Source organism: Ananas comosus, linkage group 10 (genome assembly GCF_001540865.1).
Source record: "Ananas comosus cultivar F153 linkage group 10, ASM154086v1, whole genome shotgun sequence".
Lineage (NCBI taxonomy): Eukaryota > Viridiplantae > Streptophyta > Magnoliopsida > Poales > Bromeliaceae > Ananas > Ananas comosus.
The window spans coordinates 2277283-2348962 of NC_033630.1; the positions used below are offsets into that span (position 1 = coordinate 2277283).

Here is a 71680-nt window from a genome sequence, read left to right on the forward strand (position 1 = left end):
AAATTACAAGTGAGACAGACAACTATATGGATGCGCTTAACACATTGGAATCTGAAACAGAAGCAGAAGCTGAATGCCAAACGAAACGAGAGGTTAATTTACTATCTAATCCCAGTTCTGAAGGAATTCAAGTCGGGACTGAAAAGATGCAAGTCCAGGATTTGCAGCCTCCTGATATATCTGGTAGTGAAGCTATTAATACATCTCATAGTATGTTGAACGAGCATGACTCCGGAAATTCATCAAAAACGGTCCCTTCAGATAGTTTAGAACAGTTGTTGCCCCCTCATAATATTCTAAATGAAATTTCTGGAAGTAACGATCATGATGGTGCCACAATGACTACTGATGAATGCGTTGGTGATAATCTGTCTTCTGTAACTGGTGTTTGTAGTATAGTTGAATCTCAAACTATTCCTACTGTTAATATTTCTGGTTTATCTTCGACCAAACTTTGGACTAATGCTGGCCTTTTTGGACTTGAACCTTCAAAACCTCCAGACTTTGGTGCTCTGAATGTTGTACAGGATAACCCCATACCTGAATCTTCAGATTCTGCACATGACCTTTCAAGTGATAGGGTAAAGCTTAAATTAGAGGCGGTAGACATACCCAATGGAAATATGTCAACGGAATCCAACTTTGTAGGGAGAATGGATGAGAATAAACCTGGAAAGCAGAATTTGGCAAGTGAGATTGATGAGCCTATTGGTGAACCAGCAAATAGCATTCATGCTTATTCTAGTGGAACTGATCTGGTAAGAAAGAAAGATGTTTCTCCGATAGCTGATTTGCCAGTGGCTTGCAATATAACTCCAGAACACAATGATTCAGGCGGGGGAACAAAGAACATTTCATCCAGCTTTTCTGACCTTGCACAAAGATTTCTTGCTAATACTCTTCAAAGAAGAGCTTCTCTTACCTATGCCTCTGTGCCATCTGGAACAGTGAATTCCGATGTTGGAAACCACAAGGTAGAGTCAAATGGAGTCATATCTCAAGGTTCTTTCCACCAAACTAAGGAAAAAGTTTCACATAAGATATCGAAAATGTCAATTTCTCCTCGCTCTCATTATTCTGGGCAATCATCTCCACCTCTCGAGCATATGAAATTCTCTTTTCTTCCCATGAATGGTTCGGAAACCTCAAAACTGAAATTGGAGTTTCCTAATGGAAATCTTCATGAAAGTGCTGATGATTTGATGTTTCCGACGTTTCAGTTGCTACCAAGATCTGATTTTCGTTCAGCGGAAAATGGTTGTGAATCGGATGATGACACCTTTTGTAGATCTTGCCCATATTCTTCAGAGGATATTGTGAGCCCTCGTTCGTATTCGAGCTCTGAACTGTGGGAGCAAGAAGAGAATTCCGAATTTGAAGACCATAATAAAAATGAGGCAAATAATGGGGCTTTACCCTTTGATTCTTCTTCAGCAATGGATCTTCCAGGTATTGACTCTGTTATGCCCTTAAACAACCAACAGAATGGAAACCATGATCCCATGTATAATTCGGTAAGTATGGCAACGCAAAACCAAGATGAGATGCCACCACCGCCCCCTCTCCCTCCAGTGCAATGGAGGTTGATGAAACCATCAGTTGATTCAGGAGAAGACAAGAATGCTAAAACTGAGGAAAGGTTTATCCAGTCAGATTTTCCTCAATCTCCAAGTCTTACTTCTGCACAGCAGGAAGGGCGACTTGCACCAATAGCACCTTTTTTTCCCGAGCCCTTGCCGCCACAGCAATTGAAGAATATGGTATAGTACAAATTTGTCAAGTTTGTTCTAAAGAAATCAATTATGAAGTAGATTAGAGTTGTTTTTGTCTAATACATGGTAATTCTTTTTTTCGGTTTTTTTTTTTTTTTGTGGTAGCATGATGTGGAGAAGCTAAATGGGCACTTAGAAAGAAATCATGCTGCAGGTAGCAAGGAAGTGAAAGTAAGGGAGGAGCTGCTTCACCAAATAAGGAATAAGGTGGGCATTACTCCTCCAGTATGATTTGTTAGCTTTTCTGATATCTTCGCATAACATTTCCTAGAAGAATGTCATTCTTTGGACTGAGAATATGCAGATTGCCTATAGTATGCACACTGAGAAGCATCACCTGCATAATGGACAGCTTAGAGCTTCTGACTGTCATTGTTAAGGGGAGGGGGAAGAAAAGCAATTGACCATTTCATCTGTTCTCAGAATATTTAACTCTTTACACTGTGTAGTCGCTATTATCATCACCAGGGTGATGATTGTGTAGGCGGTCATGGAATAACTTAGTCCTCAATGGGTTTCTCGCTTTTATGTTGTAACCATGATTTCAAACTGTGGATCATGTTAGTTCATGATTATCTCTACTTTTATTTTATTCTGTTGAATGTTCTGGGACAATTGAATTTGAAGGTTTTGGTAATATGTTATTCGGAACCTGATTTTTTTTTTTTATTGTCATATTGCAGGACCAATATCTGCAACATGATCAGCAAAGGCTGAATGGGCACGAAATGCCAAGAAGTTATAGCTTCAATACCAAGAATTTTGATGAAAGGGATGAGTTGCTTCATCAGATCAGGAATAAGGTATCTAAAGTAACTTACAGAATATCAGAGCCTTTTTTTGCGTAAAACTCTTGTTAGTCAGATCTCCTTTGTTTACTCGAGTGCATTTCGTAATTTGTTCACAAGGTGGATAAGAGGATGTATGCAAGAACATAAAATATACAGCCTCTATGTCAAATTTTTTTTTTTCTTTTTCAGAATATATGACTCTGAGATTCAAAGAAATTGTTGTTGGCAAGTCAAAGCTTGTTACTTAAACATAAAATGCTTATGTGCTATTCTGCAGGCATTTAACCTGAGGCGCACCACCACATCAAAACCGAGTATCACATCAGAGACTGCACCCAATGCCAGTGTTTCTGCCATCTTGGAGAAAGCAAATGCTATCCGCCAGGTTTCTTTTGTCTTTATTATTTGTTATTTGTTTTTTTTTCTATTTTCCTATGATCTCCGAAGTTTGCATTATTTATAATCGGTTTAATTCTTAGCAGGCATTTGTGGGTAGCGACGAGGGAGGTGATGATGATAACTGGAGTGATATGTGACCCCTCGACCGAACTGGCCAAAAGACTGTGAATAGCATGCTGTTCCCTTTAATGTAATTATATTTTGCAGGTCTCTTCTCTCTTCCTAGTATATTTTCTTATTTAATTGCTTGTAAGATTCATATTATTGTAAAAACGTTGGTTCGTCTATTCCTGTTGTAAATCTGTTTCAGTTATTTATTAGTGAGAAAAGCTGATAAAGTAGGCATGCTAAGTTGCCCTTCTGCTGTATTACAAAAGTTGGATTATCTCTTTGAATGCTAATCACTGTTGATAAGGTAGCTAGTTTTTCATTTGAGTTCTTCAAAAAGAAAAATGAACTGATGCTCTTAGGTTGGGGATAGCAATATGGCAGCGTCTGATGCCTGTTTTGCTTCGTAATGTTTCAATTTCGAGTAATCTGCATCGACAAATGGATATTGTTATATTGTGGAATAAAAAGACCATGCAAAGTGTACTAGTCCCAAATAAGTTGCTACTTTTCGCTTCTTGTTTTTGCGTATGCATTTGTGTTTGCGTTGTCCTACAGATAGTTGGATGGGACTACAGCATTAACTGCCTATTTTCAGCCTTCTTAAAGAACCATTTTGTTTATTTTCGGTGTACATATTTCAGATTCATCGCGCTGCGTATTCACCGCAGAGTTGCTCTGTGCGCAGGTATTTTTTGTATTCAGGCCTGAAGAGAGTTTGAACTCGATTGATACAGCCTTTGAAATATTCTATCTTCTCTATCTCGAGAGTTGTGGGAGCCTCATCTATTTACCTTTCGTCTTTAAATTTAATTGCACGATTTCTTTTGCATGTCTTTTTTTTTTTTTGTTTTAATCAAGTATTTGTTGACTATTTCGCTTCATCATACATAGTGAGCTCTACAACTCTAGTATATTGTATAATCAAATCATATCATACAATAACCTGATCCTGTATAGTATATGTTTTCGGCAAAGAAAATCTGAAGGCCAGTTTTGTTAACCAGGTTTATTGCATTGAAATATGCTGAAGGAATGTACATTTTATATCGAAAGATTAGAGAATTGAAATTTTTTTTGGATTTTATAAAATAAAAAAATAGACTAGTGGGTTAATAAGGACTACAAAAAATCGATGGGTGTAACTCTTGTAAATTTTACATCTATAAGCAGAGTGTGCCAATAGTATACTGCTCTATTGCACCTTAGGTTCGTAAATTATGTGAATCCCTACTAAACAAGGTTTTTCAAACCCCAGTTTATTGCGCGAACATTGTTTTTGCTTTCTTTTTTTTTCCTCCAAATCCACAAAGAAAAAGAAAATATTGACTTTTTAAAAAAAATTTAGAGATGCTACTGAAATTTAATTGGTGATATAGTCTCTGCAGTCAGATGGTCAAACTACTTGAAAACCAAGTCAAATGAATGCATCTCAAAGTAATACAAGTACTGAATTTGCTGGTCTCCAACTGTTTTTCTTAAATTTAAGTTTTAACCTTCACAGGAGCTGCAATTCAACATGAAGAATGATGGCTAATTTATCCACCAAACGAAAAAAGTAAAAAAAAAAAAAAAGAAGAAAAAGAAAAACAATGATGATTCATTTAAAAAAGCCAATGAAAAAAATTGCCAATAATTGTCACCTAGTCACGTTCATGCGTCGCCACGAGGCACGCTTGAGTAAATATCTTATCTAAATTAATGTCACTGGGACCCAATTATTGTCCCATTAGACGACACGCGTGGACATAATTTTTTAACGTTTTATAAAATAGTTGTCTGATAATAATAATAATAATTGGTCGAAAGTTATTACACGTAGACAAATGCACATGCAATTGCGACTTGCGAGTTTGGTGCCATACATGCATGTGGCGGACACTTTTTCTTTTTTGATCTTCCTTTTTTTAAAAATTTTCCAACTTCAAATCCACTTGTCATGTTATATTAATTATTTTAATTAATTATTTTACCTTGCGAACATAGAAAAATAGATCTGCATTAAAAATTTTGATAAAAGAGATTCAGTAGAAAATTCGTTGATCCGAATGATTTGAGGCTTAACCATTTCATAATCTCCGATTTCAGTGTCGCATGTGACAAAATAATAAGTTATGCAAGAGTACGTAAGTAAATTATGATTATTATTTCGAGCTGAAATTGCATTGGCATCGGTGTATATATGCCAAATAAAGAGGGAACTTCTCAATGTAACTAATATCTAAGATTTTAATGATTAAAAAATAAAGATTGGAGGGGTCAAAAAATTTGCACAAATTAAATAAGATGATTGTTTTAAATTGTTTTGCTAAAATGTTAATGGCTACGAAACATATTTTATTTAGTGCTATCTTAATCTATAGTGTTGTTTAAGAAAATGCTATCTTATTAGTGCTATTAGAAAAAAATATATATATATAATGAAATCCTTTACTAGCTTTTGTAGTAAAATCAAAATATTAAATTAGAGTTTCTGTTTCTAAGACTCTAAATTTCATATTTGCCCAAAAGTTGCGGAGATTTTTTTTTCTTAATTATTCTACTAAATACTATTACGAATGTTGCTGAAAGCTAAAGCAATAACGGTGCATTTTTTATAAGCTTATGGACACAGAATGTACTATATTTTAATTTAGGGTTATTTGCATCCACGTTCCTGCAAACATAGTGAATTGCAGAAATATTCCTACAAAACGAAAATTTCATAAGTTGTCCCTACAAAAGTCCTAAGTTATGCAGATATGTCCCTCTGGTTAAAATCCGTTAGTGAACTGTTTATTTTTTAACAGTTTTCTTGTGAAATGATTGTTTTGCCCTCACAAATATATCCCTCCAAAAGTATCCTCTTCCCCTTCTCTTTCTCTTCCTCTTCGGGCCGTCGAAGCGGACAACGGCGACGACGCAGGGTCGGATTCGCCGGCGACGAAGAGGAGGGAAGAGAAAGAAGGAGAGGAAGAAGAAGTGGGAAGAGGAAGAAGGAGAGGAAGAAGGAGAGGAAAAAGGGAAGAGGAAGATGGAGAGGGTTTGCTGCCGCCGCCGCCGCCGCCGCCGTATCTCCTCCCTTGCCGGCGACGAGGAAGAGGGAAGAGAAAAAGGGAGAGGAAGAAGAAGGGCTAAGAGAAAGAGGGAGAGGAAAAGGGAGAGGGCTCGCCGCCGCCGTCGCATCTTCTTCCTCGCCGGCGACGAAGAAGAGGGAGAGGAAGAAGCAAGGGGAAGAGGAAGAGGAAAGAGGAAGAGGGAGAGGAAGAATAAGGGGGAAGAGGAAGAGGGAGAGGGTTCGCTGACGTCGTCGCCGCCGCTGCTGCATCTCTTCGCAGGCGATGAAGAAGAGGGAAAAGGAAGAGAAGGATGAGGAAGAAGGGTAGAACCGTAAATTCACACTATTAACTAATCGTGGTTAAGTAGTTTAACTGTGGTTAACTAAATTTCTCTAACAGACTCTAACAGCAGGGACATATCTGCATAACTTATGACTTTTGCAGGGACAACTTATGGAATTTTCGTTTTGCAGGGATATTTCTCCAATTTACTATATTTGCAGGGACGTGTATGCAAATAACCCTTTAATTTATTTAGTTACATTTTTTTTTTACTTTAATATATATATATATATATATATATATATANATTGAGCTTCAATGCTTTTAAAAATATAAAGTCATTGATGCTTGTAGGTTTGCAGTTATTGAATTAAAAGGTGTGCGGTTAGGATGATAGTGATTTCCTAAAGTTAAGTGGGTGAGTGGTTGAATAGTATGATTTAATCGGTGGGTGAGTGGTTGAATAGTATGGTCTAATCGGTGAAAATGATCCAAGTGATTGAGCTAACAGCGGAAAACGTACAAGCACCAAGTGTCAATGCTCCCACCCACTCAGCCTTAGGATACCAATATTATCCCAACCGCACATCTTTTAATTTAATGACCGAAAACCACAAGTATCAATCAATTGATACTTTCAAAAGTATGGGAGTTTAATTCTCTCTCTCTCTCTCTCTCTCTCTCTCTCTCTCTCTCTAAGCTAGAGTTAGTATATTTTGATGAGTAGAAACTTTTTTTGTACTTATAGGGTTGAGTGGGTGGTTGGTTGAGTTGTATGATCTAACATGTAAAAATTGTCAAAGAAGTAGATCTAATGGTCGAAAATTTATAAGTATAAATAAAATCTATACTCATAAGAATATAGTAGCCGAACTCTCTCTCACTCTCTCTCTTTCTCTCTCCACACAAACACACACACACACACACACACACACACATATAGTTGAGGTGGAATGCTGTCGATAACAAACGTGCTCCGTTGCCACCAATTTATTTTCGATAATAGAGCATTCAAATCGAACCTTTGAACATTATCTATACCATTTGAAATATCTAAAAACCAAATTTTAAATCTTTTCGATATCATTAACCTAATAATCAAAGGGTTTCAAAATTTGTAATTTTAATTGTGGATAGGAAGCGTTTTCTTGTTTAACGATGTAGTGATATTCAAATCAATTGAATTTTGGTTAGAAAATTTTTTAAACTATTTAGAACAAGATCTATACTCTCGACCTTGATTATAAAATTCCTATCATCACTTTTTAGAGATAATCATTTTTAGCTGTTTATTTTTACGCCCACTTGATGGACAAGAGAACAATATCGAAAAAGAATGAAATTTGATTTCTAGATAATTCAAGTGGTATAGATCATTTTCAACGGTGCCAATCGTCGATTTGGAGGCTTCATCATTGAAAACAAATGGATGACAACGAAACCTGTTTGCTACCGATAGTATTCCAGTTCAACTCTCTCTTTCTCTCTTTCTATATATATAAATATATAGAACTAGGTTAGAATACTATCAATAGCGCCAAGCTATTGACGCTATTAGTTTTTTAGCTATTGGATTGAAAAATATGTGGTTAGGATGATATAGGCCTCTTAAGGTTGAGTGAGTGGTTGATTTAATAGTATAATCTAACGGATAAAAATAATCAAATAATTAAATCTAACAGTAAAAAACTCTATAGCACAAAATCCTTAGTCCTATTAATAGTATCCCTTTTCGACTTTCTCTCTCTCTCTCTCTCTCTCTCTCTCTCTCTCTCTAAGCTAGAGTTAGTATATTTTGATGAGTAGAAACTTTTTTTGTACTTATAGGGTTGAGTGGGTGGTTGGTTGAGTTGTATGATCTAACATGTAAAAATTGTCAAAGAAGTAGATCTAATGGTCGAAAATTTATAAGTATAAATAAAATCTATACTCATAAGAATATAGTAGCCGAACTCTCTCTCACTCTCTCTCTTTCTCTCTCCACACAAACACACACACACACACACACACACACACATATAGTTGAGGTGGAATGCTGTCGATAACAAACGTGCTCCGTTGCCACCAATTTATTTTCGATAATAGAGCATTCAAATCGAACCTTTGAACATTATCTATACCATTTGAAATATCTAAAAACCAAATTTTAAATCTTTTCGATATCATTAACCTAATAATCAAAGGGTTTCAAAATTTGTAATTTTAATTGTGGATAGGAAGCGTTTTCTTGTTTAACGATGTAGTGATATTCAAATCAATTGAATTTTGGTTAGAAAATTTTTTAAACTATTTAGAACAAGATCTATACTCTCGACCTTGATTATAAAATTCCTATCATCACTTTTTAGAGATAANTAATAATATGACATTAAAATTTTAAATCAAAGATATTGATCTTGTTTTATATAGTATAAAGAATTTTCTATCAAAATTTCACGTGATTTGGATATTTCTACACCGTTAAACTTGCAAACGGCTCACTACGACCATTGAAATTTGTTGATTTTGAGCCCATTCGATCACTAGGCAAATAATATCGAAAAATAATAAAATTTATTTTCTAGAAACTTCAAATACTCTAGATCATGTTTAACGGAGCCGATCGACGATTCGAAAGTCACAACATCGAAAACGAGATGGAAACACGGAAGGCTCCGTACTTTCGATAGCATAGTAACCTCACTTTATATATATATATATATATATATATATATATATATATATGATTCTTGCCAATACCTTCACAGGCCATAAAGAAGGAAAGGAATATTCCCTATCGGATCATCAGATGCTTAAAATATGCTTGTGTGACGAGTTGAGGTGACATTTTGGATATATTTTTAATCAAATTGGGCAACATTTTGTATCATGCTATGGGCAAAAGAAGAGCACATCGAATTTGAAATCTCAATATGTTTGACGCCGTCGTGAATGCCAGGTATATATGTCTTTTTTTTTTTTTTTCCCCATTTTTTTTTGCTACGCTTTTAAGGAAATACCCATGCGGCTAATTAATTAGTGGAAATTATTATAAGGTCTCTCCGTTAATTAATAAATGGAGGACCTTTTTCTCGTATTAAAAAATGGAAAGATTGGTCTCTTACGACTCACATCAAATGTCACCCATTGGAACAAGAAATCGACCCGAGTGTTTGATTCTTTTCTTTTCCATGCTTTATCATTGAAAACCCACTAATTCGGGGGCTAATTACAACATTGTTTGTAGGTCCCTAAACAGTTATTAGTTGTTTCTGCAGTGTTTTCATATGATTTACTATTCTTAAAACTCTGAAAATTCATTTTAACTTTTGCTACTACCAAAACTTTACTTTTGATTCACAAGTGTTTTATTTTTAATGGGTGCATTAGGGATGTCAATGGGTATGGAACTATAGATATCCGAAATTTTATCTGAACCCGAACCCGAACCCAAATGAAACGGATATATCCGATGCTAAATGGATATGGATTCGGATATGGATATCAAAAATAGAAACCCGACGGATATGAATTCGAATATAGATTTTGACTGCACCCGACCCGAACTCGAACCCGATCCGAACCCGAATTTATTTTGTATTATATAATATATATACCCGACCCGAACCCGAACCCGACCCGAACCCGAATTTATTTTGTATTATATATATATATGATGTTATATTTGAATTTGTATTTTAAAAATTTAGATTTAATATAATGTATTTTGAAATACTAAAAAGAAAAATAATTGTTTCGGGTTCTAATTTTCGGGTTCGGGTTCGGGTTCGGGTTTCGGATTTTTGGTCGGATTCGGGTTTGGATATGAATTTTTAAAATCTGTCGGGTTCGGGTTCGGGTCTCAAGTTTGGAGTCGGATTCGGGTTCGGATTTTAAAAAATCGGCCCCGAATCCGACCTGTTGACATCTCTAGTGCACATGCGTGTGTGCGCGCACGCGCGAGCGCATCTGTGTGTGTGTGTGTCTCTGTGTGTGTGTGTGTGTGTGTGTGTGAGTGATTCATTTGATCATGTTGATCAATTATTAATTTTCTCGTTTAACATTTATGGAGACCCCTGAGTGATTCATTTGATCATGTTGATCAATTATTAATTTTCTCGTTTAACATTTATGGAGACCCCTCAACTATACGCCGTTCTAAATAAATGGCGCCCTTTAACTTTCTTCTGTTTAATTCATCTTTTCTTAAATTCCACACTCTTTAGATTTTTTTTTTTTTTCTCACAGAAAAAAAGACAAGAAAATCAACATGGACCACATCATTAGTTGATTCCAGGTTATGAGGCAAAATTGCGTTTGTTGTCAACATCCCATGGACCCACACTTATTAGATTTATTTGCAAAATTAATTAAATCCTATATTCTCATTTATTGTCCAAAATCAATGCTTAAAATGTTCTCTTTAAAATTAATATTTCTAATTTCTCTGTTAAAAAGTTAACTGAACACTTACTAATTTTCGAAAACCCTTCAATGAAGTTAAAAAAAAAAAAAGGAAAAAGAATGAGGCATATCATATGCTTCTTTATTAGAATTTTGCTGAATACGCAGCTTTGAGATTCGTATAGAAAACTTTTAGGTTAAAATAAATTTTTTAAATTTAGATACTGTCTCAACCAGAATTCGTTAAAATTAAAATATATAATTTTAAATTCTAAATTTTAATTTTTAAAATTTAAATTATAAATTTTAAATTGATATATATTTAATTTTTAAAATTTAAAATTTAAAATTTTATATTTTTAAATTTAGATTTGATCTTAAATTTAAAATTTAAAATTTAAAATTTAGAACTTTGAATTTTCGAAGCTGAGATTTTTAAATTCAAATTTTAATTTTAAATATTTGAAATTTAAGAGTTATATATTTAAATTTAAAATATAAAATATAAAATATAAAATTTTAATTCAAATATAATAAAGAGAGTAATATTATTATTTTTTATTTATAACCACCCACTGTCCTTCTTATTCCATTTATTTCAACCAAATACTATTTTGCTTATACCTGAACTAAATCCAATACTCAACCAAACACTATTTTACTTATACATGAACTAGTAGACTCAATACTCAACCAAACACAAAATTACTTTATATTCATCTTATATTTTATCTTATATCTATTTTGGAACAATTAATTCTTACTTATATCCCATCTAAACGTTTCAGGCAAAGTTTAGATATTTTATGAGAGATTGTCCGGTCGATGAAGTAACTAGCCGTGGGCCCGTTGGGCTGACACGCGGACCACAGATGAAAAAAGTGGGCCCCACAGATGAGCCCCAAAACAATGATGAGAAAACGGCGTCTTCGTTGGCCTATACATGAAAGAGCGACCGGTCCGTTCATTCTCCCCGCATATCATCTCCACCTCCACATTGAATCTCACAACTGTACTACATTACCAATAACAAATCAATCATTATTTTTTTTTATGTAACCCCATATAGTTTTGTACTTTCTTATTTTAGTATTCTATGATTTAAAGTGTATCAACTTAGTATTTTGTGATTTCGCATTTTCTCATTTTAGTACTCTGTAATTTAAAATGTATCAAGTTAGTACTCTGTGGTTTTTATTTTATATTAAGTTAGTATTCTGTAGTTTCTTTTTTTTTTATTATCTATTTCGGAATATTTTTTTGCTAAATTAGTGACAAAGTTAAAACTAAAAGGTATTAAAATGAATATTTGATAAACTTATATAGAATATCTAAAATTTTTTTTTGTATATAATTTAACTAAATATTAAACCACGCGCTATTAACTTGATATAATTTAAATTACGGGATATTAAAGTTAGAAAATGTAGTGTATTTAGAGGTATTTGAGGTTTTTCCCATTTGTTATAATTATGATGTGACCGATAATTCTAATAACGCTATTTGATTGGTGAAGTACGCCACGTTGCTAATATAATCACTGCATTCTAAAATTTTTCCCACCTCCACCTCTCTCTCTCTCTCTCTCTCTCTCTCTCTCTCTCTCCGTATTTCTCTACTTCTTCTTCTTCATCTTCCCCAACTCATCACTCTCTTTAGCGAAAGCGAAATCGGCATCGTCCTCTTCCTCGTCAGCTCCTCCCTCCACCCCCCTTCCCTTTTCTGTGGCTGCGGTTGGCGCCGCGTGCGGGGGACGAACCTTTGTTTTGCCCTTCGCCCGCGCCAGAGGGTGCGCTCCTTCTCTCTCTCTATATATAGACTCGGTGAAAGTTTAGAGAGAGCAGAGAGAGAGAGAGAGAGAGAGAGAGAGAGAGGGTGAGAGGGTGAGGGGTTTAGGAGCAAGGATTAGGGTTTAGAGAGGACATGGCGAAGAGTTCGGTGGAGAGGCACCAGTCGATCGACGCGCAACTGAGGCTCCTCGCGCCGGCGAAGGTGTCGGAGGACGACAAGCTCATCGAGTACGACGCGCTCCTCGTCGACCGATTCCTCGACATCCTCCAGGACCTGCACGGCGAGGCTCTCCGAGAATTCGTAACCCTCCTAACTCAGATTTGCTTAATCGCTCCCTTTTTCTTTTTTTTTAAAAAAAAAAAAAATGCTATTGTAGCTTATTTCTTAAAATTGTGACGAGAAATGGGGTTTAGTTGACTAAAGGTCTCATTTTGGAGGGAAAAAAAGGAATGCTCTTTTATTATAGTGTCAAAACTGTGTATTTGAACTTTGCACTGTAATAAGATTTGGTTTGAATTCGAATTTGTGCATTGTAGGTGCAAGAATGCTATGAGTTATCGGCAACTTATGAGAGCGCAAGCGATTTTGCGAAGCTGGACGAGCTAGGGAAAATGTTGACTAGTTTGAGTCCTGGCGATTCGATTGTCGTCGCGGGCTCATTCTCGCACATGCTTAATCTGGCCAATTTGGCCGAGGAGGTCCAGATCGCATTTAGGAGGAGGAACAAGCAGAAGAAGGGTGATTTGGGCGATGAGGCCTTAGCTATTACGGAGTCCGATATCGAAGAGACCCTTAAACGGCTTGTTCAAGATTACAACAAATCGCCGGAGGAGGTATTTGATGCCCTTAAGAACCAGACGGTCGACCTGGTTTTCACTGCTCATCCAACTCAGTCGGTCAGGAGATCAGTGCTTCAAAAGCATGCGAGGTTCGTTGATTGATTCTTAAACCCAAACAAACCAAAAAAAAAGGTATCTTGTCTAGTAAATTTGAGTTGCAGTATTTATTCTTATGGGGTTGGAGTGAAAAGTCAAGAGGGAGTTTTTTCTATGGATATGGGCTGATGGAAGTTTAACTTCTAAGAAAGTAATTTACAAGCTTCTCGTAATTTGATATTGGAAAAGTGACAGTTTGACTACTGGATGTTGTTTGATTGCATGATCTAGTGGCTTGCACATGCTATAAAAGATTAACGTAATAAATTTTTCTTCTTTCCTCTTGGTTTTTTATTTATTTTGTCATTGGGATATTGATCTTGGCTGTAGCAGTTCTTGCCCCTGCTTCTCTGTGCCATTCCGTTGCTGCAAATATACTTCAAACAGCTTTCAAATGCTGTGCTGCAAATAATTTATATTTTATAGATGATGGTATGACATCTTATTATCACAAATTCTTGGAATATTTTCAGGATAAGGAATTGTTTGACTCAACTGTGTGCTAAGGACATCACTGCTGATGAAAAATATGAGCTTGATGAAGCTCTTCAGAGAGAGGTAAATTAATTTTTTTTTTTTCTTCTCTTAATATCATGCAAATTTGTAAAATTGCTGGTATCGTAACTTTTTCCATTCTCATTTTTGAGTGACATTGTATTATTGTTCTCCTCCCTGTTCTTCCTTCGCAGATTCAAGCTGCTTTCAGAACTGATGAGATCCGAAGAATACAACCTGCTCCACAGGATGAAATGCGGGCTGGGATGAGTTACTTTCATGAAACTATATGGAAGGGTGTGCCAAAGTTCTTGCGTCGTGTCGATACGGCTCTGAAGAACATTGGGATTAATGAACGTCTCCCTTATAATGTGCCTCTTATTCAATTTTCTTCTTGGATGGGTGGTGATCGCGATGGTACTTGGTTCTTCTCGTTATATCAATTATATATTCTGTTCCAATGGTTTAGTTGTTCAAATTTCTCTTTAGCAACAGGACAAGAAATGTTCCCATACTTGGTTTCAGCAGTTCACATCTTGTTAGTTATGTACAGCTTCCTGATTATATTTGTTAAATTTGTACATGACTAAACCTCTTTAGTCTGATTTATGGAGCAGCTTTTGTAATAATAATAAAAAAAGAAAACCGCGCCTTTGACAAACGAAAGTTTGAAAATGATATTTTAAACCTCAGTAGCGGAAACTTGAAACTTCTACTTTTGTGGCCATGGAAAGGCTATTTAGGAGAATTTAGTAGAAAGCTATTGACGATCCTTTGAATAGTTATACTCAAACAACACTTCTATAGAAGCTTCAGTTTGGGTCAACATCCCTCAAGTTGGCCTATTTAAATCTTGGAGTTAATATATTTGCCTAAATGTGTTATTCAGGAAACCCCCGAGTTACTCCTGAGGTTACAAGGGATGTATGCTTGCTGGCCAGGATGATGGCTGCAAATTTGTACTATTCTCAGATAGAAGATCTAATGTTTGAGGTACTGCAACAACCCACCCATCACCATCTAATTTTTTGCTGTTCATGGATAATAATTTTGAATGATTGAAGGTTTTCCGCTTATGTCTTCATCCGAAAGTCTACTAACAACATCTTATGTTTCTAGCTGTCTATGTGGCGCTGTAGTGATGAACTCCATGTTCGTGCTGATGAGTTACTCCGATCCTCAAGGAAAGATGCTAAACATTATATAGGTATGCAGGAATTGTTCTGCCACTGTAACCTCATGGTCATCAGTTGTAATCATCGTTATCATCATCATCGCAATCCAATTATTTTCCTGTTAAGGCCATGACACTCTCAGTATTGAATCCTATAATTGGAAAATATGACGATGATTGCTGTGACTTATGCCACCTCTATTACCATTTTACAGACATGCTTACAAAATTCAACTGTCACAAATTCAATACCTATCTATTATGCTTGTGTTTGAAGTATAAAAAATGAATTTTGCTAACTTATATTAAGTAATCTTTTTGACCCCCAAAAGTTGCTGTTTATTGTGTTGGTAATTATGCTGATGCTGTAGTATTGAGGATGTTATGCACGCAGAGTTCTGGAAACAAGTCCCAGCAAATGAACCTTATCGTGTCATACTTGATGATGTGAGGAGTAAGCTATATAACACTCGTGAACGTTCCCGCAATATTCTGTCAAACGGATCTTCTGACATTCCTTTGGAGGCAACTTTCACCAATGTTGAGCAGGTTCTTCTTCATTAATTTTATTACCGTCCGCATAGCCATAAACAAAAATTATAATGCTGTCAACAGTATGTCATACATTAGTGCATAGTTTGCTTTTTTTTGCTGCAGACTACTGTTGTAAATTTCTTCAAAATTCCCAATTTCAATCTATTTCTATTCTCAATTTCAATGAACTGATTTCTGCTGAAACTGCACCTTTTGCAATGAGATTGCATCTGATTTCTGAAGAACTTGTTGTATTTCTTGTTGCAAATAGTTTATCCTCACATTTAATATTTGTTCTTTTCTTATCCATTTCGTTAAAAGATAAATGTCTAGGTGCTAGATTGACTGCACACATGTACTCAAACATATGTTTATGAAAAGGGTTTCTCTCCTTTATGATTTTTAATGCCACTTGCATTATTTGCAGTTTCTGGAACCCCTTGAGCTCTGTTACAGATCACTTTGCTCTTGTGGTGATCGCGTCATAGCTGATGGGAGCCTTCTTGACTTCATGCGGCAAGTATCGACCTTCGGCCTCTCTCTTGTGAAGCTGGACATCAGGCAAGAATCTGACCGCCACACCGACGTCTTGGATGCCATTACCACGCACCTAGGGATTGGCTCATACCGTGACTGGTCCGAAGAGAAACGCCAAGAATGGCTATTATCTGAACTTCGAGGCAAGCGCCCCCTTTTCGGACCCGACCTTCCTAAAACTGAGGAGATTGCCGATGTTTTAGATACGTTCCATGTCATTGCGGAGCTCCCTGCAGACAATTTCGGGGCCTATATAATCTCAATGGCAACTGCAACATCTGATGTTCTTGCGGTCGAGCTTCTACAACGTGAGTGCAACGTGAAGCAGCCGTTGAGGGTTGTACCGCTGTTCGAGAAGCTTGCGGATCTTGAGGCAGGACCTGCAGCCATGGCCCGGCTTTTCTCAATCGACTGGTACTTAAATAGGATTAACCGAAAGCAGGAGGTCATGATTGGATATTCTGATTCTGGCAAGGATGCCGGCCGGCTTTCTGCAGCGTGGCAGTTGTATAAAGCTCAAGAGGAGCTCGTACAGGTGGCGAAGCAATATGGTGTGAAGTTGACGATGTTCCATGGGAAAGGTGGGACTGTGGGGAGAGGTGGCGGGCCGACTCATCTTGCTATATTATCTCAGCCACCGGAAACTATAAATGGGTCTCTTCGTGTGACAGTTCAAGGAGAGGTCATTGAGCAGTCTTTTGGGGAAGAACGTCTTTGCTTTAAAACACTTCAGAGGTACACTGCTGCCACTCTTGAGCATGGTATGCGCCCTCCTACTTCCCCGAAGCCAGAATGGAGGGCAATCTTGGATGAGATCGCTGTTGTGGCCACTGAGGAATACCGGTCAGTTGTGTTCAAAGAGCCTCGTTTCGTTGAGTACTTCCGTCTGGTATGTTGCCAGTTCTAATGGTCTAGATTTTGAGTAGTTGTGTTAATACTGGTACTATAAACGCCTTTTTTTCGTTTTTTCTTGGAACACTTTGAACTGTTCTTTTCATATATACTTATCATAATTTTCATTTAAAACTACATAAATATTCACCAATAGAAAATTCGGAAATCTCAGTCAGCCCAAAGTTATACTTCTGTAATTTGACTCTTTGAAAATAGTAGTATGAGTATCCACTTGATTTCAGAACGATGAGCTTCGTCTTCTATGTTTGTAGGCTACACCTGAACTAGAATATGGCAGGATGAACATTGGCAGCCGACCATCAAAAAGGAAGCCCAGCGGAGGCATAGAATCCCTCCGTGCAATCCCATGGATATTTGCGTGGACACAGACAAGGTTTCACCTTCCCGTGTGGCTTGGCTTCGGTGCAGCATTCAAACATATATTGCGAAAGGACAGAAGGAATCTTCGCATATTAAAGGAGATGTACAATGAGTGGCCATTTTTCAGAGTCACATTGGACCTACTTGAGATGGTTTTCGCCAAGGGAGATCCAGGAATAGCTGCTTTATATGACAAACTGCTAGTCTCTGATGAATTGAAGCCGTTTGGGGAGCAACTGAGAGCCAACTATGAGGAGACGAAACAGCTTCTTCTTAAGGTGATCTCTGCACCTTTATTTATGTACATAGGGCTTATTGCAATTTCATTCCGGAAATTTGTCCTTGATTTCAATTTCATCCTAACACTATTAATTGCAATAATTTAGTCTCCAAAGTTTTTTTTTTGCGTAGTTATTAAAAATTGTCAGCCTATTGTCTGAGAAGGTTCATGTCCACACCATAATTACACCTTTTCTTTGTTAATATGGAAAATTTTCATGTACGAATCATAAAACCAAAATTAAGTAAAAATCTTTAGGGACAATTTTCTTTTTTGAATAAAGTTTTTCAGTGGTTTAAACTCTGGGACGAAATTGAAATTAAGGCCAAATTTCAAGGAGTTATTTTGAAATTGTCTCTATACACACATATTTAAGGTGAATGCTAAATTCCTTTCCGTATACAGCTCTAATCTCATTTCTTTTATCTTGTTCATACAGGTTGCAGGCCACACGGATCTTCTCGAAGGGGACCCTTACTTGAAACAGAGGATACGCCTGCGTGAGGCCTATATAACAACTTTGAACGTCTGCCAAGCTTACACACTGAAGCGGATTAGAGACCCGAACTTCAAAGTAGATGTGCGCCCCCCCTTGTCGAAGGAGATCTTGGATTCGAACAAGCAGGCCGAACTGGTGAAGCTGAACCCCGCAAGTGAGTACGCCCCCGGACTGGAGGACACCCTCATCTTGACCATGAAGGGTATCGCTGCAGGATTGAGGAACACTGGTTAGATCATTAAATGTTGGGGTTTTTTTTTTTGTATATTACCAGTGAATGTGTAATTTCAATAAGAAAATGCTGTCTCTGCGATCGTCCCAGAGAGTGTATTATGCAACTTTGCGACTTTCCACTACTTTTAATTTGTTCTCTAAAGTTGATGTGTAATTTTGGCTGGCAGAGTGCTTCTGCATTGTAATCTTCTTGAACTATAAAATAATGGGAACTAATAATAAACACCATTCCACAGGTTGGAATTTGTATATTGGTGTCGTTTCCTTCCTAACGAACAATTTTATTCACATCTTTTGTGGAATTTGTGCTCTTCGGATTTCATCTGTTCTTTTCGGTGCGCGGTAATATGCAATGCAAGGTTACTACCTTAACAAAATCTTTACCTCTTTAAGCCAATTTTATTGATGTTCCTTCAAAAGGTGATGCAGGAATGTAGCTACATGGTATTTTTGTCTCTCTGTGCCTTTTCTTTTGCTTTCATTGTAGTGTACAACCTTTTATTATTTGTTATTATTTCACTACATGCTCTGATTCTATATAAAAACATAAAATTGATCTAATACGAAGAGAAAGAAGAATAATCTTAATTAAAGAAAGAGAGGAAAAGTAATATTACGATCCAAGGTTAATAGAAACAGCGGGTGAGTTAGGCAGCGTGACATCACGTATATCGATCTTTAACAATGAGCCATTCATAATTCAGCTGAGCCAATCCCTGAAAGTTTCAAATAAATCTTGTTTAAGACTTAAAATATAGACCTGTTCAAATGGAAGATATTTAATTACTCCCAACAACTATGCAATGAATATAGTAACTAAGTAATATTGTAAAGGGTACTTCCAACTACCCTCCGGAGAGGTTCAGCATATACTTAGCAATGCTTAGATTCATAAGTTCTTTTCTTTTCTTTTTTTTTGCCCTTTTTTTTGACACAATTGATGCATAAACATATATTATTCAATGTATCTCCTTGACAAGGACTATCAATAAGCCGAACACGAGCGAGTTAGAGTTAGTTCGTGCTTGGCTTGTTTAATAAACGAGCTAAATATGAGCCGTCTCGTAAAAATATCAAGCTGAAAAATTCAGCTCATGTTTGACTTATTTATTAACGAGCCGAACACGACTTGACTTGCGAACAATAAGTTGATTGTCAACCATACTATTAGATTAAAAAAAATTTTAAAAATAAAAATTAGAATCCTAATCTAATAATTGAAATTCACAAAATATAGATTTTTTTATATTTGAGTTAGTCTAAAATCCAAATAGTAAAAATTTATAATATATACATATATGTGTGTGTGTTTGAGTTATATTGAGCCGAACACGAGCTAGCTGACTCTAATTCGTATTCGGCTGGTTAAGATTTCAGGCCAAAAAATTCAGCTCGTATTCGACTCGTTTATTTGATGAGCGATCAGTCTCGAATTCACTTCGAACCGAACACAAATTGGCTCACAAAGAACGCATTGGATTGCCAGTACTATCATTGACTAATTTACCGGGCATGTAGTAACTAATAAGTTAATAAAGAGCATGAAAAAATGTTTACAAATGCATTATAATATACTATGTTCGGTATAAGTTATCATTAAATAGTTTAAATCTAATTATATACATGCTCGTGTGTATGCATAAGGCATTACTTATATCCTACTTCGTCGTCCAAAAAGATTGCTAATGCAAGAGGAGGGCATATGGCGTATTCCGATTAGATCGTATGCATGTTTTGTGGCACCATTATCAGAATATCAGCGGCATGAAATTTTGGAACATGGTGCTACTTGTACATACGCTTGTCTCTCACACTTTGCATGCCAATGTGACAGCCGAACGGCTCCCTGGGTCCAGGGTCTCGGCTAACCCACAAAGGACACAAACGTGGAGATTCCGACGGCTGTCCAATCACACAATGCCATATCAGATCAGCAACGCCACGTCGCTTTTCTCCACTTTCCTAACCAGCGTCTATGTTATTATTTTTATGTTGTTTGTTTTGACATAACTAGTATAATTTGAAAGTTTTTTTTTTTTTTTTTAGAAATAGGTAGCACGCTATCTGTTTCGTTTATCTTATTTAGAAATAAATTTAGCTAGAAATGTGAATCAATTAGGATTTGAACTTAGGTCTCGGGTACCAACCACCAAGCCCTTTGCCACTTACTCTAAGGACGGTCGGTAGTACAATCTGAAAGTTAAATTCAATTACTTCTTCTGTTTATTTTGATATAACTTAGTGCTGATAAAATTAGTTTTCTGAGTTCCAATATTTATTTTGATATAAATAAGTGGATCTCGTTATCTCCTAAATATAGTAGTAAATTTATCGTGATAAAATTTGACTTATTATATAAGTAATTTTTTTATTATTATTTAAAAGTAATCCTAATTTATTATAAATAAAATAATTCTATCCTATTATAAAGGAAGTAGAATTTGATTTTTACTATGTAATAAATTTTTTATAGGAGATTGAGTGTGGCAGAAGCCGAGTTCGACACTTTAGAAGAGAAAATCGAGAGTAGGTGAAGTGGATCTCTAACGTAACTTAAGTTACATTATTATTTTGACTTATACCAAAACAAATAACGAAAATGATGAAACTTGAGTTCCATTATTCTACTTATACCAAAATAAACGGACCCTTAGTTGCTTGGAAGTGAGACAAACATGGATTAGTTCTCCAAGAATATATGCTCATATTTTTGGGAACAAAAGTCGTTCACCGTTAATTTATGGGTACATTGCCCACGAGTCTCGCAGGATGCTGATTCATTTAAGCGCATAGTACTCCTCTACCACCTGCTTAAATATACAATATGAGAGAATCGAATTCGTGATATATTCTGACACTATTTGCAGATTGTCGACACTAATCACTAATTTTAAAAGTTTGAGTTCTTATAAAAGGATAATCAATGTATCTAAAGTGCCTAGTCTCCGGTAGAATTCAACCTCTCACGTTGCCCGCAAGTCAATAATGACTCGCCCCGACTTGATCTCTGCCATGTAAACAGACTTCTGATCTATTTAAACCATCATTCTACTTTGTTTAGAGATTCATATCTATTTCCACAATAGAGGACTTCATTGGATTTGGGAGAACTTTTCGTCTACACCTATCGCAGAATTCATATCTCTCATGGACAACACTTACTCGAAATAAATAACATCTTAAAATTTAGAAACTAATTGGATAAATTCGAGTTTTGGAATGTGGTTTCGTGTAACTTGAAGAGCTAAACTCGAGTTCGGGTGAAGTGACCACGTATAGATGTTTGTTATAATGTATATGAAAGGATGACTAAATCGAACTTACTTTAATCAAGTCCAATGTATCAAACTTAAATTCGAATCAAAACTGCGCCGAATTTATTTTCCATTTTCCGTTTTCCATTTTCTTCGAACTCCTCAGAGCAGATCCTTCATGAGCGATCCTCTGTCCAGTTCTCTCTCTTTTTCTCTCTAAATTTCTCGATCTCTTAATTTTAAGTGTAAATTTTTAGATGCTAGGAGTTTATTGTTTTTTTTTAGAATTTGATTTTTATCAAATCAAACAATTGAAGTATAAGAATTCAATTTTCGGTGAAATCACTTACATCATTACAAACAAAGCATAAAAATTTAGTGAAAATTAATTTCATCAAATATAACTTACAGTTTAATTAATTATAGTTAACTCCCTTTCCTCGCACTTGTCAAGGAGGAAAAGATCACAAGTCAAGGAAATAATAATAATAAAAATAAGCTGATGTGGAATCATTTCATTGGTTGAAGGTCGCTCTTTTTACGCAAAAGTGGGCGTAAGCTACACCGAAAATGCCGGTCCATGCAACTACTACATTTTTTTTTTTTAATTGACCGACTACTACTTAGGAACAAAACAAAGTATCTTCTCAATTTTATATTCACAAAATATTTATTTAATGAGACCCTTGTAGATATATATATGTATACATATGTGGAAATGCAATGTTAGCACAGATTTATGCATAGACTAAAAAAAAAAAATCAAAAAATCAAAAGTATTTCTAGTTTTACTCTCTCTATCTTTCGCTAAGAAGGAGAATCCAATATGACGGTTCGTCTCTTCACTTTCTTTATATTCCCTTTTATTTTTGGAGATTTTCATGAAAACTTTTGTTTGTAAATAGATTGTAGAGATGCACGTAAACATCGACTGTCCTGGATGCGAGAACAAAGTGAGGAAGGCGCTTGAAAAGCTTGAAGGTACAAATATGATTGTAAATTACAATACATGATTCTTTGGTTTGGAATTTGTTTCTTAAAAGATCAATCCTAACATTTTCTTATTGTACTGCATGCGCACGTACATAAGTTGCGCATCAATTATTATATATATCCCACACGGCCAATTTGATTGGCTTGGTTTTTACCTCTAATAAGTGTTGTTGAGTAATGTTATTCGAGAAAACATTAATAATTTCCATAAATTACCATAAATTGCTTGCTTTTTATTACTTACTCAAGCTTATGCTTACGCTCTTGGATACTAGCCAAATGCTTATCTTCAATTACTCTATAACCAGAAACTCTAGACTACTTTTCTCCGAATGAAACATCTTATTATGCTTCTCAATTAGAAAAATCATGTTATTTTTAAAAAAAACTTAGTTGTTGGATTGTTGTTAATCACATGAGCATGCATATGCGCAGGGGTGCAAAACGTAGACATAGATCGCAACATTCAAAAGGTAACGGTGGTCGGGTGGGCCGACCAGAAGAAGGTGCTGGATGCGGCGAGGAGCACGGGCCGCAGGGCGGTACTGTGGCCGTACCCTTTCAACCCGGAGTATCACTTCTACACCCAACGGTACTACCACCACCACCTACCGACTCAGGCTTACCGTATCGCCTTCAACACCAACTCGAGCTCCTACAACTACCACGTACACGGCTACGACGATTCCAACCTCTACGGTTACTACCAGGAGCCGGCCTACACCCACGTCGTCAGCGACGAGGCCCGGACCATGTTCAGCGATGATAATCCTGGTTCTTGTGCAATTATGTGATGATACCGAACAAACAAATCTAGAGATCGATCAGCTTCCCTACGGATGGTTAAGATTTAGTCTAACCATATTGATCATACATATATAGCGTTAGAATCTTAAAGCAGTATGAATGGTGAATTAGACGGTTTCACTGTAGTAAAGCTCCCTACATAATCTCAGTTCAACGGTGACACAACCTTTGTGTCTGAATGGTTGTGTTGCATGCTTAGCTAGGAGAATTTGTCTTTTTGCTCTTTGGTCAATGTGAGAACATAAAAGGGGTGGTGTTTTAGGGACTATGTTTAAATGTTCTCAGGTATAATTGGACAAGAAGTGTGAATGCAGAGGAATCATAATATATATATTTGGCTAGTTGCTGCTCCAAAACCATTTAAGATGTAAGTTTTTCCTTCTGTGCGCGTGTGGATATGTAAAAACAGTTGCAGCATATGTATATCCTACACTTGCAGTGTAAATGCAAGACAACAATTTGGTGCACTTTTATTTATATGTAATTCTTGATAGTACAATGCTTTAGCGTCTGTTTATTGTACAGAAACTAGATTTGGGGTTGAGGTCGAGTTCGGTAAAGCCTATTTCTCTTCTGTTGTTTGTTGCGTAGTTATGGAAGTAAATTTTTTTTTTTTTTAATTTTGCTGTTTATTTTGCAGAAAGTGAATGATATGAAAATTATAATTTATGTATAACTAATAAATAATTTAATAAATAATAAATTATAATTGTGAGACCCCAGATAGTCCTATATATAAGATGTAATAGGGCTAAACTCTTAACCCGGCTTAAGCATTTTGGGTGGTGGCTAGACCCAAAAGGTTAAGAGAGTTAAGCGTGCTAGGACGGGAGTAGTCCTAGGATGGGTGACCCCCTGGGAAGTTGGGGCGTCACAGATGGTATCAGAGCCAATTACCAGCCGGAAGTGTGAGATGAGTCTCGGCTGAGCCAGGGTCTGGATGACGGTTCTCACATCGCCTGGTACTTGTGAGTCTGAGCCTGACGTGGACGTCAGGGCTTAAAGGAGGGGAGATTGTGAGACCCCAGATAGTCCTATATATAAGATATAATAGGGCTAAACTCTTAACCCGGCTTAAGCATTTTAGGTGGTGGCTAGACCCAAGAGGTTAAGAGAGTTAAGCGTGCTAGGACGGGAGTAGTCCTAGGATGGGTGACCCCCTGGGAAGTTGGGGCGTCACAATAATATTATAAATAAAAATAATATAATTCTATTTCTATATAATTAAAAAAATAATATAAAACAACTAAATTATTTTTAAAATTATAATAATACAATAATTAAATTGTAAAATAAAAATATATAAATATTTAATTAAACTAATCAAATTTTATTATATTTTAAACATGCAAACTAAATAAAAGAGTAATTAGTGTCATAAATAAATATATTTAATTATAAATAGCTAGCATTATTTATTATACTATTTAATTATTTTTTTTCATCTTTTTTTTTTAATCGTAATTGACTTTTGTACAGGATGCTGTTTTAGATAACTCGAATTTCTACTGTTTCTTTATTATGGCGAAACAAATAACAACATTGATTATTTAACGCTACTTTCAAACCAAACAACCATCACAAAATTTCAACAAAGTGAAATTGTCATATCTATATATCTATATATACCAATTAATAGCAATATATCCCATTAATAACCGATTGTTCCTAAGATAAGTGGCAAAGGGCTTGGTGGTTAATACTCGAGATCCAAAATTTGAATCCTAGTTGATTCACATTTCTAGCCAAATTTATTTTTAAATAAAATAAATGAAACGGATAGCATACTACCTATCGCTCAAAAAAAAAATCCCATTAATAGTCTCTATGTTGGATAAAAATACAAAAATATTTTTAAAAAATTGTATCTTAATATAAACTTAATTAATTGTGGTGCTATTTGAATAGAAACTATGCTACTATATTTATTATTTATCATATATTTATATGATTATATGATTTCTTTGCGGTCAGACGCTGTAGAGGATCTCGACCGTGCAAATTAAGCATGATCGCCGTGACCCACGCAAGTCGCACCGCAGCGAATGGGTTCGGGTCCCACCTCACTGCTCGCACCTAAATTTTCCATCTCGGCTTCAGAGCGCACGACTTATCCAACCCCCATCCCCCGCGGATCCAACGGCTCACACACTCCCCCCGCGGGGTCCAGCTCAAATCCCGCCGCACTGTCACATCCTATAAATAGTAGTCGCCGCCTCTGCGCCCCTGTTTTGATTTCGCCCTCTTTTTACGATTTTACGGTTTTACCCTTTCCTCCTCCTCCTCCTCCTCCTCCTCGCCAAACCCCCCCCCACCCACTCCAACCCCATCCCCATCCCCATCTCTCTCTCTCTCTCTCTCTCTCTCTCACGCGCGCGCGCACACGCACACACTTCCGCTTCGCCTCTCTTGATCTTGCGAAGCGGGATCTCGGATCGGATCTCTGATGGCGACGCGGGAGAGCTTCGTCTACATCGCCAAGCTCGCGGAGCAAGCCGAGCGCTATGAGGGTGAGGGTTTCCGCGTCTCGGATCTCCAGATCTCGTTGCCTTAGGGTTTTGTTCTTTGTGCTTGATCGGCTTGGTTTTTGATGGTGCAGAGATGGTGGACGCGATGAAGAGCGTGGCGAAGCTCGACGTGGAGCTCACGGTGGAGGAGAGGAACCTGCTCTCGGTCGGGTACAAGAACGTGGTCGGGGCGCGGAGGGCGTCGTGGAGGATCCTCTCCTTGACCGAGCAAACAGAGGAGGCGAAGGGGAACGAGCAGCACGTGAGGAAGATCAAGGAGTACCGGCAGAAGGTGGAGTCGGAGCTCTCCAACATCTGTGACGACATCATGACGGTGATCGACGAGCACCTCATCCCCTCGTCGACGGCAGTGGAGTCCTCCGTGTTCTACTACAAGATGTGAGCTAGATCTAATGGCTTTGGGGTCGGATTTCACGAAGGATTTGGGTGTTGTATTTTTTTTTGGGGGTGGTGTTTGATAGTTTTCTATTTCACTTTCTTCTGTCGTAGGAAGGGCGATTACTATCGCTACATGGCGGAGTTTAAGACTGGGACTGAGAGGAAAGAGGCTGCAGAGCAATCTCTTAAAGCATATGAGGTATAAGCCATAATATTTGTAGTTCCTGATCTGCTCTTTCCTTCATTTTAGCCAGTCTTAGATGTTTTCATCTCACATTTGCAATTTGCGGCTTGTCTGTTGTTGTTGTTGTTGCTGTTGCGGATGCATTACCTTGTGGCGATGCAACGGAGATCTTTAGTTTTACTTGCTCAAGTTCTATTTCTCTGTGTTATTTGATTGATTTTCTTTTGATATATGCTCAGTTTGTATTAGTGTAATCTCTTCAATGTGTTGATAATTTTAGTGCTTGTAGACCACTTGATCTTTCTGAATCAACTTAATCACCTTGACAACTTATTCTGCAGGGAAAGTGCAGTTCAATCTTTAGCAACTGCCATACTCTTTTCTTGCTATTCAAGCGGATCAAAGAAGTGATTGTAAAGTAGTGCATAATATACAATACATAATACGTTGGTTATTATTTTTGTCTCCCTGTTGGTCTTCTGTATTGTATGACGAAATAGTAACATATTTGAGAAGAAAAACAAACTCAGTTTCAATCTGTGATGGTCAATCAATAGATAGATGACATGCAAATGCCGAAAAAATGTTTCATAGGTGCTATGGTAGATGCAACCAGACTTTCAACTTAAATCATTAGTATGCTGAGTTGAAATATTTCTTTTCTATATGTTTAACCGTCTGATTTGTTACTTGCATTCCAGCATGTAGCTTATCTATGGAAAAAACAATGTTGCTGTTGAATGGAAATCACATTCTATTTCAGTTAGAGGGCTATGAATTGAATGATCACCTACAGCTATTGAAATACTGAATTTTCACAGTCTGCTTGCAGGCAATGTTGCTATTGAATGCTCTTGAAAAGTGTTTTGATTAAGTTCTCTGTTTTTAACTGCCCACAGACTGCTTCCAGCATGGCAGAGGCAGATCTCTCTCCCACACACCCAATCAGATTGGGTTTGGCTTTGAATTTCTCTGTCTTCTACTATGAGATTATGAACTCACCTGAAAGGTACATGGAATCAACCTCAACTCCAGTCATATGTTGTCTACCAGCGTATTACTGGAGAACGTTGCTAACTTTGTTTAAATCTCAGGGCTTGCCACCTAGCAAAGCAAGCTTTTGATGAAGCCATATCCGAGCTTGATACACTGAGTGAAGAATCTTACAAAGATAGCACATTGATCATGCAACTTTTGAGGGATAACCTCACCTTGTGGACCTCTGACATCCCTGAGGATGGAGGTAATAGCATTTTTCAACATTGATTAATGGTTCATGCTAGTATCAATACATTGGTTGGTGGTTGTTGCCAGTTGTCGCCGGTTATAGCGTTTGGACATACACTGTGACACCTCTAGTATTTGGAATACTCTTATATATGAAGTATGATAGGACTAAACATCTTACTCTGGCTATAGTATTTTGTGCTATGGCTAGACCCAAGAGGTTAAGAGGGTTGAGCATACTAGGGTTAGAGTAGTTATAGGATGGGCGACCTCCCTGAAAAGTGGGGCACCACATACCCATAGCTCACATCCATGTTCATGATTAGGCCTTCTAATTATCTATGTGCAGTGTGCACATATAAAAGCTAAAGCTAAATTTACCTTTTTGCACTTTTTTTTTCCTTCAATGAGAAATTGTTGTTGCAACATTTGATAGTTTATTCAACCTATAATAGGGAGCTCTCAACTTTATTCAGCAACTATCCTGAATATCCGTATTATTGTTTTCAATTTGGATTATCGTTGTAGGACTCTTGTAAATCATGATATACACAACAATTCCCTGTCTCTTATAGTCTACGATAAGTATCTATAAGTTCCAGAGTTCTATCTATATTTGTAGTTTTGTTGTAGAATATCTGACAGTTATATAGTGGCACATAATTGTGAATTACTTGGAGTACAATATTTAATAGTGTCTGATACGGTACTTGATATGAACACACTTAAGACTTTTTGGTTGGGAGTTTTTGGGGTTGGAATCGGAATTGGAATGATCGGCACCTAGTGGAACTGTTTGGTTGGAGGGAATCCCACTTTGATTGCCATTCCAAAGTGGAGAGGGACTTGACTAAATGCACTATTTTGAACCGGCCTAGAAGGCACTGGTGCAATCTTGTTCTGAGGTTGAACTGAAATCATTCATTCCAATTCCTACTTAAGCTGCAAACTAAGGAGGCTTACAAAATTGGTCATTTGGGTTGTTTGTGACCCATTTCAGTTTTGTATCTTGCACCGAATTCCAATCGTGAACAGACTCATCGTTGATCTTTTAATTAAGTTATATTTGCTCCAATGTCAATTTTTAGTTGCTAGTGAAAAAGATTGTGGAGTCCGTGCTGTCATTACTAGCTTGTGAAAGCATTAAAAGAGTAACCTCAATTTGTTCCCTATTGCATACTTTCATCGATGCAGGTGTTTATTGTGGATCTTCAAACTTAAAAAATCAATTTCAGTTAATTTCATAACGAAAGTGATTTCAATTAAAGCTGCTTAACTGTTTGTATTTGATGTGTAATATTCTTTTACCTGATTGGTACTCTCTCTGGACCCTTATAGAAGAGGCTCGGGAGAGCACGGGAAAGACTGGTGGAGCTGAAGATGCTGAGGTGATTTTCTTTTGAGCTTGCGCATTTATTTTTGTTACAGCAAAGATTAAATTCCCTCTCTCACATTTACTTTTTCTTTCGATAGTAAATTTGCAGTGATATAAAGCAGCTATGGGGTCTACAGTTAGAAGGATAAGATGCTGCAAATGTTCATCTTTGCCTTATCTTGCGGGTTGCTTTGATTATTTAGCTTTATTCACATGCCTGTTGTAGTGTTCAGTTTAATGTTGGAGTTGGATCTCTCATGGGTTGCATTTGCAATCGATCCTTTTCATGTGTCTTCGGTCAGAGAGAAAATGTTGTTATCAGAGTTAGGGATTTATCATGCGTCCGGGATGTTGTCTTGAACAAGTGAACTGCTCCAATGTTATTTTTCTTTTCAGTTTTTTGGCTTGCATAGTATATTTTTATTGTGCGAAAGAAGTCATTGGAGATTTTGTTAGATGAATATGTATGTTATATGCAAGTTTTACTCTTCCGGCCTTCGCTAATTACCATTATTTGCTGTTGGTTTGTAATGAGAAAACCTAAAGGTTTGTGATCCGTTGTCCTTTACCGTGTAAGCAACTTTTGAAGAGTTACGCCCATGTCTAGGTGATCTCTGCGACGAGCGCTATGGTCGACAAGAGGACTAATCTCACTAAATTTGGTTAGGCTGAATGGCAATTATACCATCCAATGACCCCCACAGTGGAAATGATCTCTTACTTAATTTTTTTTTAATTTAATATTCTTATCTTTTCTTTTTTCTTTTCCTCTCTTATTGAAAAATGTGCATGCTGCTTTTCTCACTCCCTTAGTTTAATTTTTAATTTAATGCTCTCTTTTTTTCTTTCTTCAAGCAAAAGATATGAATATTTAAAATAATTTTAAACTTAAATTTCATAATTATATATTTTTAAAAATTTTTAATTTTTATTTTTTTACATTACGAGTAAAATATACTATATTTGAAAATTTAAAAGTGCTATCTTTCTGACTTTAATTTTAATTTAATATTCTCTTCTCTCTCTCCAAATAAGTGATATATATAAAATTTAACATTTTATTCTACTCTGTCAAGTAACTTTATATAACGTATAATATAATAATTATGAACTTAAAAATCACACTCGCTGCAAAGTGTGGATACATTGCTAATAATATACTAACTTCCACAATCTTTCAATTAACATATCTTTCTCAGCGCCGTGTGCTAAAAGACGAATCAAATATTTGGTATTCACCATATATTAGCAAACAAAAAGAAAAAGGAGAAACAGGCACAACATTCCAATGCCCCTATCCTTAAACCACTCGTTTCCTCTGCTAGGGTGAACAATATAGAAAGTACAATAGAGATTTAAAATTTTAATTTTTGAAATTAAAATTTTGGGAATAAATATTAAAAATTTTAAAATTATATAATTTTAAATTTAGAATTTGAAATTTGAAATTTAAAATTTTAATATCCAAAATTTAAAATTTTATAATATAAAATTTTAAAATCCTATATATATATATAGAGAGAGAGAGAGAGAGAGAGAGAGAGAGAGGCTGGTATGCTTCTGAAAGCACAGAGCCTTCCGTGCTTCGAAGTTGTTTTCGATGTAAGGACTTTTAAATTGACGATCGACTCCATTAGACATATCTGGAGTATTTGAAGTACTTAGAAAATAAATTTCATGATTTTTCGATATTATTTGCCTAGTGATCGAAATGGCTCAAAATCGAAAGCTGAAAATAAAAATCTTATAAAATGTGATGATATGATATTAAAATTTTAGATCAAAAATATTGACCTTGTTATATATAGTATAAAAAAATTTTCATCAAAATTTCACGTGATTTGAATATTTTTCCACCGTTAAACTTGTAAACGGCTCATCATGGCCATTAAAATTATTAATTTGAGCCCCTTCGATCACTAGGCAAATGATATCGAAAAATCATGAAATTTATTTTTTAGGTAATTCAAATACTCTAGATCTGGTCTAACGGAGCCGATCGTTAATTTGAAAGTCCCAACATCCACTTGAAAACACAGAGGACTTCGTACTGTCAGACGCATACCAGCCTCTCTCTCTCTCTCTCTCTCTCTCTCTCTCTCTCTCTCTCTATATATATATATATATATATAAAGAAAGAGAGAGGAGGAGAGGGTGGTTTATGGTGCACCAGGTGCACTGAAGACAACCACAGAGCATGTAGCAGCATAGTAATATTAGTCCACGGACAAAACCACCAACTTTAATATACAGTAATAGTAATAGATGTGCTTGGTACGTACAATGTGTTCCAGGCAAAAAGAATGGGAGGGAGTAGTGCCGTACTGGTGCTTATTAACGCGTTTGTAGGACGATTGTCCTCTTTTTGGTCAGAACGTACGTAGGTGGTCAGTTTCACCGTGAATCCCATTTAACTTTTGTATTATATAGAAATTGCTCTGCATATAGTAATCGCACTCATCACGGTGGAGAAGGGCTTTTGCTCATGCTGTACCATTTTATCATGGGGGAAGCAGTGGTCTATATATACGTTTTCAAAGTCCGATTACATGGAGTCTGAAACTTCGCTAGCTAAAGTTTGTACTTAGCGATAACTTAAATTCTACAAAGACACAGCGAAATTAGCTTCATTTCGATGAATTTATGAACTCCAAAATTACCATCATGAGCAATCAAATATAGATTAATATCTTCTAAGATATATCTCGTACATATATGTTGATAGATTGGCACAAAAAATAGATCAAATATCAAATGCCAAACTGAGAACAAAACATACATCAATCGCAAGAAATCTTCGCCTCTCCCGCCTATCTGCGAGTCACGGTTGGCTCCAAATTCACCTCACTTTGCCTTGTCTCACCCTGCGGCGCCATCGCGAACGACGAGAGCTCTGTAATTTTCTCACCAGGAGGTAAGAAGTAAGCACTCGCGGCGGGCTCTCTTGCTTTTATGGGTATCCCTTGCATGGGGACTCTCTCTACTATCTGCTTCCTCAGTATGTCATGAAGCCTCCCGAACAGCTTCTGCTTCACCGTCTCGAATGCTCGGTCGAGATTTTCAATCTGCAGTAGTGATTCAGTGTAGTTAGATCTTCTGTACGATGACTTTGAATTTGTTTACGTAAAAGATATCTAAATACGCTATCAATTCAGGAAAAGCATGCATCTATTAATAGATTAGGAGCCCAAAGATTCGCTAATAACAGACACTCTGAATTCAGAGGATATGTTATTTCTTTGTCAACATGGAAATTAAGCACGAATTAATGAATCAAGACAAGTGAGACATGTTACCCACAACTGCTATTAGTTTACAGAACTAAATTGTACTGGAGATTTCACATTTGCTCTGGCATGTGAAGAGATTTTATTTTTTTGTTCTTTTTTAAAGTTGGCATTTAGGTTGAATATATTGTAGCATACTGTATTTCCACAATAATTATTAAGTAATATATTTCGTAAACCTTAATCATGGCTACATCCTCTATATTCGAGAATATGATGATCTGTGTTATACAAACAGTACATATCAGCATGTCAACATATCAATAGTATTGTAAGTGAATTCTTAGAAATAAGCAATTGTGAACTTTCAGATGTTCACTCGCCTGTTCGGTGGCATTCACATTGTACATGAAGAGGCCATAGTAGAGATCAAAACTATCACTTACTGTATTCTCAGTCTGCAAAAAGGAAAATAAATGAAAAGGAGAAAATGAATGCATTCAGTTAGCACTAATAGAAAATCAAAGCGAGCTTCATATATTATGTTAAATTGTCGAAAACAAATTAATCACCAATTGAAGGAGCGTCTCATATCCTTTGGTGTTAATTGGAGTCGACTCCAAGTTCAAATGCGAGAGAATCCTGCGGAAATGAATAAACACCAAATAACACTTTAGACCATTAGAACATGCTTATCTAGTTTTTTAAAAAAATTTAATTTTTTTTATACAATTATTTCAATTTATTTGATTTTGGTTCTGAAAATTTATTATCGTTATCTTTGCGCTACACTTCCATCTATTCTTGATACATTTTTTTTCTGAATTCAACTTAACTAATCAATTTTTGCGTAAATGAAATGAAGAGCCTACAACAATATATATTATGCACAAAAAAAATTTGTTGCATTGTTCTCGTGCAATAATTAATTTTTTTATTACCCCTTACAGTACTCAAATCAAACAAATTATAATTTTCACACAAAATTACAAATTATATTATAAAATTAATATTTTTAAATATTAAATACTATTTCAAAACATATTCTAATAAAAGTGCAAGCTAGTTCCTTCCAATCGTGTGAGTGATAAATTGACTGCCCGCGGCGTGCCGGTCATGTTCCTCACAGCTCATCTCCACCATCCTACAGCCCTGATGAGAGANTATTTGTACCTTCCAATCGTGTGAGTGATAAATTGACTGCCCGCGGCGTGCCGGTCATGTTCCTCACAGCTCATCTCCACCATCCTACAGCCCTGATGAGAGAATCAAAAAATATTTAAAATAAAAAGAAAAAAAATCAAGACGTGTGATTTTGCTATCACGTTTACAATTTTTTTTTCAAAAAAAAAGAATGTTCCCTTTTAAAATTTCTAATTTTGATTTAGTTGTTACATCATGGTTCTGAGAAGAAATATATATATATATATATATATATATTTTTATTTATTTATATATATGTGTGTGTGTGAATATACACCAACCTCTTGTTCAAAAATGTTTAAGAATTGTGCACATTTCTCAGCTTGGGGTCCATTTTGGGAGACTCGAACTTTGTCGTAAACAAAGGGCAAACCTTTCCACCCATGCTTCCCACTCTCCGGCCCAAACATTGGGTGAGTGCAAACCACCCCAAACCCAGCTGGTAGAACCTAAACATTCATTTACATGCAAAACACCCAAGAAAAAAAAAAAGAAATTAAAACAATCGTTATTCTTAAAGTACGTAATAAAATACTATTATCAGATAGTTTAAAGTTTCGTAGAAAATAATCGTTTATGGAAGTTATTGTCGAACTCTACAAGCTTTGATTTGCAGGCTGATACAATTCTAAGGCAGCGTTTGGATGGGGGATAAGGGGAGGGATAATCCCTTATCCCCTTTATATCCAAACGCAAATTTTAATCCGAAAATAGTAGTTCTCGGTTATCTGAAATAAGCTGGTATAACTATTCTCATCAACACTTTTATTTTCTATATATAACTATCCGCTATTTTTTTTTATTCAATATTATTTATCCAAACGCTATTTTTCTTATCCTCGGGAACAACCCAATTTTCATTCGAACGCTATTTTTCTTATCCCCATAGCTTGTATCTATTTCTGTAATAGCTAGTTCTTACTTATACCTGAACCAAACGCTACCTTAAAGGTTTCAAGTTGGTAACCGGAGAGCATGTTACATGTTTGCATGAGCTTACCTCAAGAAACAGGTTCCTGGGAAACTGCTTCACCGACAACACGTCGGCGAAGATTGTGTCAGGCTTCAGCTTGTGGAGCGGGACGGCGCGGAGGACGCTCTCCGTCGACAAAATGGAGCTGCAAACGAAGACGATATCCGGTTGCTCCTCGCACATTGCATCCATGCTCCTATGTATACGTATACAGTTCGTCAAAGCAACGTTCGTTTGTTGTTAGTCTCCTCAAAAGATATACTACATGCTTATTAATTCGGCCATGTACACGTATGTTTGATCTGAATTCTGAAATAGCCTTTTTTTTGTTTTAAATAAAAACGTTACATATATATTGTAGCACCAAAAGAAGCGGATTTTAGAGTGTAGGTATTGAGTGTCTAACTGGAAAAACTGGATCCCGTGGCGTTCGCAATACTCGGAATAGTCCGACCGAGACGTCGCCAACACAATGTGGCCCTGCCTCTCGATCCCGTTGGCGATGAACTGCCCAAAGTTGCCGAATCCGATGATCGCGATCTTCAACACTGGAGTTTGTTCTTCGTGCCCGGTCTGGGCCGTGTCGTTGCCCATGACATTGCAGTGATTTGCTTTCGCGACGATACAATTACTCACGGGCGCGGGCGAATGCGGGGCCAGTTTAAGCGGTCCGGCGGTGGCGGTGGCGGAAGGGAATGGGGTTTTCGCGGAGGCGGCGGTGGCGCATTTTGTGGGGAGAGTTTTACTTGGTGTGGCAGCTATTCTAGGGATGGTGTTGTTGAAGTGAACAACATTGCGGAAAGAAGAAAAGGAGGCCATTGTTACAGTTCTTTGGCTTTGCTCTTTGCTTGCACCAGTACTTGGAACTTGCTAAGAGCTATAGCTTTTGCTGTGCACACAATGGACTCAGCTTTGTGGTATCCAATCGGTGGCATGATTTATATACATATAGAGCCACGTGATTCTTACCTAATGAGCTTCGTATTTACCAACAACAACAATAATAATAATAATGACAATAAATGTAACAGCGAGGGGGGACGTGTCCAATTTTGGGGAGGGTCGTGTTTCACTCTCGATTAGTTTAGAACTCTGCGATACAACGAATAAATAATATAAAAAAAAATAAAAATAAAAATAATATATATTTTTATAAATTCTTAAGTTAAGACATAAGAATAATAAAAATTTCATATTTTATTGTTTATAAATTATTCAAATGTATAGATAATTTTTATATTTAAGCTTGACAGTTCAAAAATAAATAAATACATTACATACTCACTAAATAGATTTTGTGATCACACTATATTATACAAATACATATAAGTGAGGCATAAAAAATTAATACAAATAAAATAAAAGGCAGTTCACATCAAGATTGATAATAGATTAATACAAATATCAATAGCATTTTCTTAATGTGAATACATTAATTAAAAAGTGGGTGGGTAGGAAGATAAAGTATCAGGCAGAGATAGGGGTGGAAAAGCGAAATATCAAAGAGTGGAGTGAAGAAGAAATTGCCACGTGCCAAACTCCATGAGAAATAATGTATAGGTATAGATGTACCAACAACGGAGGTTTAGGTTAGTTTCTTCTTTCTATCTTTTTTTTTTTTTTTGAGAATAAGGTAGTATATATATGCTCTCGTTCCATTCATTAGGAGGATGAACTAGGCTACAAATTGAGATAGTTGGGCCTCGATAGTAAAAAAAAAAAAAAAAAAAAAAAAAAAAAAAAAAAAAAACCTAGCAAAGTAAATTCGGTTGGCTTAAATAAGCTAGCATCCTGCCTTGTGGTGGGAGGCCATGTTGAGCAGAGTAATATTCGAAATGGCGTGAGGCTGAGTGAGTCGAGTTATATTCGAAGTGGCGTGAGGTTGGTTGGGCCGAGTCACAATCGAGACATGAAGGAGCTGTATCTGTACGCTTTAAGTGAATTGATTGCTTATTTTTAACAGTTCAAATTTTTGAGATTGCTGCTTAGCGCCAACAATCTGACAAATCCCAAGTGTGCCTAAGCGAGAATATCTCCGTGCCTAAGACACATGCTGGTGTTTAGGTTAGTTTCAAAAGGGAAAGAAGGACTTTTGGGGTTTCTTGAGAAAATAGTTGCACAGTCCTAATTGCTAGTAATATTTAAAAGGATAAATATATAATAAAAATATTATCATTTTATTAACTAACTGCTAAAAACACATAGAAAATTAATGGTAATGAATTAGAGAGACAAATATATATGATCACATAAAGTATGCAGCAATACATTTATATTTTGATACAAGACCATGTATAAAATTAACCCTAATTTAAAACCGGTTATTAATCTAGTTTTTTTCCAAACTATGTGCCTGAACACAACCCGAATTTTAATTCCGACAAAAAAAACGAAAATGCTTGTCCAGAGCAGATTTTTTGGACAAAGTTTTTTGTTTGAATTCATTTATTTAACAAACTAGGCCGAATTGGAAAATTGAGTCACGCTATATATTTTGCCACTCCTTCGTAGGGTGCATATAATTCTAAATTTCTACATTATTCGAAAATAATTTGATCGTGGGACATTCCCATGCTGGGAAGCTCCATCGACATGTATATTATTTATTTATTTATGGCCTCCATAGTGTGCTCATGTGCTCCATGCATGTGCCTTTTCTCTTATAAAAATTGGTCACGTACGTTGGTCTTGTTTTAAACTTAAATAACAAGCTCTATTGTTGCATCATAACAGCTTAATTTTTTAGTTTCATTATTGAGAAAAATACTATTCTAATTACTGATTTGATTAGGATAATTATATACTTCATAGTTAGTTACAGTAAAACCTTTGTTACGTTCAATCTTATTTTATTAATTATAAATAAGTGATCGATATAAGGTGATTGAGTATTAGGCATAGTCATGTTGATAAATTAATTCACACCTTAACAACAATTGATCAATACTTAACCATTAATTAAATTAAATAACTTTTTCTTTTCTTAATGAAATATTTAATTTAGAATTAGAGGATGTACAGTGAAAATTAATTTATAAAACTGAATAACCAACGTATATTCACGAGTCGAAATCCATGTACATGGCAACAAAATACATTAGTGAACTTTTTTAAACTGCAATTAAGTTTGATCAGAGCTTACTTTTATTTAACAGGGATTAGGACCTTTATATAATACATGCAAAATAACTATTTACTAAATATTAAACAAGGTGGAAAAGGAAGAAAATAATGAGCTAATATTGCAACGTGCCTCAGCACAAACTACGAAAAGTTGACATAAATTTGTCGTTCATAACCCATATGGACTTTTATTTACTTCTTTTATTTATTAACTTGTCCATCTCTGTCGCGTTTGATTTGATATAATAATAAATCAAAAAATATTCTTAATTTTAAAAATAATTATTATTTATTATCTGTAAAACAATTTCATATAAACTTTTTTTTTTTTACAAATTTAATAAAAAAAAGAGTTGTATTTTAGTTTTTTTTGCTTTTGTGCATCGAATAATGAGAACTTGATGAAATAAAAAAAGCGGCGCACGAAGCGGCACACGCAGTCCGCAAGATGACCCGCGGATCTCGTGAACCGCGTGAGGTTGGCCACTCGATTTTGTTGTGAACATTGAGCGGCTTCTAATACAAATATTATAAAGTAATTTTATTTTTATTATAAATATATATGTACAGTATATTTTATTATATAGGATAATTTTATATTAAGCTATTGTATAATATTAAAATAAATAAATGTGTGTGCATATATATATATATATATAACAATATTATAAGTAGTGTGATAAATATTTAATTTATGTAAATAACATTTAATATTTAATATAAAATTTAATAAATAATAGATAATTCAAGAGGAATAATATAAGATAATTGTTTCTTTTCTTTTTCATTTCCATTTTTTTTTTTGAGAGAGATAGGTAGGAAGCACGTTACCCGCTTCGTTTATTTCATTTAGAAATAAATTTAGCTAGAAATTTGAATCAACTAGGATTCGAACTTGGGTCCTCGAGTACCAACCACCAAGTCTTTTGCCACTTGTTCTAGAGACGGTCGGTTTTTCATTTCCATTTTCTCCCGTACAATTAAACAAGCATTATGAAAAAATTGTTATTTTTTCTTACAAATGAAGCACCGGATATCATAAAATTATTTTTTTTACTAAAAATTATTTTTTATAATTTTTCGTGGCACCAAGCAGTTTCTAACCCTTACTCGAATTTGCTTAAACATAAAGATTGGTCTACTAAATTATTAGTCATAAGCCATTGAAATGAGGATTTTAATAATATTAAAGTGTGATTATACGATTTTAAATATGGGACAGGGCATCATTCCTTTCTAAAATAATTTTGTAGCAGGTTAGTAGTAATACAATTAATTAAATGGAAAGTTGAGTCATGATTGGGTCCCCAGATTCAATCACATGGGGGGTTTCAGGGATATGCATAGCGTCTTGATTGTAAAGTCAATCACTGTTAATATATTGATTCTGCATTTGGTGCAAAGATACAAAAATGTGCAATGGAAAATGCAATTATTTTTCTTTCCTTTTTTTTTAAACCGAAACTTAAGTATTTATAAACTCAGGAAAACTTTGTTGCACTGATGGATCATATCAATGAATATAATGATTTAAACATACATTTTAGCTATCAAAGTAGACAAGGATATTAGCAGCTGAGGAGCTTCGGCTATTCGCTAACGAATGGTTAAATTTGCATTCCAGTTCTAATCTTTCTAAAATTTTTAAATTTTGCACATAGGCTTTATTCCGAACAATTTTAAAAATTATTATATGTACTAATGCATTTGCATATATGCATTACAAGAAAAGCTCAATATAAGGACGCTCTTTAGACAACGCTTGAGAGAAACGTTCCCCGGCGCCCCTACAATATAATAAATACCGGTGCTTCAAAAAACGTTATCATATAAACCCTCCATCTTATCAAAGCAATTTATAAAATAATAAACTTTACTATTAGTTTTTTTCAATGCTTTAAGGCGTCAAGATTTCAAAAAATTTTGATATTTTAAAGCATTGTAATTGGCGTAAGTGTCGATATATGAATGACAACTCTTAATTTATCGACGCTTTAATGGATGCTTTTAAATATGACACTAGACTATATTGAGGTGTTTCTAAGCATCTTAAAAAAAAATTCTTAAATGTTATTTTTCTTTTAGTGATGTATGAACCATGATATCTTCGGTGTTTCATCTTGTCTTGTACTTTCAATCAAATCATTTAATATTTAGAAAGAAACAAATTGTCATGAAATAAGTGATGGAGAAAAATCATTTGACTAGAATTTGCATTTTGTTGTGAAATTTGTATATGGTTTGAATTTAAGTGATCAGATAACTCTTAATTTGTGAAATTTGTATATGGTTTTTAAGTTTTAAAATTTGATCTCTAAAAATTTTGATCTTTTTGCAGAGTATTTAACGTATCAGGATCACGTGTTAGCATCCATTTTAATTAAGTACGTCAATTGTCTCCAATAATGCAATTTTATTATCAAACATGATTCAGTGCTGCACAGCAACGAGTTCCACGCGCGTTTTCGATTTTCCCCTTCACTAGATCAACCTGCCTTTTCAGCAAAAATAATTAAAAAAAAATAAATTTAGTGGAAAATATAAATTAACTAAATTTTGAGTTTGAAATCTCGGATACTAATTAACTATCAAACTTTTCGTCATTTGTGCTAGGAATAGTCAGTGTCACGTTCAGTTATTGTTTGTGCAAAATGCAGGCATAGTCTTTGTAATATTTTGATATATGTATATGTAAGGACTTTCAGTCCTTTTAAAAAATATATATATATATATAGTCCCTGTAATATTTATATATAGCAGTTTAGCCCTTTTGTCCAAAAAAAATGAAAAGAAAAATAATCTCAATACCAGCAATTTGGAGGTTTTTGAATCCTATATTTTTGAACATGAATATATTAATTAGTTCCTGAAATTTTATACATGCAAATAGGGCTAATTTATTCCACTTTTATTGCTAGTTATCAAAATGTTCTAGTTTTTATATGCCACTCTATCTTTTGATTTCGAAATGATTTGTTTATTTTACATTATTCCACACAAATTTAAAATACTATTTTGGGCAATGATTGAATTAATTTAAGACTAAAGACAAACTTTTATGCAATATATTTAATAGAAATGTGACCCTTGAGGAACCAAATAATTAAATTAATTTTATAAACCAAATTGTTAAAATGAGAATAAGGTGACCAAACATACCTACTTTTGATGCTTCGAAGAATTTGAAAAGTTTAAAAGCACTTTGAAACTTATTTTCCGTAGTAATATTAAATAATAATAGACCTCCATGCTTTTTTATTAAGAGAAAGTTTATTCACAAAAACGGTCGGTCATGCACCCAAGATTAATTGTAATATAGCTTTACTAATATGCAACTAAACTCTAGTGTTTCCGATCCACAAAAAATAGATTCGTCAATTCTGATAAAATTAGTTATCCAATTAGATGTCATAGGCTAACGTTACGATCGACACGAGCGATGCTATTTGTATATTTCTAGACTTGATGTAAGATTTACATCTCATTCATTCAAAAACTCATATAATCTCTTTGATTTTATAAATTTAATTATTTTTAACTAAAATATAAATAAAGTTTTATAAAACTCTGAAATATTATTATTGTAAAATATATACTTGTGTATAGACCTGGCAAACGAACAGATTGGGTAACCCGCGGGCGGGTTATTGTATCCACGGGTTACTTGGGCATGGATAAAATTTATCCACAAATTTTTGGGTAGCCAACATCATTACCCATACCCACCCGCGGGTGGACGGGTGGGTATGCGGGTTACCTGTAATTTTTTTTCTTTTTTTCTCTTATATTTTTTAAATGCAATATATATATATATATAAGTTTTAAAATATAGCATAACTTATTATTTAAAATATCATAACATACAATAAAAATATTTAAAGTCTCATAGCTTAAAAATTTCGTAATATAAAAGACGTGATAAAAAATTAGAGTTAGAATTTGTAGGATGAGTAAATAAAAATATATATATTTTAATTAAAAAATATATTTTGTAATTAAAAAATATATGTACGGGTACCCGTGGGTACCCGCGGGTTATCCAAAATGCCCACAGCTTAATGGGTATCCACCCGTTTTACCCGTAACTTTTTGGGTTGAAAAAGTTGGTATCCATACCCGTAAATTTACGGATAATTCGCGGGCACCAGCGGATATAGGTCGAGATTGCCAGGTTTATTTGTGTATGAGTGTGCTGATAGGATTTTTTTTTATTTATAAATTTTTCATGCATCAATTTTAAGAATTAAAAGGGACAATAATTTGATGGGCTACAGCATTTTGAAAATGTGCAATTATTTTTGCCATGTGCGCATTGGCGACTGACAACTGTGACAATAATTATATGTCAGGTGTGAACGGTTCTCTCAACATAACATTTGTCAAAATCGTACGTGAGGAATCGACGACACGAAGCATTATTCAACAATACAACAACAACAACAACAATAATAAAGTTCAACTGTTATATACTCTGGGCCAATTTGCATAAAAAATTTATTTATTTTAGACTTTTGCAAAATCGGACCATCATTTTTATTTTTGCAGATTCGGTCCGCTTTTTCAGCAAACTGACTAAAATGCCCTTATACCTTTTTCTCTTTCCTCTTTCTCTCTCCTCTTCGTTCTCTCGTTCTTTTTTTTTTTTTTCGCCGAAAAAAAAAAAGCGAAGGCCGGAGCACTGTCAGACGGGCTCTCTTCTTCTTCTTTTTCCTGCAGAAGCAATTTTTTTTTTTTTCTTTTTCTTCTTCTTCTTCCTCCTGCTGGAGCTTTTTTTTTTTTTTTTCCCTCTTCTTCTTCTTCTTCTTCTTTTTCTTCCTATAAGAGCACGGAGCGCGCCGGCCTCGCCACGGAGCCCGACCGCTCGACCCCGACGCCCCGCTCAAGTCGGGGAAGCTCTACTTCCTCGTCGACCTCCGCCGCGCCGACCTCAAGCCCGACCACCGCCGCGAGGGCGCAACCGGCGCCGGCGCCGGCGCCGCGCGTTCCTACTAGTTGCCCGAGGAAGGCCGCGCGTCGAACTACGAGCCCGACCGCTCGACCCCGACGCCCCGCTCAAGCCGGGGAAGCTCTACTTTCTCCCCCACGCCGTCCCCGAGCCCGACCACGGCCGCGTGATTTCACCATTACACCATTAATGGTGTAATGGTGTAATTATACCATTAATGGTGTAACCATTACACCATTAATGATGTAATTTCACCATTAATGGTGTAATGGCGCACCATTACACCATTACGAAGAAACCGGCCAGCCGGGACAGCGAGCGCCCGTGCGAGGCCGCCGGGTCGACATGCGCCTCCTCCACGGCGACTGCGACGGAGAGGGAGGCGTTGGCGTGCACCGGCCGACCTCGAGCTCGGCTGACCCCGACCTCCCCCGCGCCTCCGCTCGACCCCGATGCCCGCAGGCCGCCGCGTGCACGCCAACGCCTCCGTGCACGCCAACATGACCTCTTACCCACTTTAACACCTATCAGCAGATTAATTAACAATTGGTACCACAGAAAATTCACAAAAAACCCATTGAATAACAAAAAGAAAAAGATGGAAAAACAAAATGGGGAGAATAAAGCGTGCTGCTCCAGACACAGGAGGTGAACGTCGCGCTCCTCGGCTTCCGCCGCCGCTTCCGCAGCTTCGCCGACTGCGTCGCCCGCACCATGTGCGACGAGGGCGCCTTCTCCCTCTAGCCCGGCTCTTCGCTGTCGCGCCCATTACACCATTAATGGTGTAACCATTAATGGTGTAATGGTGCACCATTACACCATTAATGGTGTAACCATTGCACCATTAATGATGTAATTACACCATTATACCATTAATGGTGTAATGGTGCACCATTACACCATTACGACGAAGAAGAAGCAGCCGCAGCGCGTCCGCGTCGTCGTCGTCGTCGTCGTCGACAATGTCTGTGGTGGGTGGGTTGGAGTGCGTGGTGTGCGTGGGGTGCTCGCGCTGGGCGTGGAAGCGCCTCAACTACGTCGGCGCCTACGACAGCGAGTCGTGGCCCCTGTCTCGCCGCGCGCGGCCGCCCTGCCTCGCCCGCGCGCCGAGTGTCCCGCCACGCCGAACAGCGTGCGCGCGCCGAAAGCGTCCGCGCACCGAAGCGTGGCCCTCGCCGCGCCGCAGCGTGCGCTCGCGTGTGCCCCGCGTGCCCTCGCGCGCAGCGTGCGCCAGCGCGCCAGCTCCTCGCCGCCTGCGCGCTCTCCGCCGTTCGATGTTTGTCTCTCGCCGCCACGACAGACGGGCGAGTTCTCATCGAGAGAAGGAGCTTCTCCCGCAGAGTAAGCTGTTGAATTAGTCGATAATGAGTGAGTGGTAAGCACCGAGCCATGCCTAATCTTTTTTTATTTTTCATCGGTTTTACTTAAAACCGGTTTTTTTTTTCATTCGGTAGATGGCATGAATAATATAGATGATTATTTTTTTATTTTCTATTGCCTGGGTCTTTGTTTCGTGCTTGTTTCGTGCATTTGATGTAGGGCAGTCGGAATTAAAGGAATGGTGTTTTGTGAATTTTCTGTGGGTACCAATTGTTAATTAATCTGCTTGATAGGTTTAAAGTTGGAGAGGTCATGGCGTGGCGTTGCCACGGAGGCGTGGCGGTGCACGCGGGCGACTTGGCGGCATCGTCACGGTCCAGCGGAGGCGCGGGGGAGGTCTGCGGGATCTGGCCGTGGCTATTCAACGCCTCCCTCTCCGTGGTAAGTGGGCGAGTGCCGGCCGCGTGTACAGAATAAAAGGAAGAGATGAAGAAGAAGAAGAAGAAAGAGTTGGTTTGTGGCCGAGAAAAAAGTGGGCGAACGAGGAAAAAAAAAAAAGGTCCGCAGGGAGGAGAGAAGAAGAAGAAAAAGAAAAAAGAGAAAAAAAAAATACTCGCCTGCAGGAAAGAAGAGAGGGAAAGCCGTCGCCTGGCGGTGTCCGGCCTTCGCTTTTTTTCGGCGAAAAAAAAAAAAAAGAACGAGAGAACGAAGAGGAGAGAGAAAGAGGAAAGAGAAAAAGGTACAAGGGCATTTTGGTCAGTTTGCTGAAAAAGCGGACCGAATCTGCAAAAACGAAAAAGGTGGCCCGATTTTGCAAAAACCTAAAATAAGTGGATTTTTTATGCAAATTGGCCTATACTCTTTTTTTTTAATACTCTTTTAACTTTTCAAGATATTTTAAATATATTTATAAAATTAAATTCTATTAGTTAATTTTTAACGACAAACGTTATTTTTATAAAATTATTATTTTATTCTTTTAAATATATCTTTTTATTATCACCCGCTTTTATTATTTATTTTTAAGTTAGGGGCAAAAAAAAGTGTTTTAATTTTTTACCTTTTCAAATATATTTTTTACTATTGCTAATTTTTCTTATTTGCTCTTCAGTTAAGGTCACAAGAGTTATTTTAATTTTTTAAATTTTGGTGGAAATTTAATCCCGATTTAACTCAAGATAACATAATGGGTACTAATAGCGGAGATATTTTTGATGAACGAAAAAATATACAAGAGGTATATTTAAAATAAAAAAAAAGTATATTAGATATTTTAGAAGTTTTTAAAAATATACTAAATATTCTCCATAATAATAATAATAATATAATAATAATAATAATGGAGAGATACTAGTTCATGTCACATTCACCTATCGGTTAGTAGAACAAAGAAAAAAAATCTAGAATTAATGCACCTGGATTTGTCCCTTTGAATTAATACTTCACGTCATGATTAATAAAAAATTATTTTTATTATATTTATTTTTAAATAGAGAGATATGATTGAATTGTTATTGATGATATGATGCAAATATCATACGGTAAACTTGTAGAGCAAGAGAGTACACGCCTGTCACGGAACTCTCACTACAATGGAGCAACTAGTTCATGTGCCTTGTGTATATTTTTTATGGAATCAATTTCATATGGTTTTTATATAAAAGTACAGGAGTAATAAATAAATTTTTATAAATTTTATATGATCATATTTATTTTTTAAAAAATATATAGTTTATAAATATATTTTTATAATTATTCTGGAATATCTTTTGTACAATAACTATATTTTTTTTCTTACAAATACGTCTTTCTAAAGAAAAATTCTAGAATACAATGGGTATATTGGTGACGTGGCGTCACAAACCAATCAAATAACTCATTTTAAAGATATATGTTCCATCATGATTGTAAAAAAATATTTTTATTATATTTTTGTTTAAAAAAAAAATGATTAGTTTGTTATTAATGACGTGGTGCAAGCGTGACAGTGTAGAACTTCTCCTTTCTAAGAGCTTTTATTCCTCCAAAAATTTATTTTGTTTCTTTCTATTACGACGCCTTTGCCGCCGACCGGCGACGACGCAGCATACGAGGCCAAGATCGCCACAATCATTTTCTACGGTAGGTCTCGTCACAATCATAAATAAAAAATAAAAAAAATGACAATGCTCAACAGTATAATAAAAATTATAATATATATATATATATAGTGAGGCTACTATCTCTATCGGAAGCACGGAGCCTTCCGTGCTTCCAGCTCGTTTTCGATTTGCGACTTCGAATCGCTCGATCGGCTCCGTTAAACTTGATCTAGAGTATTTGGAGTACCTAGAAAATAAATTTTATTATTTTTCGTATCATTTGCTGTGATCGAATGGGCTCGAAATCAAATTTTAATGGCCGTATGTAACTGTTTGACAAGTTTAACGGTGTAGAAATATCCAAATCACGTGAAATTTTGATAGAAAATTCTTTATACTATATAAAACAAGATCAATATCTTTGATTTAAAATTTTAATGTCATATTATTACATTTTGTAAGATTTTTATTTTCAGCCGTTGATTTTGAGCCCCTTTGTTCACTAGGCAAATGATATCGTAAAATTATAAAATTTATTTTCTAGGTACTTCAAATACTCTAGATCAAGTTTAACGGAGCCGATCGATGATTCGAAAGTCGCAACATCGAAAACGAGCTGGAAGCACGGAAGGTTCCATACTTCCGATAGTATAGTATCTATAATATATAAGTACGAGTGCTCCAATACTCATAATAGTATAGTAATCACGGCCTATATATATATATATATATTGTATTATCTTTTATCAAACTGTGATTAATTTTTTTTGTACTCATATTTATTCATATTTTTGTAACACAAAAATATATTGAAAACGAACGAATTTCTTTAGAAACAAATTTGATAAGTTAAGTTTTGTATAAAGTTACTTGTTATTTTGTTCCTTTGCAGGAAGTCCTATGCAATTATTTCTTTCATATATCACAATAAATTTTAATGGTCAACCCTTTAGAAATTAGACTTTTATATAATCTAACGAATGAGAATCTACAAGTTTTTGTAAATTTATTAGTAATATATCAATAAGTAACCGTAGGGTAGGTGCAGCATATAAAATGTATTTGTACATTCGGCAGCGTCGTGCGTTTTGGATTTGTTGGTTTTATAATAACATAGAGAAAATCTTTTGTTTGATTTAGTAGGTAAACCATACATATTAAATTTGGCCTATTTGATCGATATTATTACTAATATTCAATGAATCTTAATGTCACGAGATGATTTCACTCATTTTCATACTGAGCAAATAACAACATATGTACCTATTATCTCGAGCCCAAGTGCAAAGTATTTAGTGGTTGGTATTCAAAGTCTGAAGTTTGAATCCTAGTTGATTCACATCTTCAGCTAAATTTATTTCTAAAACAGATAAAGCGGATAATATACTATCTTTCTCTCTCTAAAAAAAAGTGTTATTAACTTATTTACTAGTGTCGAATCAATTCAATTGAATTTGGTCGAATTTAATTAATATGTTAATTTCATACAGGTCCTTGGAAATATAGTGAATTACAAATATATCTCTATAAACTTTAATTTTTAGGAAAAACTTCAAAAAACCCCATGTGGTTTCGCACTTTTTCGTTTTAGTGCCATGTGGTTTAAAATGTATCAAGTTAGTACCCTGTGATTTCGCACTTTCTCACTTTAGTACCTTGTGGTTTGAAGTGTATCAAGTTAGTACTTTGTGGTTTTATTTTTATATCAAGTTAGTACCCTGTGGTTTTATTTTTGTATCAAATTAATACTCCGTGGTTTTATTTTTCTTTTAATGAAATCTTAAACCACAGGGTACTAAAGTGAGAAAGTGCGAAACCACAGAGTACTAACTTGATACACTTTAAACCACAGGGTACTAAAGTGAGAAAGTGCAAAACCACAGGGTACTACTACTAACTTGATACACTTAAACCATAGGATACTAAAGTGAGAAAAAGTGAAACCACAAGAGGGTATTTGAAGTTTTCCCTAATTTTTATATGTTGTTCTTATAAAAGTCCTAATATTTTTAAATATATCTCTCTGATTTGTTACTATTAAAAACTGTTTATTTTATAAGTGAAATAATCTTTTTGCCATCACAAATATATCCCTTCAAAAGTCCCAACTGTTAATTGAAAAAAGGTGAAAATGTCAATCCACCTCATTAACTAACTAAGGTTAAATATTTTATCTATGATTAACTATTTTTTTCTAATGGATCCTAACGGCAGAGATATATTTAAAAACATCAAGACTTTTGCAGAGACAATATGTGAAAATTGAACTTTGTAGGGATATATTTGCAATTTATGATGTTTGCAAGGATTTGTATGAAATTAACCTTTAATTAATCAACAATAAAAAAATCAGCAAATTTTATTATCAACTCCAATTAAACTTTGCCACCTGGCATAAAAAATAAATAAATGATTTTTGTTCTCTCATATCTTTATAATTTAAAATTACTATATTATTTTTTATTTGATATTTGTAAACTCTCAACCTAGCTCATGTTCGGGTCATTTAATAAACTAGCAAACATTAGCCTGCTCCATGTTGCTCGTGTTCAGCTCTTTTATAGCCCTAAGCCATGTATGGAAAGAATGCATGCAGCTATGAAGCCACAAATTGAAATAATCCCATATTTGGATATTAACATTTCAAAGAGTTCGCGGTACCATATTCGACACCTTTCTTAACTTTTGAATTCCAAATATTTTGATAGAATAAAAAAAAATCGTGTCTGGACTCGAAATATTTTGATGGATATATTGAATAATTAACTGAAAAAAAAACAAAATAAAAATAAAGGGTCTGCTAGAACTTTGATTTCTGAACCTCATGCTCATATGCTTCATAAAATTATGTAATACAATCATTTTGTTTCAAAAGTTTTTTTTTTTTTTTTTTTTTTTTTTTGAAAAATAGGTAGCAAGCTACCTGCTTCATTCATTAAGCAAAATGAATTAGGCGTACAAGATGGAAGCAGCTACGGCCTCCGAAACGAGTGGGCAAAAAAATATAAAAAAAAAAACAAAAACAAAAGAAAAATAGAAAAATAAACGAAAAATAAAAATAAGAAAACTAAACAACATGTCTGGACTCGAAATATTTTGATGGATATATTGAATAATTAACTGAAAAAAAAAAACAAAATAAAAATAAAGAGTCTACTAGAACTTTGATTTCTGAACCTCATGCTCATATGCTTCATAAAATTATGTAATACAATCATTTTGTTTCAAAAGTTTTAATTATCTAATACGTGACATGTGTTGCACGGTGAGCCCAATTATAAAGATAACTACGCCCAAATTGTGGCCCAGTGTCCCACAGGCCCAAAAACCAGAAATATTCTGGGTCCATCGCACGGCCCAGTTTCTTTTACCTGGAAATCAGAGGGATAGAAAAGGGAGATGGGCTCCCGAGGCTTTGGGCCTGGCAAGGCCCATCTCAGGGCACGACGGCACGGGTCTCTATTTGCGAAAGCACAAGCGGCTCAAAGACCGTGAGTCAGTTCCCCAGATAACAGCCACTGAGCTAGGCCAACAGTTTTATTCAGCTGTATTAATTTTATATCGGAAAGGTGATAGAAAAGCAATTTTTGATAACTACGTGCGAAAGTAATCGACAGAAACATTGAGGCTAAAAAATTCCAAGTACTGATTGCAAGCTCTAATCGTAATTTCATAGATCCAATGTCGTTCTGATCTAATAATAATAATAATCACTACAATAGAATTAGGTTTTAGGGACACATGTTTGGGACACTTTTGAGTAAGTGTCCCATTTATGCTAAAATTAAAAAAAACATCTATTAATGCCAAATATAAAGTCCAATCCAATCAAAAATAAAAGATTACTCTGCTCAACCCACCATACCCAGTCTATTTGGCCCGATTACAAACAGAAAAGAAAAAAAAAAAAAGAAAAATCAATTACCATCTTTTCTTTTCTCTTCACTCAATCCATTGAAATTCTAGACGAAGAGCCTTTCCTGTTGTCCTCTTCCGCTACCGTAGCCAACGAGATAGAATTTCGACGGTTGCTAAATGCTTAAATAAGTTTTGGTAAATTAGCAGCACTCTTTTAAGTTATAACGACACTCTTTAACTGTCACTATATACCTAGCGATCTCACATATAGCAACACTTTTTAAAAGTGTCGGTAATTTTGACTAGCAGCACTTTTTGATATGTACCTAGATTTAAAAGTGTCGCTATAGACCGTTTTTATTGTAGTGAATACACTTATGTAAGTTCGCCGTCGGTTTTAAATTATATATATATGCTTGATAAAACTGGATCACATGCATGATCATATAACTCTGTACAAGAAGATTTACCAAAATTTGTGTATGTACATAAATTTCGACAGCAGGAGCACCAAGCACATACGCAAAATACACAGAAGTTGAGATACATGCATGGAAATGTCATTGTACTATTTGTTATGACTACTCTGTGATTATTGGTTACTAGATTGACTTTGTTCAGTAACATCGCATCATCGGAGCCAGGCTCGAGCCTCCTTCGGACCTGGGTTGATTTTTGATATCCATCACTCGACAACGCATGTTATTTCATTTACTTTTGTTCTACTGTCTTTTTCAGTGCTTTTACTATCATCATGCGTAGGATGGTTCATCTGATCTCTATTATATATTTATAAAAAAATTTTGGTATGGTAAAAAGAAAATAATATAAAAAATCCCTCTCCACAATTACAGCCTTAATCATAGCTTATGGTACGTATATTAACAGCTGTGTTGTACCTTACATGCATCAGAAACATGCTCAAGCTTGAGGCCCTCAACAGAGCACATATCCTCTCATAAGATTCCTCTGCAAGCATATGAAACTAATGCCTTATATTAAAGATTACGGGCATAAAATCTGTAAGTGTGGGCACTAACAAATGCCATAGAATTTATTCCATGTACCTAACTGGGGACCTGTAAGGGGTGATGGCCCAGAGGAAGCAAAGCAATCTCTAGCCTACACACTTGGTCCTTTCTTAATGTCCTCAGCTGTTCTTATGGCCACAGCTGGAACCATGCTTTGGGTGCACAAAAAGCTCCCCCATCATTTCCCCAACCTTTGCTTTTGCTTTCGCGAAAACTTCAAAATGCACATTTTTATACTGTAGTATAGTATAACATATTTGCAGCTTACTATCCTTGCGGTTCTTTTAGCGTATCATTTTACTTTATATTGTTTTAATTTTTGTTTCGTGTAAGGAGTGATACTGTTCGTGCGTCAAAACTATTAGTTCTGTATTGGGTGTCAGTAGGATTGCAGTTAAAATCTCGCTCGGTACATGATGCCAAGGGAATTTTTTTATTTTTTATTTTAATGGGTATGGATAGGGATTGAACATTTGAACACATGTATCTTAAGGTGCCGAGGAGGCATATCAACAAATCTCCCCTTTTTTATTTGCCTTTATTGTGATCTTCATGGGAGGATGCACTAGAACTTTGAATAGATCATGTCTAAAAAGGGAGCCTTTATTGTGTACCATGCTCTTTGTTCTCTTTACTCTTCCGTGGTCTATTGGAACCATGGTGCCTGTTTTTTTTTTTTTTTTTTTTTTTTTTTTTTTTTTTTTTTTTTTTTTCTTGGATAAGGATAGACCTGGCAAACAGGCGGGTTTCTTGGACATGTTTAAAATTTACTTACAAATTTTTGGATGGTCAACATTTTTATCCATATCCGCCCGCAGGTGGGCGGGTGGGTATGCGGGTTACCCGTAATTTTTCTTTTTTTGCTCTTATATTTTTTAAATTTAAAACACATATATAAATTTTAAAATCATAATATAACTCATTGTTTAAAATATCATAGCATACAATAAAAATATTTAAAGTTTTAAAATAAAAATATTTCATAATATAAAAGACACGCAATAAAAAATTAGGATTAGAATTTTTAGGATGGATAAATAAAAAATATATTAATTAAAAAATATATTTTGTAATTAAAAAATATATGTGCGAGTACCAGTGCGTACATATAGGTTACCCAAAATGCCCACTGCTTAATAGGTACACATCCGTTTTATCTGTAATTTTTTAAATTGAAAAAATCGGTACTCATACCCGCAAATTTATGGGTAACCCGTGTGTATCCGCAGATTTGGGTCAAGATTGCCAGGTCTTGATAAGGACCAGGTTTTGATAAGGACAATGACACGGGACCATGGCCTAGGCCTAGTAATAGTTCTTAGACCTCACATGAATCCTAGAATTTTGTTTGAGCTTTTTGTGTTATATTTTTCTTTTTTAATATACGAAAAACAAAAATTACAGACATTTATATCGAGATAAAATTCTAAAGGGCCCTGATCAAAACCACATAAAAAAGTCCTAAATTATGCATCATGTGTTCGCGAATGCTAAATCATGCACTTATAGTTGCTTACAATTTGTGACAGTTTCTAAAATAGTTGTCCTTAAAGTATGCATTTTATATAGTGTTGTGTTTTTTTAAAAAAAAATACTCGTTCAATATTTCCAGACCATTTTGGAATGACGATGTTTAAATACACTGCCTTCGTATTTTGGAGGGTTTAAAAAGTGGAAAGAGTATTACAACTTCATTCCACTAATGATATAAAATGAAAACAGAAGCTATCACGTAAGAGGCAAATTATTAGATGTGCCTCCAAATTTAATTATCGAGTTTAATTTTGTGCTCCTAATTTGCTGACAGTTTTGTTGTACAATAAATTTTGAATAAATATTTGTGAAAAAAATATAGATGTCCGTAGTGGGTGGCAAAGACTCAAGCCCGTCGGCTCGAGCCTGTAACCTCGCGGTACGGATCAGATTCGATAATAAAGAAACCTGTTAAAAAATGCCTTTCTTTTTTTGCTTTTGAGGCGATACAGTGGATTGTAACTCCACAATATTGTATTGACTTTTTCATAGTGAATTTCTCTCCTTTTTTACCCTTGATTTTTTTTTTCCTGAATGTAAATATTTTTTTTGAGAGAAGATTTTCTACGTAAAATTTTGTGTTCTATTTTATTTACTGTTTTGTAATTTGTTTACTGTATGATCACCGTCCTCTGTTTCTATTTTGTACACTTGTCGTAATAAAAGTGCTGCTCGCTACTCCCTCCGATAGTTTCATAACATTGGGATAGAGGGAGATAGCAAAGCATTTATACAATGTTTTAATTTTGTATTGTAGGCGAGTTTGTAAACACAATTTCCACACCCTAAAGATGTGTATAGCGAATTTTGCAGGTGATCTCAACTCGAAATGTGCTCGTTTTGCGCTTCCACAATTTAATGCCAATTCCCAGGAAGAAACAGATATTTGTCAATATATTAACTGTTTCAAATTAAATTCCTTGTTTAGAGAGATAACCTCATGTGCTATAATTAATGATATATATTTTTTCTTTTTATCTTCTTAAGCCCCACAATATATCAGTGTAATATTATTACACAATTTCTGCTCAAAAATAGTGTAATGTCACAACCAGCTCATACTAGCTATCATATGACACTACATAGATTTTGTACAGTGAAATAGGTCACTCATGGAGCCCCACATTTTCGTAAGTTCAATTCTCCGCTTATTATGCACAATTTGTTTATATCTGTTAATTCTGAATTTTACATCACAAGTTACTTGAAGAGGACTATAAATTTACATATTCATTCTTTAAAAAAGTTGAATTAATTCAATGTGAGCACCATTTTCAGAAGCAAACTAAGCTATTCATGTTATATTCAAAAGAAACTTCCATTGCATGAAAGGAACCAGTGTAATTAGACACAAGAAAGGAAGAGAGAAAGAGAGGGGGCAAAAAAAGGAAGCAAAAAAACCAATAAAAGAGAGAGAGAGAGAGAGTAAATTAAAAGAACCTCTATGTTTCCATCTTTGGCAACTGCACTTAGCAACTAAACTTTGGAGACCTCCTCTTTTCAAAACCTACTTACTTTGCTTTCTTTTTTCTGAAATTTAACTACATGAACTTTTTCCCTCACATTTCAAATTGCCCAAGCCTATTATCAGACAACCTTGTTTTGTATGCAGATCTCTTGTACTCGCACCATGTGAACTCCCTGTAGAGGCTCTGCTTCCCTTCTTCTATCAACAGCGGCAATGGCGCCAGCCTCTCTCTCGGCGACGGTCCCCCGAAGTATATCATCGACACCCGCGATTGCGCACTGTTTGCCAGAACCCGGTGTTTTACGCTCCTGAATCTTCCATTTGTCAGAACCTGTAGCCCATAGAATTAAAAAGCCATTGGATTAGTATTATTATTCACACACCCACAGAAAAAGAGTAAACCTGTGTGCAGTTACTGCATGTTACTGTGTGATACTAACATGCATATGCTTACTAGTAGTTGGAGGGTTTTGAACCACATTCATTTTCTAGTCCTCAGTGGACTATGACTTAAAAGGAGACTTATTTAGCAGCCACCAAAGTGTTGGTGTCTAAATTGATTCCAATTCCCAAATATGAATCCACGACTTGGCTTCATAGACAAAGATGTATTCCAAGGTTCTAGAAGGAAAGGAAGGGTCAAAAGGAGTAAATAATACCTACAACAAGGTCTTATCATAAGAACAAATATTTAGAAATAATGGTTTTGATACCTTTTACTTCTTCTAATAGCAACCATGGTGAAATTATTGTGAGAAGGGGCTCAAAATCAGCTGCTTTTTTTACCTGCAATGAATCGCCAACATTGATGAAGAAAGAGCTTTGATCAGGAGGAACAGAGACCCAACTCCCATCCCTCAGTGAAATCTCCAATCCTGAGGTGTTGTTGGACCTCAGCAAAGATATAATCTGGGGGTCAGTGTGTTCTCCAAACCCAGTCAAGCCACAATCCAGGCCTTGAAGGTGTGGGCATGGCGGGTAGTGGTTGAGCCGCAACATCGAGTCGCTCTCCGAATCCGTGACCAATTTGCTGAACACATTCTTTGGTTGAATTTTCAGGCTCTCCGCCATTAATTCTAACACCTCACAAGCTAGTTTTCTCACAGCAGTGATGTACTCATTCAAGACCGAGCTGCGGCAAAAAGTTTAAAGTTAAAGTTTAATCGTAAGAAACTAATGGAAATAGTTGGCTAGTGATCTTCATACTTTGTTTGAGCAAAATTAACTAGTACAATTTGGTGATTCGATTTAGCCAGAGATCGAGACAGCGCATGCATGTAATATCGGATGCGGGAATTGAACTTTCAACGTTTTATTATCCAAAGAATCGATCATATAGAAAATGTGTCAGACATAGTTTTTTTTTTTTTTTTTTTTGGTTACTGAACAGAAGAATATAAGTGGATTATACCAAAAACCAAGCATTTGTTCTGCGGAAACAGAGGAAGTATATGTAATGAAATGATTCTTACCAGAACAAGCTTGCTGAGGGTTCCTTAAGAAAGGATAATGAGGAATGAGAAATAGGCTTTGATGTGATCTCCAAAAGGATGTACTCCACCCAGCCCAGATCACCATTTCCCCCGATTTTCTTACTCCCGTAGCCGAAAGGCCCTGGGGAAGAAGCAGAGAGCTCCTTCTCGACCTGTGGCAATGAGAAGAACCTCAATGCTTCGTCCTCCAACTTAGCCATGAGCTCCATTGGGATCCCATGGTTGGTCACCTTGAAGAACCCGAGCTCCTCGCACGCGCCGATGAGCCGCGCTTTCGACTCGGGATCGGAGAGGTCGATGACCGGGACATCGGAGAAGAAGTTGGTGGGTTTGTGCACCACTGGGAGAGAGATTTGCTCTAGCTCTCCGTGCGCCAGCACCACCATGGTTGTTGTTGAGGTAAAAGAAGGAAACAGGGGGAAAACAGGGGAAAAACAGAGGAAGGGGCTTGATATTGGTGGTGAATGAGAGCAAAAGCGGTGCATTGGATGTGTATTTATAAAGAGAGAACCGCCTCGTATGGAAAAAAGAGAGAAAATAAAATGAAGTGGGACAGAGAAAAACAGAGTGGTCTCTGAGCAGGGGTTTCATACAAAATGGAAAAATTGATGGTCCACTTCTTGTAGAGTAAAAATCCACCTGTTTACAAGTGAGTGGTGGGGGTGTATTTGTAATAAATGGATTGTAATCCAAGTATCGTTCAATTTTTTTAGGGTATCTATCTCAATATAGCTGTTGCGCCGTTCGTACAACACACACTCATTAGCCTTTAATTCTATCTCATATTTGATTCACATTTTCGGCGCAAGTGGCAAAATAACTTGATGGTTGGTATTCGAGACCCAAGTTCGAATCCTAGTTGATTCACATTTCTAGCTAAATTTATTTTTTAATAAAATAAATGAAGCAGGTAGCGTGCTATCTATCTCTAAAAAAAAAAAAAAATTCTATCTCATATTTGAATCTATATATAAAACTAATGCGGCTTTCTTTTTCGTATTTAAAATTTTGGACTTGCTTATTGAAAATATAAATTGGGTGAAAAATAAACAAATTTATGGTGTACTATTTGACGCAAGCAATAATTTCCTCACAAATTGTATGCCTAAAAGGAAACACTTATTAAATATTTCTTAATGTTTGGAATAGGTCAAGCGAAAATCTAAAATAAAATACTATTAAAAATTTAGAATAAGAATACTAATATCTAATGTATCTGATGGTTATAGGGTTTGGATTGCTTCGACCTGGATCCGACCCATTACAATAATCCGAACTAATAAATGCAAGATTTATTTCTTGTTTTGCATTTTTTTAAAATTGAACAATACTAGGATTACAATCCATTTATTACTAGACCATCCAAAGACCAAATTTCATTCACTATTCATATTAACTTCTTTTATTATTATTATTTATTATATTAAAATTTTAAAAATAAGGTTATCTTTCCAACTACTTTTCGGTTGTAGCTAGCATTTTTCTGAAAAAATCTAAGATAACAAATCTCCGGCAACAAAGTTTGAGAACTCAAAGATAACTTGATCCATATATGAATGTGTATTTAATTATATCTGATTAGACATATTGATTTCGGCGAGTTCCTTCACTCGAACTCCTACTTCCATTGTATTAAAAATTTTTATCTTATTGAATCTTATAGGTACAACTCTTGTCGGTACTAGTGCCATTCTTCCGTCTTCTATGCAAACAACTTTTGCCACCCCAATGCCTCTACAATCGCACAACGTCGAGCTCCCCCATGGTCTTCTCAAGCTTTCAAGTCTTTCGTCGGGATTACTGGCCTCGACTACTTTCTGCTTTACTGACTTTACCACCGACTCTTGTCATGCCTCTTGACGCACTATAGTATTTTTTTTTTTTTTTTCTGTTACTTATATTAATGAAAGTGATAAGCATTCGCAATCTATGAATGTTGGGCTAATAAATGCACGCAACCATCACTTTAGTAATTCGCACCGTCATTTCCTGAGATTGAGAGGGATTTTCTTCATGTAGTGGAGGCACAAAGACTAAATTGAGGGCTGCTGCTTCTTCTCATCTATAAGGGGATGGGGACATCTTGGCCCTGAGAGAAATTATTTCCTGCACCCGATGCACCACGTCAGCTGTACATAGGATGCATTAATCTATCTCTTTTTCTTTACTTTCAGGATCGATCTGTCCGACATTCGAGGCTGCCTAATATTATTAAGTCAAAAAGAGCCAGAAAAAAAGTTGAAAATTATGTTCGAATTAAACATGTGGGAATCTGCAGAACATGCCGTTGAGTCTGATAATTTTTACTTCTCAAGCAAGAAACACGATGCGGTGCATCGAGCCTAGGCAATAGTTTCTCATCCCTGGATATTTTTGCCTCCCCATATTCAATTGGACGGCTAGTGGGCCTCAAGGAGTTGTTAGATACACTATTTATTTATAGTAATGATGATAAGTAATGCTAATGCTTTTAGATAAATTTTAATATTTATTTGTAACTTTAATTTGCATACGCCGCCGTATTTACGAATAGATCAGTATTATCACCTGCTAAGTAAAACATTTAACTATTCAATATTAAGGCCGTAAAAATGGACGTGATTTAGAAAGTTAATTAAGTAAAACTGTTTCATAAGAGAAGTACGTACTTTTCATGTTGACACTAGGGATAATTCACTAACTATTGATAATCCACCACAAGATACTTCAACTTGTCACCAATCATAAGTAAAAGGAGAAATGAAGCATTTGTAGATTTTTTTTTTTATTTTTCCTCCAAATCATGCTTGTAATGGGGAAACAATGGCTTAGGACAAGTATTCCTCCAACACTTGTTAAGATATATTATATTAAATATAAAAAGTTAGATGGATTCAAAAAATTTATTATTTTCACACCGCGTAGCCTGCATTATCAATCCTAATTTTGTGAATCTTAACAAGTGCGTAAAGCACCCGAGAAAGAACACATAAAGAAACATCGGTCGCAATGTTCTTTTTCTTGTTTTCCTTTTTTCTGCGTACTTTTGGGATCACCAATATGTGCGACACAGATGTCGTACGAAAGAGCACATCGAGTGCGCGAAATAGCAGCAACCCTAGCCGCCGATTATATTTAGGTGTGACACGCGAAGTCCAACTTGATTACGAGCTTTAACTAACTCTACCGAAGATAATGTAGTCAATGATGAACAACAACATCTTAAGCATCCACCGAAAATGGCATTAAAAATCGTGGCATCCTAGCACTATCGTGCCGAAAGAAGTACAAATTGGCGTGTCGAATTAGAAATGCCCGCGTTCTAAGGAGTCGTGCTAAATGCATGCATCTAAATATATAAGTAGCATTTCTAGAAGAAAAGTGACGCGCATATTTCTTTAATGTTCGTATTCGAACTCGTAAAGCATTACCCTATTATTTTTCTATTTTAGTTCGGCGGTGGCATATATGTCTATGTGCTCTGCATTTATTTGACTAATTACGTGTGTAAATATAACTTTGAATTGAACGACGAGAGATATCAAGGAGTGTTTTGGATACATTAACTTTGCTGGGTTTGGAATTTACTATAAACCAAACTTTGATGAGCGCCAATGAAACTATCATATATATAGAGAGATAGTTCACCTAATATATACTGTAGATAATAAATTAATATTATTTACTAGCACCGACTATATATATTCCTAACGTGAGTGACAAAGGGTTTGATGATTGATATCCGAAGTCCCAAGTTTGAATCCTAATTAATTCGCATTTCTAAATAAAATAAACAAAGATGATAGCATGCTGTCTATCTCTCTCTCAAAATAAAAATATTTACTATCAACTTTTTTATCCTTAGATTATTATTATTCCAGCAACTCTCACTAAATTCGAAGCATCTAATAGTAAAAAAGTTGATAATAAATATTATTTTCTATACTATCAATAATATTTTGCCTCCGCCATATATCTTTATGTATAGGTCGATATCTGAAGCACATTAATTTGTGGATTTCGTACGTGCTTGGGACTAATGAGACATTTGGTTGGTGGGAGTGAGGTAAGGTTACAATTAAGAATCCCAGATATAACTCCTTTCAAGTTGAAGCATCATCACTCATCACTTGTGATAATCTATGTAAGATAATATAATCAAAGAAGGTAAAGTGTTCGGTAATCTTTATTATGCAAATTATATATAAGTTACCTATTCATCAAGAACACGTGGATGGTTCATGAAATATAAATTACATGAAAAGTATGAAATCGGTTGGCACAATTCTGAATCGCTTCTTCGCTTTAGAAGTAAATAAAAAGATTGAACTTTACTAATTTTATGTTATCTGCATCTAAAATTTTATAGAAAAAAAAAAATAAAAAAGAAAAACTAATTAGACTAATTAAAAGTCCCATTCGGGCGTAATGGCCCACCTTGACTTCGAGTCACATTGATGGAATCTTTGAATTTTTTTTCTAATAATTTTTTAAATGATTATTCTTTTTTTCCCCAAAAAATATTATAAATTCCTGTCTCAATTGCAGATTCCTATAAAAATCACCCAGTAGTAATGCATGGAAAGGGCCCACGATTGCAACAAGCACCGCATGGAGGGTTATTAATTTTACCTGTAAATAGTGCACCACGTAAGCCATAGACTCTATAAGAGATCCCCACATTCTTTTCTTGGTTAAAAGTTATTTAAAAATAAAAAATAAAAAATGGTTGTATACTTAGACCGGTATAAGAGTTTTAGTAGACTCTACAAAAAACGATAATCGTAAAATATTTTGACATCAATTTTGAAGGTTCATTTGCTCTAATAAAAATCACATAATAATCTCTAACTATGAATTGTAATTCAAATTAAATTAATCTTCAATTCAACTTACATAAAAAGTTAATCAAAATGATTAATATGAAAAAATGATTGAGAAAAATAATAAAGATTGAAGGGCCTTTTTCAAATATAGCATGTACTTGAGTAGCTTGATATTTTTAACTATTAATTTTTGTAAACTAGTAATTATGAAAAGAATAACATCTGTGCTTTAGTCTAGATTTTTTTAAAAAAATAAGTTTAGATCTTTATTATCAGAACCTTCATTAGCTAGTCACTTATATTAATTTTTAATAAAATAAAAACTAAATTATTTAATTTTTGAACGCGCACGTGGGAATCGAACTCTTAATCATTTGATTAATTGTGTAGATGGTCATGATATGTGATTCAATGTGATCATAATTTTATAAATTTTACTGGTCTCTATAATTCCAAGCTAAATTTATACAATAGATAAAATAAATGATTGTTATTCTTACAACGTAAAAACGAAAAAGTAGAAATTTCATAAAAAAAAAAAAAGTAAGGTACCATCTAAAACGGTGGTCCATAGCTGACGTGGCTGTAAAGGCAAAGGTAAAGGTACACGCGGTCCACAATAATTGACGTCGGCAACCTATCCCAACAGAGATCGTGCCTTGGAAAAATTCTAGAATGCAATTCGGGTATATTGATGACGTGGCATAATAAATCAATCAAATATTTTTTTTAGAGATATATGTTTCGTTATGATTATAAAAAAATATTTTTATGATACTTTTGTTTGAAAAGAAGAAATATAATTGGTTTGTTACTAATGACGTGGTGCAAGCGTGACATTGTAGAATTTCTCGTCCGTTGGGCCCTTTTAACTGACGTGATGTTATCAAAGGGACTCACCGGGAAAAATAATTAGGAGCTGTTTAGTTGCAGTAATTACATAATCAAATTCATTGTTTGGTCTAGCGTAGTTAAGTCTAATTATTACAGATAAAAATATACATCGAGATTCAAATACTATAGCTGGAACTATATTCAAATTAACTATAGTTACAACTGCAGCAATCAACGAGAATTCGATAAAAATATATATAATATATATATATATAATATATATATTATATATATATATATATATATATATATATATAATTATATATAATATAATTAGATTACTATATCTATTAAGTACCTGACTTTGATACATAGTCTTGTTTTCGATTTAGGGTATCAAAATTAACGATCACACCGGTAAAATGACTGATTTTAGGGTATATGAAGTTTCAGGAATAAAATTTTAGTTTTTTTTCGAAATTCTTTACTTAGTAAATAAATTAATGCAAATGAGGTGGAAATTGAAATAATCTTTAAAATTTGAGTATAGTAGACTTTTAAATTCAAAATCAAAGAATTGTTAAACGCTTAACTGATCGTTTACAAAATATTTTCTATCAAAAATTTGAAGAAATTTTAGAATTCTTCTACACCGTTAAATCAAACATCGCTCCATAGTTAGCCTTGAAAATTGACAATTTTGATAAATGGTTTGATCATAAAGTAACAGTCGAAAAAAATATAAAATTTTATTTCTAAAAACTTTAAATACCCTAAATCAGTTTTAACGGTGTGGATCGTTGATTTGAACACCCTAGGATTGAAAATGAGACTATAGTACCGTAGCCCCGGTACTATAGATAGTATAGGAGACTAGCTCTCTCTCTCTCTCTCTCTCTCTCTCTCTATATATATATATATATTCTCTCTCTCTCTATATATATATATATAGTAGGGCTACTATACTCTTATGAGTATAGAGCCTTTCGTGCTCATAAGTTGTTTTCGATGTTGGGGCTCCCAAATCGACGATCCACATTGTTAAACATTATCTAGAATATTTAAAACTTCTAGAAAATAAATTTCGTAATTTTTCGAAATCATTATAAAGTCCATCAAGCGGATATAAAATGAATGGCAAAATCGAACGATGTCCAAAAAATGGATGATCGGATCCTTCAATTTAAGATTAGGGTTATTAATCTTTATCTAAGTAATGAATATAATTTTCTATCAAAAATTCAAACTATTCTGATTCTTTTACACCGTTAAACTAGCAAGTATCACATACCGGTCGTTAAAAATTATCAATTTTGTGAGTTTTTGATCATAAGGTAAATGATATCGAAAAATTATAAAATTTGATTTCTAAAAGTTTTAAATGCTCTAGATAATGTTTAACAGTCTGAATCGTCGATTCAGAAGCTCTATTATTGAAAACAATTTATGAGTGCGAATGCGATCGTACTCATAACAATATAGTAGCCGGACTATATATANGAGAGAGAGAGAGATATAGAGAGAGAGAGAGAGAGAGAGAGAGAGAGAGAGAGAGAGTGTTGAGTTGGAATACTATCGGTAGTAAACGGGCTCCATTGCCACCAATTTATTTTCGATGATGGAGCCTCCAAATCGACGATCGGTACCGTTGAAAATAATTTATACCACTTTAAGTATCTAGAAATCAAATTTCATGCTTTTCTAATATTGTTTTCTCGTTCATCAAGTGAGCGCAAAAATGAATATTCTCTAAAAAGTAATGATAGGATTTTGTAATCAAGATCGAGAGTATAGATTTTGTTCTAAATAGTTTAAAGAATTTTCTAACCAAAATTCAATTGATTAGGATAGCTTTACACAGTTAAACGAGAAAACGCCTCATATCAACCATTAAAATTATAAATTTTAAAACCCTTTAATCATTAGGTCAATGATATCGAAAAGATTTGAAATCTAGATATTTCAAGTGATATATATCATGTTCAACGGTGCCGATCGTCCATTTGAAGGCTCTATCATCGAAAATAAATGAGTGGTACCGGAGCCCATTTACTATCGATAGTATTCTAGCAAAACTATTATATATTTAGAGAAGAGAGAGAGAGTGACTTAGAATACTTTAAAGTCAGATGGATGGTGCTTGTGAGTTTTTAACCTTTGATAGAAAATTAGGGTGGATGAGTGTAAGCTGGGTGGTTGGGTGGTAAGCGGAATGGTGTTTCATCCAAGGGGCTAATTATAATTGTCAGGAGTAATCCAAGGGCTAAAAACCTAATAGCACCAAAGAGTGATACTGTGTTAAAATATTCTAGCCTCAATTTATATATAATATAATATATTATATTATATATATATATATATATATATGATTACCATTCTCAACCAGAAAAACTAAGGCCCCATGTGGCCCCAAAACCGACCATATGTCCAGAGCTTCAAGGTTTCTATTTAAACGTGACAGTTGCCGATCACACAATGGCCACTCAGTAAAATATGCCTACCACATAACAGAATAGAGCCAGCTTTATCCAGAAAATAGCGGTGAGAGAGATCTAAGTACAGAGATGAGTATAGAGATAGGAGCAGAGAGAAGAGGAGAGAGGAATCAAATCACACTATGAAAAGAGTACCTAGTCAAGGACACGAATTTATGAGCATGTTTCTTTATATTTTATATTTTTCTTTTTAAAACAAATCTATTGATGATGAGCGACACTCAGGCTACTGAGAACCAAGCAAGCAAGCTCTATCAAATCAATTGCCATTATCATCCTTGTTCGAATAAATGCATGCCGCCTCCATATAACTATTTAGTGTTTAAAGTCGTTGTTATTATCTAGTGTTTATTTCTGAACAATTTATTTTTGGTGTAGTTTTATCAGGGAGCTCAAAAAAAAAACCCGTATCTTCTTGATTTTAATAAATTAGAAAAACAAAGAGTTCTTGACTGAAATAGAAGTCTCTGAAAACTCACAAAAAAAACGGTTTTGCTTGTTTGATCTATTGTACTTTTGAAGTATTTTTTATACTGAAATAACAAATCAAGTACTTACCAAATAAAGTTTACACTTTCTTTGTAACCCGAAATGCAGAATAAAATAAATTTGAAATTTTGCTTCAACTATCCTTCAATATTATAAAAGTGATAATATTAAAAAAAATTAATATTATCATAGCGCAAACGGCAAAGGACTTCAGTGGTCGTTCCTAAATTGTTACAAAAAGGTTGAACCTAACTATATTGTTCTTCATTTTACTTTTTCTCAAAACAAAATAATATTAATTTTAGAATAATTCTACTAAGGAGCATTATTATCTAATTTAGTTGAACTCAAAACAATAATCAGTTAAAAGTTTTAGGCTTATTCATACAAGTCTGGGAAGAATCATCCTTTCTTATAGGAAGCCGCACATGTAAGCCCAAAGAGGTAAACTTAAGAATATAAAGAAGTTTTTTTTTGCTTTTTCTTAAGAATTGTAGATATATCTTTAATGACTAATGTAATAATAAGTAACGATATTAGCCGACGCTCCTAGCCAAGTCGCAAGGGCTTGTAGTTGCGCCCGCAGTTCCAAGTTCGAATCTAGTTGATTCACCATTTCCAGTCATGTTTATTATTAATAAAATAAACGACGGGGTAGCATATTATCATCTCTTAAAAAAAAGTAACGTGATATTCGGTTAAGTATAATATAACTATTCCTACCATTTTTTCTATTATTTTCTTTTTCACTTCCTCAAGCATGTATGCACCTTCCCATAATTCCAAAAAGAACTAGTTGATTATAAAATAAATGGTATGAAGACCCCCTAAACATATTCAATTCTTAAAATAAACCAATGCTTATCGTGTTAAAGTTATCTGCGTTCAAATTAACATAACCAATAATTTACGTTACCACACCATCAAAGATTCATGTCATATGAAATATTTAATGCTATCACAAAAAGAGACTACAAAGAGTATATCCAAGATCTAAAACGCATTCCATATTCCCCTCAGAATCATAATTGTCAATACTTCCAAATTAAAGTAAATTCCTCGCTATCAATCACGAAAGAAAACTTTGTAATAATTGTTCGACAAGTATTCGTGTCCACATCTAAGTAGGTACCAAGTAAAAATGCTTTAATTAGGCTCATTTGTAAAATTATATTATTGACCTTCTAGCATAGGTTTATACGGTTTGATGTGACAATGACAATATGAATTTCTTTAATTCTGTCATTGGGCTGATTTAAATGTATCTACAAAATCAAAATATCTAGTTTCCCATGCTGACAAGATTCAGTACCACGCCAAAAATTCTACTTTACTATAGCGTACATTCGGTCCCTTATCAACTTTTTTATAAATATATTACTAATGTGAGAGAGGATGGTAGCATTGTACCACTTCGTTTATTTCATTCAAAAACAAACTATACGCTAGAAAATTAAATCAACAAGATTCGAACTTGAATCTCGATAACCAAACCATCAAACCCTTTGCCATTATGCTAATAAACTAAATTTTTTGAAACACTTATGAACATTAAAACGAGAAATGTAAGCTTAATTTTTACATGAACATAGTTTTCTTTCTTTGAGAAAGGTAGCCCTCTACCGGCTCATTCATTAAAAAGTGAACTAAGCCTACTGAGTGAGACATCGCAAGACTCAAGACGAAAAAAAAAAGTCTAATTTATAAAATTAACCAGAACATGTCTTCCCGCTAATGGAATGAAGCTTGCTCCACTGACTTGTAGTTGATTAACTTTAATTCATTCGAGGATTTGCTGTGGTCATGCTAAGACGCACCGTTTTTGCTTCCCAAAAAACCACAACAGGTCAATTAGCTCCGATTTAGCCCGAGGGCTTGGAAATTCTATCTGAAACCCTTCTGTTTTCATATGGTCCGATGACCAATAGCACTTCCTCGCCATAGTCTCTTATGCTCACATCTTCCAAGTCGTTACCACTAGAAATCCTGAGACACCACTGGGTGAACAAGTGATCAATGACTCTTCTTCTGTCCTGCATACACACATATGGTGTTGCCCGACCCATCCCTCTTTTAGAGATTCCCACAGTAGGGTTCTTTCTCTAGGATACGAGCCAGCAGAACATCTTCACTTTGAGGAGGGATACGAAGTTTAAATCTTTTTGCTCAGTCGAAGTCCTTTTACCCCGTCACCACAACAAGGAGTAGGTTATTATTGGAAAAATCCAGTCAGGACGTCAACGCCAGTGCACACTGTCAGCGGCCCTTCCTAGTTTTGAAATTTGACACCCGCGCCATAAGTAATGAAATCTACATTTAATCCTAATCAATATTGGCCGCGCATCCCCAATACTTACTGCGCAGTTCCATCCGTTGTCCCCAGCACTCATGATTGTCAGATTATTACTGGTCATAGCTGAAACCTCTGAAAATGACATTTGTAACGTAGTGTCTCCACCAACGGTAATAAGTATTTTCATCCAACAAATAGGGATGGGTCTTACAATGCTTAGACCACTGTGAGACCTGATCAATCTTTTTGTGCCTCCACACAAAACCCAGATACATAGGAACCCGTTCCAAGTCCCCTCTCATTCAGCGTACCTCAGTAGACAGAGAGAAGAGAGAGAGAACGAGAGGTAGCCACCTGCTTTAGGAAATCATGTGCTCCAACTGAACACCTGGAGTGGCCCGAACATGTGCCAGCAATATCTTAGTCCCTGGCGGCCCTTCCGCAGTCTCTCCTTTCGCTCTCTCCTTCATTAAGTTAGCTGCCTGCACCCTGCACCCATTCCCGTAGATGCCGCACATCTCACCTAGCTCATTTTATCTCTTATTATCACTTCTATACATTTAAAATTTATTAGACATTCACATCAATTATCTAAATAATTATTTTAGATCCTTTGATCACATGATAAATGATAACAAAAAAAATTATTAAAATTTTTTAATTTCTAAATAGTTCTAATAACATATATATTCGTATGAAAGCGATCGCCGAATCTGATTATTCTATATTAAAAAATAATATTACAATATGCAGGTCTTGTTACTTTCGAAGCGTTAGAGGCACTCTCTCTCTCTCTCCCTCTCTCTCTTTATATATATATATATAGTAGAGCCAATACTATATACTTCAAATATTGTAATTAATAATTTTCTGAGACTTTTACGACCGTCCTTAAGCAAGTCCGCAAAGGCTTGGTGTGTTGGTAACCTGAGACCCAAGTCTTGAATCCTAGTTGATTCACTTCCAGCTAAGTTTATTTCAAAATGAATAAACGAACGGGTAGCGTGCTACCTATTTCTCAAAAAAAGAAAAATAAAGTTTCTGCTTTTTTGACATTAATTAAAAATGTATGATTGGATAATATATTCCACTAGGGTTGGGGCAATCTTCTAGAAGTTACAGCTCCCTCTAGCATAATAGTTTAATCCCAAGGACTTAAAATGATCAAAGAGTTTATCAAGCATTAAAACTGGAAGCATCACAGAAGGTGCTGCTTCCAAAAAGCAATATAGTCGGACTCTCTCTCTATATATATTCTCTCTTTCTTCCTTACACATATATACAAAAGGGCAATTGCTATATATCCTAAAAGCTTACCGACTTTTATTTTACCCTTCTAAGAAGGTAATATTAAAATCACCTTTTACGTTCAACCTATTTTAAAATACCCCTAGAGTTAAATCTGTTATAAAATCTGTATCTATATAAAATTATTAGTTTTTTGCCATTTCAAATATATCATTCACAATCCACCGACTTTTCTTATTTGTCCGCAAGTCAGATGACCAAAAAATATTTGACTTTTGTCTTTTCAAATATACCCTCTACGTTACCAAATTATTTATTTGCCTTAAGAAGGGACAAAATTGGCATTTAATTTTTTAACTTGATAATATTTTAATCACATTAACCAAGTAACTTAACAGGGATAACATATAGAGTATTTTCAATAAGGTGGAGGATATTTTATAAGAAGAAAACAAAAAGGGGTAAACATCGAGATATTCTCAAGGACGTTAGATCGTATATATGGGCAATTATTCCCTATTAACAACTAATCATTATACTATTATGAATACGAATCATTTATATTCAAAATTTTTTTTTTAATAGAATTTTGAATTACGATGCATACTGTTATAAATGATTATATTTAGAGATTTAATTAAAATAATTTTTTATATTTTTTGATTTATTATCTGGTCTAAAAATAATTTTGTAAAAGAAGTAGCAAGCTACCATTTTATTTTTTAGAAATTGAATTAATAAGGAGTGTAAAACAATTATGCTATCTAACTGTTGGCACCTCGGTGGTATTGCACCAAAACTCTGCCAGTTCGCTAAGCAGTTTTACCATGAATTGACAATTTAACAGCTAATAGGAATGCCGCTAGTTTAAGCGATTGGTAAGAAATAAGAATCAGTTGATTTTATGTAAATCATATAATTCACATATCTTGATCTGATCAATCACTATAACTTATCTTAGAGCTTGTACATTTTTTAATTTCACTTATATCGTGCTGTATGAATTTTATTATAATTTAAATTTATAAAATTTATTTATAGCACTCAAATGCATATTTCGATGTTTAGCAGTATGATGATCGAATCAGTAATTCTATTATTGAAAATAACTTATAAGTATAAAGTCGCTTTTATTATAAGACATTATATAAAATTTCTGACTAGTTTAAATGTCTCGTAGAATAACGTTAACTCTGTGATCGTCGATCCGGAAGCCTTATATCGAAATACAACCTAAAAAAAAAATAACTTAGATTATGAGTGACCATCGTACTGATAGAGTATAGTAGCCCGACTCTCTCTTTTTTTCCCGCTCTCACCAATGATGATATTTTAAAGCATAAGAGCTTATTCTTATATTATATATTATATTATATTGATATATATATTAATTATAATATATATAATATAAATATAATAAAGAGAAAGAAAGTTTGGTGCCAAATATTGAATAGATAAATTGTTGACTTTCCACCCTTTAAATGCTAGTAGCGTTGTCGCTGAACAAAGGGAATAACCGTTTCTCTTTATTCCAAAAGTTATTTTGGTGTTTGAGAGTAAATAGTTTTTAGATTTCGAAATAGATAATAACCTGTATAAACTGGAACTACTTCCACCTTTTCCTCGACTAAGTTTGTTCCTAATCGTGAGAACAAAGTTAATTAAAATTTAATTTAATTTTAATTATGTATGAAATCGATTAAATTATCTAATTAAAATATTTAAACCATTATCCATTGCCTAGAATTAATATATATAATTAATAATTAATTCATATTTATTCTATTTAATTATTAATAATTTAATGTATCATTTATAAACTAATATTATATATTGACAATCAATATATGTTTAGTAATCTAATTAATTTCTCTCTCTCTCTCTCTCTCTCTCTCTCTCTATATATATATATATATATATATATAAAAAGAGAGAGAGAGAGAGAGAGTGAGAGAGAGTTGATAAGTTCAATGTGAGATAATATAATAACTATCCATCAACATAATACTTTAAAAAAAATATTTATAAGTTTTTTACTCTTCAGAGGTATTTAATTGAATATCATGTAAATTTCATATATTGATTAATTCTGCAACAGAAGAGTGTTTTTAATTTTATATTTTTAAGATATGTGGAGATATTTATTTAGTGCAATACTACTTGCACATCTATTTATAGAATGTAATTTTTAGACCACACTTACCTAAAGGATATTATTTTATAATTAGTCCTACCTAATTTTTTGATGCTAAAAACTTAAACTGGGTTTATCAACTTTAGCATAAATAACATATAAAATTTATATGTAATAACAAGTGTATAGATAGCTTTATTTATTTGGTAAGAAAATTGGTATTGCCCAAACGATTCTTGATATTGTCAACTCAGAAAAATCTAAATTATCAAGACGTACAATATATCTGTTCTCGCTATATCAAAACTATCTATCTATCTATCTATTACAATATTAATTCCCGATTAAATATTATAAATCTTGTTTTAGATTGCAATATTAAATATTATATATATCTGTTCCTCGGAAGGAGTGGGGCCCTCAAGGAATAAAACTATTATTGGAGATCAGCTCCTGTCAGTTATACCATATATTAATTTTTATTTCCATTCAATAATTCATTGAATATTTTTGAAAAAAATTTCAAATATCACTTCTATGATTTTGAAGTGTACCGATTTACTATCCGTGGTTTTATTTTTTCCTTTTTATTATTTCTTTCACTATTTTTTTTTAGTTAAATCAGTAATAAAATTAAAATTAAAATATATTAAAGTGAATATTCAATAAACCAAGTTGGTGCATCTGAATTTTTTTGCATATAATTTAATAAATATTAACGAAAAAACTGAAAAAAAAAGAAAAATAAAACTAAAGAATATTAAATTGATACCCTTTAATTATAGGGTACTAAAGTGACCACAAACGAAGCTCTCCCTACTGGAATTTTAATTTTTTTTTTTTTCTCCCACCGCAGGCTTACATAGCGAGCGCTAGGGATGCAAACGGGGCGGATCCGGGGACAGGAGAGTTTCCCCACCTCCCGCTTCATTTTTTATCTGGACGGGACGGATTCGGGGCGAGTTACTTTTCATTTTATTTTTGGCTCCCACTTACCGCTCCATTCGGGGCGGATCGGGGCGGAAGCGGGGCGGGAGCGGATTTTTAAAGGATCGGGATAGATTGAAGGAAGAAAAGAGTCTCCCGCCTCCCGCTCCATTTACTTGGCGGATCGAAGCAGATTCGGGACGGGTTATATTTTTCTATATTTTTTATTCCCACTTATCACTCTATTCGGAACAGATTGGGACGAAGCTCTACCAACCCGGATCCATTTGCATCCCTAGCGAGCGCAGGTGGGTGGGGTCCCAGGATGTTCCCGCGCGAGGGAGCCGATACGTGGCTGGGCCAGTTGCGCCAAAGCGATCGTGAGGTCGGCATGGAGATGGGGCGGTGACGTGGCCGCGTCCGGCGCCTCCCGTCTTTGTCTGGCTTATTTTATTATTGGGCCAACAGATGACGTGCGCCGATTCGATGGAGGCAGATATTCGAGGAGGTTGCCACCGTTTCGTTGGACGTAGTGCACCACGTCAGCCCTGAACCGCAGTATTTCGTTCGACACCTCTTATTTGAAATTTGAAAATTTTTTATTATTTTTTATTAGAATTGTTTTTTGAATAGTTTATTTTGAGACGGTTCGTTTTATAGTCAAATAATGTCGAAAAAGTATATAAAATTTTATTTCTAAATACTTCAAATAGCGTTGATTATATCTAACAAATCTGATTGTTCATTTGAATTAATGTTTTATCATCAAGAATAAATTATTAATATCAAGAGTTTCGTACTGTTAGTTCAACCAGACTATTATTAATAGTATGCAAATTATTATACTTTTTCACCATTGGAATATCACTATTCCATCAACTTCCACTACACACTAAGACTACGTCTTATTCAGATATAAATAAGAAT

General features: G+C 35.0%; 6 protein-coding genes across 8 annotated transcripts in view; 4 read left to right on the forward strand and 2 right to left on the reverse strand.

The window, feature by feature from the left end:
• The window catches only part of LOC109715940 (SCAR-like protein 2), a 7605-nt gene extending 4213 nt beyond the window's left edge, over window positions 1-3392 (forward strand). Inside the window, exons 6-10 of one of the 2 annotated variants that reach the window (XM_020241174.1) lie at window positions 1-1760; window positions 1878-1979; window positions 2456-2575; window positions 2841-2948; window positions 3043-3392. The exon at window positions 1-1760 is cut by the window's left edge and continues 617 nt beyond it. In XM_020241174.1, the coding sequence (XP_020096763.1) occupies window positions 1-1760; window positions 1878-1979; window positions 2456-2575; window positions 2841-2948; window positions 3043-3099 (2147 nt within the window). In that variant the 3' untranslated portion in view covers window positions 3100-3392. The remainder of the gene's footprint in view (window positions 1761-1877; window positions 1980-2455; window positions 2576-2840; window positions 2949-3042) is intronic. The other variant, XM_020241175.1, reaches the window with a different exon arrangement.
• On the forward strand, window positions 12399-18778 carry LOC109715941 (phosphoenolpyruvate carboxylase 2-like). Its single transcript, XM_020241176.1, has 10 exons — window positions 12399-12864; window positions 13101-13492; window positions 13973-14057; window positions 14189-14411; window positions 14884-14987; window positions 15114-15201; window positions 15563-15717; window positions 16130-17128; window positions 17406-17792; window positions 18234-18778. Exons 1-10 carry the CDS (start codon window positions 12697-12699, stop codon window positions 18525-18527), a joined length of 2895 nt encoding a protein of 964 aa, XP_020096765.1. The 5' UTR covers window positions 12399-12696; the 3' UTR covers window positions 18528-18778.
• Window positions 22555-24027, forward strand: LOC109716834 (heavy metal-associated isoprenylated plant protein 29). The gene is made up of 3 exons (XM_020242431.1): window positions 22555-22613; window positions 22687-22762; window positions 23210-24027. Exons 1-3 carry the CDS (start codon window positions 22608-22610, stop codon window positions 23566-23568), a joined length of 441 nt encoding a protein of 146 aa, XP_020098020.1. The 5' UTR covers window positions 22555-22607; the 3' UTR covers window positions 23569-24027.
• On the forward strand, window positions 25892-29761 carry LOC109716525 (14-3-3-like protein D). 2 transcript variants are annotated; one of them, XM_020242035.1, is made up of 7 exons: window positions 25892-26091; window positions 26181-26487; window positions 26599-26686; window positions 27571-27680; window positions 27766-27914; window positions 29240-29286; window positions 29372-29761. In XM_020242035.1, the coding sequence occupies exons 1-7, from the start codon at window positions 26028-26030 to the stop codon at window positions 29372-29374; spliced, it is 768 nt and encodes a 255-aa protein (XP_020097624.1). In that variant the 5' UTR covers window positions 25892-26027; the 3' UTR covers window positions 29375-29761. The 2 variants fall into 2 exon arrangements, with proteins under 2 accessions (XP_020097624.1, XP_020097623.1); XM_020242034.1 differs by having other exon boundaries at window positions 25894-26091; window positions 29237-29286.
• Window positions 32078-35442, reverse strand: LOC109716643 (arogenate dehydrogenase 2, chloroplastic-like). The gene is made up of 7 exons (XM_020242181.1): window positions 35083-35442; window positions 34704-34872; window positions 33985-34152; window positions 33674-33756; window positions 33073-33142; window positions 32884-32958; window positions 32078-32338 (listed from the first exon to the last, which is right to left on the reverse strand). Exons 1-7 carry the CDS (start codon window positions 35268-35270, stop codon window positions 32084-32086), a joined length of 1008 nt encoding a protein of 335 aa, XP_020097770.1. The 5' UTR covers window positions 35271-35442; the 3' UTR covers window positions 32078-32083.
• Window positions 53870-56092, reverse strand: LOC109716040 (gibberellin 2-beta-dioxygenase-like). The gene is made up of 3 exons (XM_020241318.1): window positions 55508-56092; window positions 54822-55167; window positions 53870-54366 (listed from the first exon to the last, which is right to left on the reverse strand). Exons 1-3 carry the CDS (start codon window positions 56011-56013, stop codon window positions 54127-54129), a joined length of 1092 nt encoding a protein of 363 aa, XP_020096907.1. The 5' UTR covers window positions 56014-56092; the 3' UTR covers window positions 53870-54126.

What these genes read in the sequence shown, in the direction of transcription:
- LOC109715941 (XM_020241176.1), top strand. Translation starts at nt 12,697, where the DNA reads ATGGCGAAGAGTTCGGTGGAGAGGCACCAGTCGATCGACGCGCAACTG. An exon ending in ATGAAGCTCTTCAGAGAGAG is followed by an intron (nt 14,058 to 14,188) that starts GTAAATTAATTT and finishes CTTCCTTCGCAG; the next exon opens with ATTCAAGCTGCTTTCAGAAC. An exon ending in CGAAACAGCTTCTTCTTAAG is followed by an intron (nt 17,793 to 18,233) that starts GTGATCTCTGCA and finishes TTGTTCATACAG; the next exon opens with GTTGCAGGCCACACGGATCT.
- LOC109716834 (XM_020242431.1), top strand. An exon ending in GGCGCTTGAAAAGCTTGAAG is followed by an intron (nt 22,763 to 23,209) that starts GTACAAATATGA and finishes GCATATGCGCAG; the next exon opens with GGGTGCAAAACGTAGACATA.
- LOC109716525 (XM_020242034.1), top strand. Translation starts at nt 26,028, where the DNA reads ATGGCGACGCGGGAGAGCTTCGTCTACATCGCCAAGCTCGCGGAGCAA. An exon ending in GCAAGCCGAGCGCTATGAGG is followed by an intron (nt 26,092 to 26,180) that starts GTGAGGGTTTCC and finishes TTGATGGTGCAG; the next exon opens with AGATGGTGGACGCGATGAAG. An exon ending in ATTATGAACTCACCTGAAAG is followed by an intron (nt 27,681 to 27,765) that starts GTACATGGAATC and finishes TTTAAATCTCAG; the next exon opens with GGCTTGCCACCTAGCAAAGC.
- LOC109716643 (XM_020242181.1), bottom strand. Translation starts at nt 35,270, where the DNA reads ATGGGCAACGACACGGCCCAGACCGGGCACGAAGAACAAACTCCAGTG. An exon ending in CACGGGATCCAGTTTTTCCA is followed by an intron (nt 34,873 to 35,082) that starts GTTAGACACTCA and finishes ACGTATACATAG; the next exon opens with GAGCATGGATGCAATGTGCG. An exon ending in CCAGGAACCTGTTTCTTGAG is followed by an intron (nt 34,153 to 34,703) that starts GTAAGCTCATGC and finishes ATGAATGTTTAG; the next exon opens with GTTCTACCAGCTGGGTTTGG.
- LOC109716040 (XM_020241318.1), bottom strand. Translation starts at nt 56,013, where the DNA reads ATGCACCGCTTTTGCTCTCATTCACCACCAATATCAAGCCCCTTCCTC. An exon ending in CCCTCAGCAAGCTTGTTCTG is followed by an intron (nt 55,168 to 55,507) that starts GTAAGAATCATT and finishes TTTTTGCCGCAG; the next exon opens with CTCGGTCTTGAATGAGTACA. An exon ending in ATGTTGGCGATTCATTGCAG is followed by an intron (nt 54,367 to 54,821) that starts GTAAAAAAAGCA and finishes TATGGGCTACAG; the next exon opens with GTTCTGACAAATGGAAGATT.